This window comes from Lathyrus oleraceus, chromosome 7 (assembly GCF_024323335.1).
Source record: "Lathyrus oleraceus cultivar Zhongwan6 chromosome 7, CAAS_Psat_ZW6_1.0, whole genome shotgun sequence".
Lineage (NCBI taxonomy): Eukaryota > Viridiplantae > Streptophyta > Magnoliopsida > Fabales > Fabaceae > Lathyrus > Lathyrus oleraceus.
In genome coordinates this window covers 287,185,393-287,247,298 of record NC_066585.1, presented here as the reverse complement: position 1 = coordinate 287,247,298, position 61,906 = coordinate 287,185,393, and the positions used below count along the sequence as shown (strand labels likewise).

General features: G+C 36.2%; 2 protein-coding genes and 1 long non-coding RNA gene across 5 annotated transcripts; 1 reads left to right on the top strand and 2 right to left on the bottom strand.

Annotated features, from left to right (window-relative positions):
* Nucleotides 1-20,849: 20,849 nt before the first annotated feature.
* LOC127106586 (probable pinoresinol-lariciresinol reductase 3) lies at nucleotides 20,850-22,471 on the bottom strand. Of its 3 annotated transcripts, none has more exons than XM_051043869.1 (5): nucleotides 22,173-22,471; nucleotides 21,960-22,094; nucleotides 21,622-21,865; nucleotides 21,340-21,543; nucleotides 20,850-21,228 (listed from the first exon to the last, which is right to left on the bottom strand). In XM_051043869.1, the coding sequence occupies exons 1-5, from the start codon at nucleotides 22,350-22,352 to the stop codon at nucleotides 21,062-21,064; spliced, it is 930 nt and encodes a 309-aa protein (XP_050899826.1). In that variant the 5' UTR covers nucleotides 22,353-22,471; the 3' UTR covers nucleotides 20,850-21,061. The 3 variants fall into 3 exon arrangements, with proteins under 3 accessions (XP_050899826.1, XP_050899825.1, XP_050899824.1); XM_051043868.1 differs by having other exon boundaries at nucleotides 20,850-21,044; nucleotides 21,127-21,228; nucleotides 21,960-22,448; XM_051043867.1 differs by having other exon boundaries at nucleotides 21,960-22,448.
* Nucleotides 22,472-26,596: 4,125 nt separating this feature from the next.
* On the top strand, nucleotides 26,597-29,169 carry LOC127107062 (uncharacterized). Its single transcript, XR_007795622.1, has 2 exons — nucleotides 26,597-27,429; nucleotides 27,803-29,169. It is a non-coding gene; the product is annotated as an uncharacterized LOC127107062 (long non-coding RNA).
* Nucleotides 29,170-52,012: 22,843 nt separating this feature from the next.
* On the bottom strand, nucleotides 52,013-57,529 carry LOC127108379 (adoMet-dependent rRNA methyltransferase spb1). Its single transcript, XM_051045844.1, has 11 exons — nucleotides 56,944-57,529; nucleotides 56,786-56,833; nucleotides 56,483-56,641; nucleotides 56,333-56,379; nucleotides 55,900-56,056; nucleotides 55,732-55,793; nucleotides 55,426-55,615; nucleotides 55,050-55,136; nucleotides 54,156-54,295; nucleotides 53,649-53,775; nucleotides 52,013-53,228 (listed from the first exon to the last, which is right to left on the bottom strand). The coding sequence occupies exons 1-11, from the start codon at nucleotides 57,421-57,423 to the stop codon at nucleotides 52,167-52,169; spliced, it is 2,559 nt and encodes an 852-aa protein (XP_050901801.1). The 5' UTR covers nucleotides 57,424-57,529; the 3' UTR covers nucleotides 52,013-52,166.
* Between the last annotated feature and the right edge of the window lie 4,377 nt (nucleotides 57,530-61,906).

Sequence of the window (61,906 nt, the reverse complement as noted above, 5' to 3'; positions counted from 1 at the left end):
TGTTGTTGTCTCGGTTGGTAGTCCCTTTGGTTTGCCATGTAGTTTACATCTTCGAATCCCGGAGGTGGACAGAATCCGGTGTCATGCTCACCTTTGCAAAGCTCACAACAAGCTATTTGTTTAGCTTTAGACGGTTCTCTCAACTCTTTAATTTGTTGCATTAAGAGTTCCACTTGTTGTGAGATGAGCTTGTTTTGGGCAAGGATGGCATCGTTCGTCCCTAGTTCAAGCACTCCCGGCTTCTTCAAAGAGTTGCCTCGACTTTGACTCTGAAGATCATTTAGAGCCATTCGATTTATGATATTTGTAGCTTCTTCGGCACTTTTAGACAATAAAGAGCCACCCGAGGTAGCATCCAACAACGTCTTGCAATTTGGTTGAAGTCCATTTTTGAAAATATGGATTTGAGTCATCTCATCAAATCCATGCCCTTTACACTTCCGCAACATGGACTTGAATCTTTCCCACGCTTCATTTAAGGATTCATTGATTCCTTGCGCAAACACCGAGATGGCCGTCTTGGATTCCATGAACCGGTTATGAGAGAAGAATCTTTCGATAAACTTCTCTTCTAACACGTTCCAGTCTGTCATGACGGCTGGTGTTTGATCTAAGTACCAATCTTTTGCTTTGCCTAGCAAAGCGTGGGGAAATAATCTTCTGAACAACGGGAGCTCCTGAGCCTGATCCACTCCGGCCGCCAATGCTATCTCATAAAATTTTGTGAGAAAAGCAAAGGGATCTTCATGGTCCATTCCGGTGAATGGACTTCCATATAATAAATTGAGAGTTCCCGTTTTCATCTCAGCTTGCCTTCCCGTGTGGTTGGCAAACTGAGCGGTGTTTCTTGGACTGTTTATGCATGGAGTAGAAATAGGCGGTTATGGTGGTGGCTCCATGTTAGGTATGAATGGTGGTGGATTTGTGGTAGAAGAACTTTCTCCTTGCTCTTGACGTTGTCTAGCCTGTTGCCTCCTACGTCTCGTTTTGCTATTGAGCTTCCTTGCGGTTCTCTCGATCTCAGGATCAAAAAGAAGTTCGTCCACAGGGATTTGCCCTCGCATAAAACGTAAGCAGCACACTAAACCAAACAAATTACAAGCACAAGTCAAAAATTCAAAAGCTAAAAATTAAGCAACCATTGCGATGCTCGCAATATCAATTTACAATCCCTGGCAACGGCGCCATTTTGTTGAATGTAATCTTAAGTGTCGGGTTTTTATTATCGTATCCACAGGGATTGTAAGATATCACCGCCTTTCGATGGTTGTATTAATTCTTAGCTTAAGTTAACAATAGGGTTTTGGTGTGTCACGGTATCTTGCATAAAAATGTAATTAAATGCGGTAAAAGTTTTGTTTTGAATATTGAGAAATATTGCCAAAGTTAGGGTTCAACGATCACTTTGCATGTATATGTTCGATCAACAAACTTATAAACTCCTTTAGATGATAAATTATTTCACAAAGTCCTCCCAATGTGTTTATCTCTAACACATTGTGAGTTTTCCCATTTTGATCCATTGTTTATCTCTAACATAATCTATCAAAATGACAACTTTTTGGTTCAACCTTATGGTGAACAAAATCATTCATTACTATCTCTAGCTAACAAACAAGTTTGGATGAAAACCTAGGTTAAGAGTTGGTAAACATCTCTCGATCATAAACCAACACAAAGAGTTTTGAATAAGAACAAAGTTTTCATCATATATTCACCATTAAAGAGTTTACAAATGAAGATCCTTACATTTACACACAAAGCTAATGATCATCTACATCTAACCTTGACAAATGGAGGACTTAGCTACTCATTTTCATGGTAGCTTGGTTGGCAAGTTTCGGAAGAAGGTTGATCAACATCCAAGTCGAATAATCAAGATTGGATGGGAATCCACCTTCTTTTTGTAAAAGATGGTTAAGAGATGAAGAGAAATGAAATCTAGGTCACAAAAGATTCTTGGAACAATCCTGTAAAATATCTAGAAAAAGTACAAAAGTAGGGAAAAATAATGTTTGACTCCAAAAAGTGGCACTTGCTACTTATAGAGCAGCTACTGGGCTGTCATGCTCGCTAGGCGAGCAGAATGGCTCGCCTAGCGAGCCCCTAATTGAGGCACCTGAGGCACCTGCGCCCAGAGAAACAGCCTTTCCCAGACTGTCATGTTCGCCTAGCGAAGGACACGCTTCAACCTTCGCCCCAGCGAGGTTGAGAGGTTTTGCTACTGGAATGCTCGCTGGGAGCTCGCTAATGGCTCGCCTAGCGAGTGAGTGCTGGCTGTGCTTTTCACCAAGTCTGGACGCGTTCGCCACACTCCTCGCTGGAAGCTCGCCTAGCGAGTGTGGTGATGTTTGCCTCTGTTAAATACTGGAGCTTCTCGCTGGACGCTCGCTGGACGCTCGCCTAGCGAGTCCTTCGCCACAGCCCTCGCCTAGCGAGGCAGCTGATGAATGCTTGTTTCATTTGATCCCTTTGCCACATTTCTTGTGTCTTCATTTTCTATTATTTCATGCCTACTTCCTGCACAATAACACACAAATCAAAGGTACCAAGATAGATTATCATTGCATTGCATTTCATCTAAAACAAAGGTGGTTTCGACATTTTAGCAAGGAAATGGAGTGAAAGATACCCATATTTGATAGCTTAAATAAGCACTTTTGGGTATCTAACAATGGGGGTACAAAAAGAATCACCTACATCCGCACTAAACTGGACCCCAAGTTGAAAATAAGAGTAATTGAACTGCTAAGAGAAAACAAAGATTGTTTTGCTTGGGACTATGACGAGATGCCTGGTTTGAAGAGGGACCTGGTCAAATTGAAGCTGCCTATCAAGGATGGCAAGAAGCCCATCAAGCAGACTCCAAGGAGATTCTCCCCAGAGATCCTTTCAAAGATCAAAAAAGAGGTCGAAAGACTTCTTCGATGCAATTTCATTAGGACCACAAGGTATGTCGAATGGATTGCAAACATAGTTCCTGTTATCAAGAAAAATGGCTCTTTAAGAGTATGTATAGATTTTCGTGATCTAAATGCAACAACTCCTAAAGATGAGTATCCAATGCCTGTGGCAGAGATGCTGGTTGACTCAGTTGTAGGCTATGAATATCTTAGCATGCTTGATGGATATTCTAGCTATAACCAGATTTTCATTGCAGAAGAGGATGTTTCTAAAACAGCCTTTCGATGTCCATGGGCAATAAGCACTTATGAGTGGATAGTTATGCCCTTTGGTTTAAAAAAATGTTGGGGCAACATACCAGCGAGCAATGAATTCTATATTCCATGATTATATAGAGACATTTATGCAAGTTTACATAGATGATATTGTGATAAAATATATATCAGACGAAGATCATCTAACCCATCTCAGCCAATCATTTGAAAGAATGAGAAAACATGGCTTAAAGATGAATCCTCTTAAATGTGCATTCTTTGTACAGGCTGGAGATTTTTTGGGCTTTGTGGTCCATAAAAAGGGGATAGAAATCAATTAGAATAAGACGAAAGCTATTATGGAGACCAAAGCACCATCAACTAAGAAAGAATTGCAATCATTATTAGGAAAGATAAACTTCTTGAGAAGATTCATCTCAAACTTAAGTGGTCGAACTCAAGCCTTCTCTCCCCTCCTACGCCTGAAACAAGGGAAGTTCGAATGGAATGATGAACATCAAAAGGCATTCGACAAGATCAAGCATTATCTGATGAATCCTCCTATCTTGGCACCACCGTGTGGAAAGAAGCCTATGAGACTGTATATATCAGCTTCCGACACTACTATATGTAGCATGTTGGCACAAGAGAATGAAGATGGCATTGAAAGAGCCATTTATTATCTTAGTAGGGTTTTAAATGATGCAGAAACTAGATAGACTTCAATAGAAAAGTTGTGTCTTTGTTTGCATTTCTCTTGTACTAAACTCAAGTATATAAAACCTATTGATTTATACGTCTCTTCACACTTTGATGTCATTAAGTATATGTTATCAAAGCCAATAATGCATAGTCGAATTGGCAAGTTGGCATTAGCGGTCACTGAATACTCTTTAGCCTTTATGCCTTTAAGGGCAATGAAGGGACAAATAGTATCAGACTTTATTGTAGACCATGCAGTGGTCGAAAGTCCTCAACTTCAAGTTGAGTTGAAACCTTGGAGATTATTCTTCGACGGTTCCACTCATAAGGATGGAAGTGGAATTGGGATCATGATAATTTCTCCTGATGGAATTCCAACAAAACTCAAATATAGAATTGAAGGTCCCCTTTGTTCTAACAACGAAGCAGAATATGAAGCCCTTATTGCAGGACTTGGGGCTTTGTTGGAATTGGGGGCAACTAGAGTCGAAATTAAAGGAGACTCAGAATTAGTAATCAAGCAACTAACGAAGGAGTACAAATATATAAAAGAAAATTTGATTATGTACTTCGTCATTGCAAATAGGTTGCTCAAATTTTTTGAATATATAGACATAAAACATGTCCCTAGAATAAAAAACCAAGAAGCTAATAACTTAGCACAAATAGCTTCAGGGTATAGAATTTCAAAAGAGAAGCTAGAGGAACTTGTCGAAGTAAGAGGAAAAGCAAGGGCTGCCAGATTGTCTCCGACAGATTTGGAAAGCACTCAGTTAGGATATGCTAACAAAGAAGAGTTTGAAGTACTGGCCATTGATAGCTTAATGGATACAGATTGGAGGAATCCAATTATTAATTATCTCAAGGACCCTTCGATGGATACAGAAAGAAAAACCAAGTACAGGGCTTTATCTTATGTTTTGATGGGGAATGAATTATTCAAGAAAACCCCTGAAGGGATCCTGTTGAAATGTTTAGGAGAAAACAAGGCATACTTGGCATTATCTAGTATACATAGTGGAGCCTGTGGAGCACACCAGGCAGGCCATAAGATGAAATGGTTGCTTTTGAGATATGAAATGTATTGGCCCACCATGTTAAAAGATTGTATAGAGTTTGCTAAGGGTTGCCAAGAATGTCAAATACATGCAGGAATTCAACATGCTCCTGCAAGTGAGCGTCATGCAATTATCAAGCCTTGGCCTTTCAGAGGTTGCGCAGTAGATCTAATTGGGGAAATTCGACCTAACTCATCCAAAGGTCAAAGGTACATACTTGTAGGAATTAACTATTTCACTAAATGGGTCGAAGCAGTACCTTTAGTAAATACGGATCAAGAAACTGTCATTGATTTCATTCAAAGGCAAATATTATATAGATTTGGAATCCCAGAAAGTATAACAACAGATCAAGGATCAGTTTTTACTGGTCGAAAGATGCAAGAGTTTGCAAAGGAAATGGGTTTCAAATTATTAACATCCACACCCTATTATGCTCAAGCCAATGGGTAAGTCGAAGAAGCCAATAAAGTAATAATGGGTTTAATCAAAAAGCATGTAGGGAAGAAGCTAAAAAATTGGCACAAAACTTTAGATCAAGCACTTTGGGCTTGTCGAACCTCCCCTGAAGAAGCTACTAACACTACACCTTCCAACTTACGTTTGGACATGATGCAGTATTACCTGTCGAAATCTACTTGCAATCAGTGAGAGTCCAAAGACAAGGAGAAATTCCATCTGACCTATACTGGGAAATGATGATGAATGAACTGGTTGATTTGGACGAAGAAAGGTTGCATGCGTTAGAAGTATTAAGAAGACAAGAGGAGAGGGTAGCAAGGGCATACAATAAGAGGGTCAAAGGTAAAACTTTCCCTATGAATGATTTAGTTTGGAAAGTTATATTATCTATGGATCGAAAGAATAAAACATTAGGAAAATGGTCTCCACATTAGGAAGGACCTTTTCGAATTTTAAAAGCATTTTCAAATAATGCATACGAAATAGAAGAACTAACAGAGAATCGAAGAATCCTAAAAGTAAATGGGAAATACTTAAAGAAGTATAAACCATTTGTGCATGAAGTTAAAATCATAACAACGTAGTAAGCAAAGAACTATCATAGCCAAAATGGTGAATATATTTAAACTCCAAAGTTTGCCAAAATGGCTTTTGTCTTAATCAAATTACAAATGAACAAGAGTCGAATAGAACAAATACAAGTGGAAATCAGAAAGGAATAGTGGCCCTCATCTGATCATACTTTATCTTCGCCAAGCCAATCTTGTACTGAACAGTAGCTTGAACCCCTCTGAGGCGTGCAATATCTTCATTCATAGCAGTAGCCTTTTCGACGTGATCTACGCTCTGCTTCGCCAGATTATCAGCTTCAGTACTATCCAAGCCTTGGATAGCAGCCTGCTTCGCCTTAGCATCATAAATCTTCTTCTGCAATTCTACAATATGAGATTCCCAGAGTCGTATGGAAGCAGTATAAGTGTCGAATTCTGCTTGGGCTGATTTTCTGGAAGCGGCTAAATCCTCAGAGGCTTTTGAAGTTCGAAGGGCATTATCAAACTCATTGGCTTGAGCTTGTTCAGTTGATTGAAGCTTTGCTTTGGCATCCACCTCCCTACGGTATTCAACACAGACTTGGTCAATGAGGTTCTGGATGTGGATAAGGGCTTCACCTATATCAGTGGGGCAAGCAGTGATGTTGATCTTGCTTATCAGCTTCTTTATGCCAAAGCTTGCTCCCACATCCTTCTTTAATTATTCAAAGAGATCTACATCAAAAACTGCCTTTTTCACCTGCTTAAGGAGTTCGTCATGTGATGCTTCGTTTGCACTAGCACCATAATGGGTCGAAGCTCCAGAAATGCTTTGCTCTGAAGAAGATTCTCTTTAATCCATCATCAACCTTACATACTTGAGGGGATCATTTTGTTTCAAAGCATTTTCCTCCTCCTCAGTAAGTGATATAGGCGAAGTCTAGATGATGGATGGTCGAACATTAGTTGAATTTGGAACTGTTTCGACATTAGCATCACCAGTTCCAGTCTGGTTTCCTTCAGGATCAGCTTCTCCCTCACTCATGTCTTCGTCTTCCTGAAAGTACCCCTCAATCTTATCATAATCCTGATCATCCTCGTCAGCATAATCTGAAGGGAACGCAACTCTTGCAGGAGAGTTACTGGGAGTATCCTCAGAATCTTCTTTCTCTTCTGAGTCCTTCTCTTCAGCTTGCTTCAAATCTCTTTTACCATCTTCACCAGGAGAAGAGGTTTCTTGTTCATTATGGGCATTATCTGCTTCAAAATTTTGGGCTCCAGTCGAAGATCCCTTGTTTTGGACAGCACCGCTGATTGTCGAAGGAGGAGATGGATTCATGCCGCTCGAAGGATCACTCTGATTGGCAGTAGAAATGAGGGGAGTGGTAGGTTTTTCCTGAAAACAAAGTGTTAGAAAAAAATAGGAGTTTATCAAAAGATAAAACACTCAAGATAGAAGTTTACCTGTTGAGCCTCAAGGTCAGAAGCATTGCTCCCAATGTGCTCCAGCGTTGCGCCACCAGAGGGCTGGGATTGAGTTTCCTTTGAAGGAGGAGGGAGAATGTTGATTTCGACACCTTGTTGTTTGTTTGTTTGGTAAGGGGCAACTGTTGCCTTATTCTTTTTCTGTTTTTTCTTAAGTGGAGTTGGAGGAGTTTCTTCTTCATCATCTTCGACAAGAATTACATTTTCAGTGGGGACTTTTCTTTTCTTAAGCGTCAAAGGAGGCTTGCCACTACCCTGAAAAAGGAAAATTATAAACAGTTAGAAAAATACGAAAGAGACAAAGAAGTTATTTGATGTAATACCTTTGAACTCTTCTTCATTTTTTCTGGAGCAGCATCCTTGGCAGAAGGAGCTCCCTGGCTTGAAGAGGTAGTTGGCTTAGAAGCAGTGTTCGAACTAGCTTTCGCCATGGGCTTCTCTTTCTTCACCACCTTCCTTTCGGCAGCTAAAGAAGAATGTGAGTTAGTCGAAACGTGCAAATGTTTAAAAAATTGGCAAAAGACGAAAGGGAGTTGTAAAACCAAGAAATCCAAACATTTCACACCTTCACATGTCGGAGAGGTAATTCTCACTACATCCAAGTCAAAGTGAAGAAAGCCTTTGAAATTGTCTAAGGTATGTTTGGTTACAACTACTCTTTTAGCAGGTCTTTATTGGTCATTTTTCAGTATATTAAAAATGTTCCCACATGTGAACCAATTTGGGTAAGGGGGGAAAATGACAAAGCAAGATCTGCACTAGGTAAATTTGGAAATTTGGGTGGTTCGCACTCAAAGGTCAAATCATATTTCAAATTTCTCTTTTAAAATTGGCGCTGCGTAACAGACGGTTTGAACAAGTTCCATTGGGTTATAGACAGTTTCAAAGTACTTTTGGAATGCTTAGATTTCTTCAGAATGAGTAAGCTTACCCTTGTAGACATTTTCCAGCAAAGATGAAAAGGCCTTCGTTAGACGTTCCTTGATTTCAGCAGTAGTAAACATATTCTTGGAATAGAAATCTGTCCACCAAGTGGTGAACCCATTGGTGGAGTAGAATGACGGTTGGTATGCTATTAATTGGAATTCAGCAAAGTTTGCATGAAATTCTTTGTGGGTTGCAATGTCTCAAGCACTCCAGTCAGTCCCTGCATAGCATATCCCGCGCTTTCGATTGAATAAAGAGACAGGAATAAGTTGACACAACCCAAATTGTCGAGAGACAAAATTAGGTTGATAAGCCAACAAGCAAACATGGCTCTTTACTGGCAAGATCCTTGAAACAAGCAGCCTTGGGAAGAGAAAGGCACGCCATATATCTTCGATTTCTGTGCTGGTGTCCTTAACAGCATCTTCGAGCGAAGCAGTGAATCAGGAAGGACCATGGGTTCGACTGGCAAAAGGAGCCATCGAAGGAGAGAAATGGTGACGCTTCGAGAACATCAAGGTGTATTTGGTGAGGGAAGTTTGTAGATTGTCAACATCATCAACTGGAGTCAGCTGAAGGAGTTTGGTGCCTTCAATGCTTCGATTTACTATCTCTGGGGCATTTTCATCAACATTTCCATGTGTTGGCAAAAAGGATTCAAAGGTGGCATTGAGCCACAATTGAAGAAGCCAATAAGGCCCAGATAGTAATAAGTTGGTACCATCTTTATACTCATTTAACTTGGCACTAGCAGATCCTAGACTTTCATACAAACTAGTCAATAAGAGTTCACTTAAACACACTCTTCGTCCAACATGCAATTGGTTAGCAAGTGTTAGAAACCTCTTTGCAACTTGCAGAGATTTACAATAGAAGAAGAACTTGGATAACCATAGACCCAAGAATGCTATATGTTCTATGTCGGAAACTTCTTCCCCATCAGTATGATACAAATTAATATAACTACTGAATGAAGCACTCTTGACGTTAAAGTCAATTAAGTTTTCGCAGTCTTGATAGGGGTCGAAGGTTTCTCCTGTTGGAGGAAATCCAGAAATGGCAGCTACGTCGAAGAGCGTAGGAGTCATCATTCCACAAGGGAGATGAAAGGTGTTATATGTACTATCCCAGAAATACAGGCTGGATAATAATAAAGGTTGGCAGTAGCTAAACCCCTGCTTCGACATCTGAATCAGGTCGAAAAGGCCCAATTCTTTCCAAAATGAAGCTTTCTTTTTCTCAACTTTCGTCAACCAAGCTAAATAGGTTTTGTCTAGAGTTGGACAAGAACGAAAGGGTCTGAAACTATCAGTAATAAAATCCAGTTGAAAAGCCTCTCTTTGGACTGAATCTTCAGCATTTCTGGAGGAAACAGTTTTGTTGGCTATGGGTTTTGTAGTGTGATAACAAGGAAAAAACTTTACACATTTCTCTAAATGATCTTCAGGAACTAATGGGCCTAAAAACTCTAAAGTGTTTCCAGAAAGTAAGGAAGGAATCATTACCTGGGAAGAAAATATTGCTTTCTGTTCTTTGATGAGTTTGGGAGAAGTAATGTACTCCCGATCCCCAACAGTTATGATTTTGCTAGTTGGAATGTTTTGGGAAGCAGAACTTTTTGAGGATCCAGCGCCTTTAATGTTCTTTGATTGCTTTTGCTGTTTATCAGAAGACATTGTTATGGGTTTTTTGGAGGTTTTAAAAGATTAGGGTTTTAAGGAAGAAGAAACGTTTTCAGAGAAGTTTTAGAGATGAACTCAGGTTGAAGATGAAGATTTTCGTAAAAAGGGAAGAAAGAAGTGACAATGAGCTTTTATAGTATTAACCTACGAAGCTGATTGGTTACACCTTGCAAAGGTAGTGGGCCACGTGGTAGTTTTTCTGTGAAAAGGGTACAGGGATTACTGTTCATTATTCTTGAAAGTTGAAATTCATGATGATAATAACTGCGCACACGTCTTGATGAGACGTTTTGAAAAAGTAAATCATGATTAACTGACAGATATGGACTTTTAGGTCTATGAAAGGTCTCTGGTCGTAATCTGGTGATTACAAAAAATGCTCATTTATGCATTGATTCGAAATAGACATTTATTTGGGGCAATTTGTTAGCTGGAGATTTCGACAATTAGGTGAAGTTCTTTGAAAGTGTTATGTTTTGGAGAACAAATAAAAATGGTTGTGTCGAAGCCATTTATTAAATCCTTTTCTTAGAAGAAATGACCTTTCTTGTCGAAGCTTGAGACTTAAAAGATTTTTGGGTCTCCACAAGTTCTCTTCGACGTAGGCGTTTGACAGATTCGAAGCTTCAAGTGGGAAAGATTTAAAATTCAAACGAAGCAGTTTCGTCAGACCAACGCGTGGAAGCATCTAAGACACGCAACGCTTGAAAATGTCGAACGTGGCAGTCATCTGTGTAGAGACCGTTAAGATCGAATTGTTATAAATAGGAGTCTTAGTTTTTAGATTTCGTGTGTTCAAACTGATATACAAAATTCACTAAAATACTCAAAGTACCGGAGCGAGAGAAACGAGTCTTTGTTGAAAATGTATGTATGAAGAACACCATGATTATGTTTCATGTTATTTAATTTATGCAAGTTATTTAAACTAAAACCATTTACTGTCTTTTCTTCTTTCGAATTGCCCTTATTTTCAGTATTTCATCATTACTTTTCCCTTTACATTTACATTTCGCCAAACATTCATTTCCAGTACCTTTTTCAAACTTAAAGTCTTTCACTTCAAGTTATTTATTTTCACTTTCGCCGATTACTTTTGTTATCTTAAAAAACCAGTTTTGCAAGAATTACTGCCATTTACTCTTTGTCTATAAAGTCATAAATTTCGTTTAGGATTATTGTCGAAACACCTTTTACCATTCATAAACCAGAAACAAACTTAATCATGAGTCAAATCACCATAACAATAGTTATTGAGACACGTGTCATAGGAACAATCTAGTCGATCATGTAAATTATCAAGATTTATAATATTGGAGGACTAGCGGTTGTTTGTCAGAAATTACTGGTAAACACAATCATCATTGACATTTAAATCGATTAGGAGAAGATTTAATCGATTAAGGATTTATTTTTTTTAACTTTTACAAATAAATGATTTAATTTCAAATACCATTGATCAACAATGCATCTTTTCGAACAAATCATATTTAAAACGTGTTTTAAGAAGACTATAAAAGGTATACACCTTCCTCTCAATTACTCATCCCATAAATTATTCTTTTTGTTGTTTTTGCCTTCTTGTCCCTACTTCTTATGGATATTATAATGGCATCAATGAAGAAGATTTTCATTGAAAACCCTTCTCCAAATGGCTACTCATCCAAAAACTTCTCATCCAAATCTCAAGAATTTATCATGAAAACCTCTTTCTCGACCGCCATGTTTTCAAAGTTGCCTATCTAAATACAAAGTATTACAAAATATTTGGTTTCTAAGAGAATATTTGTCTAGACTTACTCAAAGATTTCTTCTTCAAAAATCCAGAGCCTTTGAATCAGATATTAATCAAAATGTTTCATGTAAATCTCAACTTCAAAGAAGATGCACTCATATCATAAGTTTGCAAGACTAGTATTTCTCTCACATTGGAGAACTTTATAAATCTGTGCAATCTATCATCGTACGGGAAGACTTACACCATTGAAGCTCCATTTAAAGCTTATAAAGCTAAGTTATCAATTTATACTCAAAGTGTTTCATTAATCCAATGAGAAGTTAAAAATTACCTATCAAGGTGAATATGTTAAAACCACCTTATCGCTTTATACACCATTTGGTAACATGTGTGCTCTTTCCAAGAAAGACCACGTGAATATCTATTAAAGGATGATATGGTAATCATGTGGCTACTTACTCAGAATCTTCAACCAACTAGGAAAATGGAGTAATGTATAATATAATGGAATGCAAAAGGAGAACTACAATATGGTTACCGCATGGACATTTAATCACAAGGATTATATTTAATACTTGAGTTAACTTAAGAAAAGAATGGTCAAACCCGAATTCTACTCTGATTGGGAAGAAATATCTAAGTAGATAAAGATTGGAGTCATCAATGGGGACTTAGAACATGAGCCATCAAGTTTTGGAAGCTAATGATCATGAGTTTCCTCAAGATCCATCTACAAAAGCGATGTTAACATCCATTCTCTCAAGGTCTCAAGAGAACACCCAATTTCTTATAAGGATGTTGAAGCAAGTTGTATTTCAAACAAAGCATGAAATTGAGACTATAATGCCTTATTTTGATTATGATAGCGACAATGAGTATTTGTCGTGCTCTATGATTTCTTTAGTGTGTTTTATTTTCCAGCATGTATTGATTTATTGTAAAAAATCTTTTTCTCTCTCATTTAATTTTGAGTTGGTTGCTTCAAATTTCATATCTGATATATGTAATTTTGTTTTTCAGTTACCCTTTTTTTATAATTCTAAAGGGGTAGAAGTATACTCTCTTTATCTGTGAGAGGGAGATTAACCACTTCAAATATTAATCTATTTTTTTCCATCTCATTAAGAGATGTATCGTCATTATAAAAAATGGGGGAGAATGTGAATTATGAGTTCTGCGTGTATAATCTTCGGTTGATTTTTATGATGAGAGTTGATGGCAATTGCCAAGAAACTTTAAAAAAAGTCCATAAAGTCAAAAGAATTTTGGTGTTGATAGCTATTTTTAAGATTTTTTTTGTGGCAACTGACAAATGTGGAGTTCATATAAATTTTCCAGTAATTCTAGATGATGGCATCAAAGATATCTCAAGCCTCATCAATCAGATGATTCAAGTTTTAGCTTAAGTATTAATCAATCATTGAATAAAGAAAATGAACTTGAAGTCTAAAAGTGAGAAGGTGTGAAAGCTCATTTGGTCATGCACTAAGCTTCGTAGAGTGATAAATTTAAATTGTAAAAGGTTAGGAGTAAGTCTTGAAGTACTAAGGAAATCGCACATGCACGAATCTTTTTAAACCCTCTTTTATATTTACTAAAACATTTTAAATACCTATTAAGGTGTGTATGGAATTGATTAAGAAGTGTTTCTAATTAATTAGGAAAGTTAACTCACTACTTAATCAATTAAGTACTTGATCTAATCGATTAAAGCAATGAGAGGACCGTCTAATTGATTACAAAACCTATTAATCGGTTAATTCATATATTCTTTTTAGGGTTTTCATTTGTGAATTAGGGTTGCCACCTTTGGAAGTGTTTTAACAGATTAAAACATGATTTAATCGAATAAATAATTTATTTTAGCCCATGGATCATTTTCTTTTTTAGCCAATTTTTTTTCTATGTATAGGAGACTTCTCATCATTTCATTTTAAACCATATTTCTGAGTAGAAACCTCTATATCATTTTTCTACTCCCTATATTTTTAAAATTTCTTTTTCACTAGAATTGTCGTAGTGCTAAAAAAACTAAAAAAAAACCCTTGTGAGAGTTTTGTTGTAACTGGTGTTGTGCTTAAGTTGTTTCATTGAAGAGTGTGATGCTCTTTTATAATATCTTTTATAACGAATTTGAAGGTCGTAAGCTAAACCTAATAAAAGATTATTAGTTGGTTCTTGGGTTAAACCCATGTAAAAGTTGTGTTTGTTGGTTCATGAGTTAAGATGTGTGAAAGTTTTGTTTGAAAGCTCTTAAACTAAACTCGTGTAATAGCTTCGTTTGTTGGTTCCTAAGCTAAGTCTCTCTAAAAGATTTGTTTGTTGTTGAAAGTTTGTGGGTTGATCTTGTAAAAGGTCAAATGTGATTGTAATAGTATTCTCAAGGCGAATCTCTTGGGAACATGAGTAGGCCAAGTGATTACGGTAAACTTTGTATAAATCTCTAATGAAATCTCTTTATCCCTTCTCTTTTTATATTTTGTTTTTATTTTATTTTAGCTTCCTAATTATCTTCTATTTCAACTTCTTTCTATCATTTTGCTACCATTTCTCTTTTTGTTTATTGAAACCAATATAAACATTTTAAAAACCAAAGTTTTTATAAGTTAATATCAATTTGAATAACACAATTCAACCCCCCCCCCCCCCCCCCCCCCACACACACACACACACTTGTGTTTTAAGTCAATTGGTCAACATGTTGATGCATATGAGTGGGTATCGTAAATGGTAGTGGGGAACTGTATATCAGTGGATCTCGAAAATGGTAGTGGGGAAATTAGGGTGGTGGTTGTGTTGCATTGTTTTTCATAGTAGTATAAAAATTAGCTTGGGTGTGGTGATTTGAAATTAATGGTGTAAAAAGCAGAATATTATGGTTAAGAATGAGAGTAACATGGGTAAAAATAAGGGTATTAGAAAAAATACTAAGTGTAATAACACGTCCATAACCAGGGGAATAGAGTGTTAGTAGGTATACCTAAAGAATATTATGTTGTGTGAACAATTAGAGGTTGTTGTTGCAGTCCAATATGAGCCATCAAATTTGAGTCATGTCTATCATCCTGAATTTGATGTTGATTATTCATATCGGTGTGTATGTTTCCAATTGGTGCTTCATAAAGTTTTTCATTCATTTAGTGATGAGTATTGTTGATTTCATCCTTAATGTATTCATGAGTAACTTGTATTAGCATCATCCAAGTCCTTATAGAAAGGATTTGGAGGCTAAAGAGATGTTGATTCAAGAAATGAAAGCACCGATGATAGATTACACTAAAACTAAAATAGATTTAGATTGAAAAAAAAAATGAAAAAAAGAAAAACAAACTTTGGTCGTTCATAAAACAACTTCAACAAATAATATTTTTTAAATAATTATGGTTTTCTAAGTTTAATGGATCAAATTCTGGAATCATTAAAGATAATGTTAAATAATTTTATAAAAGAGTAAAGTAAAATACTTAAGGCATCCCTTTTAATATTGAATGTGGTCCTTAAGCCAACCAAATTCTAGCCTCCCTTGATGTTGTTTGAATGGAGAGAATAACTCATGATTAGTTTTTTAGAAAATTTTCAAACAAACAATTTCAACAAAATCTTACAATTTCTTATTTCTCACTCAACACTTCCTACAAAAACAATCACTGTTTGTGGACATCACTTCTCCATTAGATTCAGTTTTTATCCTTGGGGATGGAAATATCAGATGTAAAACACAGAAATTTTCTTTAAGATTACATTACATATTGTTGAGAATGTAATTAATGATGTTGAAGTATGTTGTTGTCGAAACACCTAGGTGTTGAAGTGTCGAAGTGTTGAGGAGTTAGCCTCAGCATGGATTTTTACTTAGGCCCAATTTTGTAGTGTTAGCATAATTAGATATTTTGGGCTTTGCTTGAGGAGCAAGCAAACCCAACTCTATAAATATGGAGTAACCCTTATTGATTGTAAGAGAACACACATTTGCAGTTGCAAAAGAATAAAATCTCAGTTTGAGAGCAAGTTACTCTACATAAATTCTTCTTCTTCTTCCTTATTCGAAAATCATGATCTCTCTTTCTTCCCCAATTCAATTTCATTCTTTTCATTACCATTGTGGAGCGAAATCTTGCAACAAAGGTTGGTTGATTCACTCAATGAAGAGTGAAGAATAAGAGGAGTAATCAATCAGAAAGATTGATTCTTGTTCATCAAGATTCGGTTCAGATTTCTCCATAGGTTTTGGTGAATTTCTTGAAGGGAAATTGGTAAATTTCCAACATCTGGTATCCAGAGCACTGGCTGAGTGATTCGTGGGAAGCAAAACACAATGGTGATGAATCATCCGAACAGGCATTTTCCGACGAGTCTCCCAATTCTGAAGAATCGGAATTATGAGAATTGGTGTAAGCAGATAAAAGTTGTATTTTGCTATCAAGATCTTTGGGATCTTTTGAGGGAGGGAGTGACACCACTTGTAGCAAATGCGGCGAATGAAGAAAAGGCCACACACAAAGAATTGAAGAAGAAAGATTTAAAGCTCTTTTTATGATCCAAAATATGTTGATGCAGACAATTTAGAAAAGGTTAGTGATGTTGAATCATCGAAAGAAGCATGGGAAATTTTGGAGAGAAAAAATTGAGGTGCAGAAAAGGTGAAAGAAATGAGGTTACAAACTCACAAAAGAACGTATGAATTGCTTCAGATGGAAGACAATGAAAGCATAACTGATTTTTTCACAAGGGTTACAAAACTGGTGAATCCAATCAAGGTATATAGAGAAGTGTTGACATCAAGATCAGTTGTTTCAAAGATCTTGAGGTCATTAGCTCCAAAGTTCGACCACGTGGTAGTAGCCATAGAAAAGTCGAAAGACTTGTCAACATTGACAAGGAAGAGCTTCAAGGGATGCTTGAATCTCATGAACAAAAAATGGTTAAAAGAGATGCAGGAAAGTCGAAGAGTGATGTGGCTTTATAGGCACAATCAAACAAGAGAAAAGAAAGGTAAAGATAGTTGGTTCGACAACAAAGGTAGAGGAGGCTACAACGATTTGACTAGCTGAAATCAGCTAGAAGGAGGTTGGTCGAATCAAAGAAAGCTCTCGTACCAAAGCAACCAAACAGGTGGTGTTCGAAAATCTGACAAAAGTCACATTTTGTGTTTCAATTATCAGAAGTATGGTCACTACTCTAGTGATTGTCCTAAAAACAAAAGAATCAAGATAATGATGCAAAGTTTACAAAGCATGAAGAAGAAGAGATGTTGTTGATGGTCACAACAAGAGATGGAGAAAGATTCCAGGACCAATGGTACTTGGACTCAGGATGCTCATCACATATGACTGGTAGGAAAGATTGGTTTGTCAACATGAAACCTTCAATGAAGAACATGGTAAAATTTACAAATGACAATAGTCTAGCAACTGAAGATATTGGTGGTGTTCTGATTATGAGGAAAGATGACAAGAGGTCAGTAATTTCTTATGTATTGTATATATTAGGCATGAAAAGTAATTTGCTCAGTATATGGCAGTTGGTCGAAAAGAACTACAAAGTGTCAATCAAAGACAAGATGATGAGAGTTGTCAACTTAGGTGGAAGGTTAATCTTGAAGGTACATATGTCACATAATAGAACCTTCAGGATTGAACTTAATATGATGGAGCACAAGTGTCTTGCAACTGCAGCTAGAAGAGATGAATGGATATGTCACTATAGACTTTACCATCTCAACTTCAAAGACATCAGATATCTGAAGAGAATAAAAATGGTTTCAGGGTTACTAGGAATTGACATTCCAAACGAAGTGTGTGAGGAATGTGTGCAGGAGAAACAGCACAAGAACAACTTCAGCAAGGATGCAGGAAGTAAGTTGAAGGCAATTCTTGAAGTCATATACTCTGATATGTGTGGTCTTATTCAGGTGGATTCGATTGGAGGTAACAGATATTTTGTCACATTCGTAGATGATTTCAGTCATAAAATGTGGACTTACTTGATCAAGAAAAAAAGTTAAGTGATCGAGGTATTTACCAAGTTTAAATCTATGGTCGAAAGACAAAGTGGTCGAAAGCTCAAGATTCTAAGGACTGATGGTGGTGAAGAATATGTATCGAAAGATTTCAACATGTTATGTGAGAAAGAAGGGATTATGCATGAGGTCGTGCCACCCTACACTCCACAGCAGAATGGAATTACAAAAAGGATGAACATAACCATCATGAATATGGTGAGAAATATGTTGAAAGGCAAGCATCTATTCAAAAAATTATGGGAAGAAGTTGTGTCGACTGCAACATATATTTTGAATAGATGTCCGACGAAAAATCTAGATGGATCACGCCAGAAGAATGTTGGTATGGTGTCAAGTCTAACTTGAGTCATCTGAAAGTATTTGGGTCTATAGCACATAGACATATACAAGATCAGTTGAGAAGAAAACTTGATGACAAGTCGAGTCAGATGATCTTAATAGGGTATCATTCGATTGGAGGTTACAAGTTATTCGACCCAATGAACAAGCAAATAGTGATCAGCAAGGACGTGATCATAGATGAGCTTAAGGGATGGGATTGGACTGAAAGTGTCAAGAAGGATTCAGTGAGATTCTTAGGTGAAGAACCAGCAAGTGAAGTCGAAATAGAAGTTCGACAAGAATAATTCAGAGGTCAAGCAAGCACAAGCATACCTCAAAGGACAAGATACATGCCTGCAAGAATGTGTGATTACATCAAATGATGTGGTTGATGATGAAGGTGGGCTGGTACACTATGCTTTCTATGCATATGGCGAACTAGTCAATGCAGTTGAAACACTGAAGGATTCAAAGTGGGTGAAAGCAATGAATGAGGAACTGGAGTCCATCGAAGTCAACAACACTTGGTCACGTGTCGAATTGCCTCAAGATAAGAAGGAAATCGATGTGAAATGGGTATACAAGGTGAAGTTGAATCCCAAAGGTGAATTAACTCGACACAAGGCAAGACTTGTGGTGAAAGTATTTCTTCAAAAGGAATGAATCGACTTCGATGAATTTTTCGCACTTGTTGCTAGAATCGAAATAGTTAGATTGATTGTTGGTCTAGCAAACATGAACAACTGGCACATATGTTAGATGGATGTGAAATATGCATTCCTGAATGACCCCTTAGATGAAGAAGTTTATGTTGTACAATCAGTTAAGTTTGTGAAATATGGCGAAGAAAACAAGGTATACAAGCTGTATAAAGTCTTGTATGGACTTAAGCAAGCTCCAAGAGCTTGGAATAAGAAGATAGGAAGTTTCCTAAGGGAGAAGGAATTTTTAAAGTTCACAACTGAGCATGGAGTATATATAAGAAGAACCAATAATGAGTTACTTATACTATGTCTCTATGTCAATGACTTGTTGATAATAGGAAGTTGCAAGAAGGAGATCAAAGATTTCAAACATGGCCTACGTAAGGAGTTTGAAATTTCAGACTTGGGAAATCTCTCATATTTCCTTGGCATTGAATTCTAAAAAAGTAGTGGAGGCTTGATGATGCACGAAAGAAGATATGCAGGCGAAATACTCAAGAGATTTGAAATGCAAGATTCCAACCCAACTTCGACTCCAGCTGAGCCCATATTGCAACCGTCGAAAGACAAAGTTGAAGATGATGTTGATCCAACGCAACACAGAAGTCCTATTGGGTCACTTCGATACCTTTGCCACACAAGGTCTGATCTAGCATACATTGTAGGTATAGTGAGTAGATTCATACAGAAGCCAAAGGTATCACACCTAGGAGCAACGAATAGGATACTAAAGTATCTGAAAGGAACTATCAACTATGGAATTTTGTTTCCTGCAGCCGATGAAGGAAAAGAATGCAAGATAGTGGTATACACCGACTCAAGTTGATGTAGTGATGTTGAGGATAGAAAATCCACAGTTGGATATGTGCTTATGCTAGGTGGTGCACCAGTTGCTTGGAGTTCAAGAAAAGAACCATTGGTAGTACTCTCTTCGTCTGAAGCAGAGTACATAGCTGCTTCTCTTTATGCATGTAAAGCAACTTGGATGGTGAATTTTTTCGAAGAGGTTGCAGGAAAGAATCATGGAGCGATTACCATAAAGATCGACAACATGTCTGCTATCAATCTGGCGAAGAATCCAATAGCACATGGAAGAAGTAAGCACATCGAAATGAGGTTTCATTATCTTCGAGAGTGAGTAGCATAAGCGAAGCTGAGCTTTAAACACTGCAGAACTGAGAATCAGATTGCAGACATCATGATGAAATGAGTGCAGGTCGAAGTATTCAAGAAGTTAAGATCTATGATGAATGTAGATAACTTAGATACAATGAATTAGGTGGTGTGTTGAGAATGTAATTCATGGTGTCGAAGCATGTTGGTGTCGAAGTGTCGAAGTGTTGAGAAGTTAGCCTCAACATGGATTTTTACTTAGGTCAAATTTTGTAGTGGTAGTAGAATTAGGTATTTTGGGCTTTACTTGAGGAGCAAGCAAACCCAACTCTATAAATAGGGAGTAATCCTTATTGATTGTAAGAGAACAAACATTTGCAATTGCAAAGGAATAAAATCTCAGTTTGAGAGCAGAGAGCTACTCTGCATAAATTCTTCTTCTTCCTTATTCGAAAATCCTAATCTCCCCCAATTCAATTTTGTTTTTTTAATTACCATTGTGCAGCAGAATCTTGCAATTAAGGTTGGTTGATTCGTTCGAGTGAAGAACAAGACGAGTAATCAATCAAAAAGATTTATTCTTGTTTATCAAGATTCGATTCGGAATACTCCATAGATTTTGGTAAATTTTTTGAAGGGAGAATTTCCAACACATATCTCTTAATGAATTTTTTTCTTGATTTTCAGGTATTTTTAACACTAAAGAGAGTGTTGTGGCTCTCACTATTAGAGATGATACTAACTATGATATACAGCCCTCAATTGGAGTAGAAGCTTCACTGCTCTATCCTGATGTCAAATACACCTCTGTGTGGATCAGTATTTGAACAAAATCATGATAGCAGACCATTTTACTTAAACTGTTTAATATCAATGAACAATTGCCAACAATTCAATTTCTTTATCATAAATTGATTGGCAAGTCTTTTCTTTAGCTGTTGTGTGAGTCCCTGTAATGTAATGTAACTTTATTGCTGAATTTTGTATCAACCACTCCTTGCCAAAGAACTAGCATTGTTAATTTGTTCAAAAACAAGTTTACACATTCTTAAGCTGTGCTCCCAAGTACAAAGATCAACATAAACATGTAACATTTGAAAACTGGAATTTTCAATGCTAATATGTGTTCATTTTCCAAACATCTGTAAACAAACAAAGTCTACATAAGTGTGTCTAAAAATTCACTGATTGTGGTATATCTCAGCTGTGGATATAGTTCAGTACCGTTCACACCAGAGGATGGCTCAATTTCAAAATACGTATGATCTCCCTTTATGAAAGCAGAATATATAAAAAGCAGTTCGAAGTTTTCAGGAAAAGTTGTTGCTGCAAAGCCACAAAAAATGCAGAAAGTATGTGAATTAGTAGTTTTTTTCAATATATGTATTTATGAAGAAACCGCAACATATTCAAAAAAGAGTACCATTATTATAATACCTTGGATTTTCTGGAGCAGATCTTCTTCCGAGACACGCGACCTCTGGAGCTTCTTCCCGATTTTAGTTTCCCATAACTCAACCAGCTCATTCAAAGAACAAACATTTCCAGTAGGTCTCAAGTACAAAACTTTATTCAACGTGCGGGGATCGTCGACTGCGTTGATAGTAAAGGCCGCAACATCACTTTCCTGCATAAACACGCCTGCAATTGAAAACAATTCATGAATAAGTAAGCGCGTCAAAAACAACAATGATCTCCGATTCTTGACGAAGTATAGACCTTTTGTTTCGCCATCACCGAATATGGTGACTTTGTCCCTTGGAGGATCTTTTAAGCCAGGTTGAACAAGAGAAGGAAGCAAAACTTTCATAAAGAAATTGCAGGATATGAAAGTATATGGAATCCCTTCAGATTCCACAAGTTTTCTAATCTCAATTTTGGGTGCATAGAAGTTATAGCCATCTTGGAGTTCGCATACTTTAGCCTTGGTAGGATCTGAGCCAAACTCAGATGGAATAAACCTCTGCAACCAACAAATAATAAACAAATATAGCCCAAATTTTTGTAAAACTGTAACACTGAAACTGCATAATTCAACAATGTGTATCATGGTTTACCTTGATTGAACCAAGTTGTTTGATAACCCTAATGAGGAGTTTCTGCTGCAAAGTCTGTTTAGCTGAAACAGCGCAAATTACGACATCTACTAGCTTCACAGCTTCAACTAGGCTAGCTTCATCTTGGAGAGAACCCTGTCGATAAAATGTCAACCGCAAGAATGAGATAAGGCTCAAACAAAATTTACATGAGAGAGAAGAAGAAAAACATGCTTTGAGAAGGGTAACTCCAGCATCGGAAAGGCATTGAAGTTTATGGGATTTGGTTGGGTCGGAAAAAGAAGAATCTCTTATAAGAGCAAATGTTGGGTGACAAAATTTGAGACTTGATTCTGCTAAATGGTAGCCAAGACTTCCGGTAGCACCAATGATCAAAATTTTGCTCTTTTCCATCTGATTCAATGTTGATAAACAACCTAGCTAGATACTTATGAAACATTAATCTCGATGTCATGTAATGATGTAATGGACTTATCACTCGCCATTAAATTTCAATATATAAAAGTGAATATAAAATTAAATGAAAAAATAAGAATGGTTAGTATAAGAAAAAAGTTATTTTAAAATTTATTAAATAATCAATATAATTAGACTAATACATTGATTATTATCTAAAAATAATTTTTATTTTTATAATAAATACTAGAAGAAGTGTTATTTTGTGAATTTAATTTATATACACTAAAAGAAATTTTCTTCAACTTATGAGGGGAAAATATGTGACGAATAGCTGTGGGTTGTTGGAATTCGACTTCATTAGCTACCTTTACATGTGGTCTAACAATAGTGGTTATTGTGATTTTTTTATTCAAATAATTTATTTTTTAAAATTAATTTTCAAAATAATTCATGTTTCAAAAAAAATTTCAAAATACCCACTTTCAGATGAGGATGAAATATTGTTGTCATATGAATTGCCGATAACTTTATATTTTTAAGAGGAATCGTTAATTGGACTGGCGAATCCATATGGTGTTGTCAATTCAATTGACGTCAGTGTCAAGTGCATAAAGGTGGTGTCAATTGGTCTGACACTAGTGCACAAGCAGAATTTTTTTAGCACAAATATAGTAAGCATTAATATTTAATTAAAAATACTTTTACATCGGGTTGGTCATACCGGTCACCGGTTCCACACCCCCTAGTTACCCTTACTTGTTGTCCTCGTTGTTTATTCACTCCAGGTGTTTGAGGATTTGAGGTCTCGGGAACATTAGCAGAATCCCTAAGAAGTTCTTTCACTCTAAGAAGTTTTGTGTATGAAGCGACACACTGTCGTAACTGAGTTCATGACCCATGTCAGAGTAGTTGGGACGTGTTTAAGGGGTCATTGGTGTGCGACCTGGACGATTGAAGGGGGACATTGGTGTGAACGGTGTTGGAGAAAATTTGAAATGGTTATTGTGGTGCTTGAAATCCATATGGTTGTTGTAATGTTTGTGTGTTTTGGCTATAGTATGATGTTTGAGTATTTTTCCTATGGTAGAATGTTTTGGCGATTTGGCTATGGTATGAGGATAGGTTGGTGTTATATGTTTCTTGGGTGTTTTGATGTTATCTTGATGTTGTGTTGTGGGCATATGCATTTTGGGTGTCTTGATAATAGTTATTTTGTTGGCGATGGTATGGGGACGCTCTTGGTATTGTGTTTGGCATGTTTTGATTATGGGTTTGTGTGTTTGTGGATCGGTAATTTTGTTAGGTATGAGTTGTGAGTAACAGGTCTAATAATTTTTGGGGGAGTTAGACGTTGAAGCTTCTTATGTGTAAGTGGTTTGATGGGCGCTAGGGATTGCAATCTAGACAAATCCCATGCTTGGAGCAAAATGATGCATCCATAAAATTTAGATGTGTCTTTCTTTGCGTTTTTACACAGAGTTATACAAATAAGAAAAACAAGTGGAACCCTAACTATATGTTCCTATTTTACCTAGGTGTCTTAATAAGTGTAAATACATAATGTGCATACTAGAACCATTACCTTCGGGAAATAAAAATGAATCAGTTAAAAGCATCAGATAACACCTAGTTTTTATTATTTTATTATTGGCCTGCATATCAAGGAGACATAGTTTTTCACAACGAAAGCATACGACGGAAGAAAAAGGGCCGCCCTAATAGCATGTGAATTATAACAGAAATGGGTACGGTTGATGAAATGGTAAGATTACGTGGTTTATACTGTCATTCCGGACACAATCGGACAAAATGTACCAATGTTGGAGTAAGTTCTACATGAACATTTATTTATTTTTTGTAAGTTATTTATAATAAGGTAAGATTTTGTAGCCTTGTTATTTATAATATGTCAACTTTTGGTTACAACATAAAGTTTTCACACACGAACAACACAAGATATAGTAAGAGATTACAACAACGGTCAAAAAAACTTAACACAAACAACAGATAAAAAACTTAATACCATAACATGTCTAAGAGATTACAACAATTAAAACAATGTCATCTTTTGCAGACATCATATCCCTAACATCACTGTCATCTCTAACTCGCATCCACATACGTTGTGTAGCATCATTGTCATCTGCAATTGAGATGTACAGAACAAGTATCTTGATACTTCTAATTTGTACGTCATCATTAGAGTGTGATATATTGGTGTGTTGAGATGTGGTTATGTGTTGACTTGAGTTGGTGTGAGAATAGGGGTCATGGTTTGTGTTGAAATTGTTTGTGTATGAGCTGGTTGAGTTAATGGGAGTGGGATTAGCATAACCATAAAAATTGGCTTATGTGCAGGGATTGTGTGTGGCTAGACTGTTCGTAATTGAATAACTTATGTTGAAAATATTTGTAGTAGAACCATGAGAATTGGATGATGGGTCAAGATTTTTCATGGGTAGACTGTTTGTGGCTAAAATAGTGAAATTATGAGGACTGGTTGGTATGACATTAGATATGTACCAAATAGGAAAGGAAATAGTGAAACTAGGTGACAATTTGTTTGAAACAGAATTGGAAGTTGTTGTAAGGCAGGAAACATGTAGGAAAGGGAAATCTATCCTCATTGAACAAGACATCCTTAGAAATGAAAACCATGCCACTAGAGTCAAAACATTAATCCCTTTATGAGATGGTTAGTAACCAAGAAAGATACATTTGTTGGAGTGCATGACTAACTTATTAGAGTTATAAGGCCTTAAGTGTGGAAAGAAAACACAACCAAAAGCTTTGAGGAACTTATAGTAAGGATACTTTAAATTCATAAGAAATAATGGTGAGGTGTTTTCCAATGAAAATGAGTATAGTCTATTTATAAGGGTATGTAGATGTGGTGAAGGCATCGCCCTCGAATTTTAATGAGTTTAGATTGGGATAAGAGGGTTAGGCCAGTTTCTATAACATGTTTATGCTTCCTTTTAACACAGTAAATTTTTATAGATAGTTGTGCATGTAGTGGATGGTAACCTATGAAATTTCCCTATACAACAGACATTGCAAAAATCAGTCATATGTTTTTAGGAATTTGAATGTTATAAAGATTAACATGTTTCAAAGCCTCGTGATTAGGATGGCCTAGTTTAAGAAGAAAAATTTGATACAAGCTAGGACTAGAGTTCTTAGTGTTATTATTACAAATAGTATTGAAAATAGAACTAGGAGCTAGAGTTGAGGTATGAGTTGACTTGATATTTGATGTAGTGGTTATCAAATTTAGGACTTTAGGAGATGATGGTTGATGTTAACAATCAAACTTGTAAGGTCCATTAATCCCAAGAGCGCCAGTCAGCGGCGCTCTAAAGGTATCCTTGCATTTTACAAAGCATGATTCAGAATGGAACTCAAAGAATACAGAGTTATCCCTAGCATATTGACTCATGGTTACAATATTTTTAGTGATAGATGGGAACAGGGGAAGTTTATTCAATTTAATAGAAATGTCAAAACATTAATTAGAGGGGGGAAATAATTGAACCAAGAGAGGTAATAGACAAATCTCTACCATTTTTAATGCGAACATGGTCAGATACAGGGAGTGAAATAGAGTCCATGAGATTGGATGCATCTGGTGTGACATGATGTGTTGCTCCTGAATCAGAGTACCAAGCTGAGTTGTAGAGAGGTGAGGAATGAATACCACTTACATATGCCTGAGGTTTTGGTGCAGTGTAATGAGGGTGTAGAGAAAGACTCGCATGTCTAAAAGCATTCATGTGTGTGGATTTAAGGGCTTTATAATCAGGTTTTGTTCAAGCATTGGACTGAGGTGTGGCATAGTTGTCATTAGGGGTGGCAAAATGGATGGATTGGATGGTTAATTGACGGATCCAAACAATTCATTAGTCCATAATTGATGAATCGAATTTTGATATTTTCCATAAAAAGGATTTTTAAATTTTTGGGAAAAAACAGTTTTTTCTATTTTAAAAAAAATCAACTTCGTATTTTTCAAAAAAATAATTTTTTAGTATTTGAAAAAATTCATTTTTTAAAAATTAGATAAAAAAGATTCATTTGATCATTAAAATGTTGGATGGATTAGATCTATCCATGCTTATATATGGATGAATTTAATTCAATATATTAACTTAATTTTTTTATGGATTTGATGGATTTTTTGGTGGATAGATTTTATATTAATGGATTCAATTGTTACCCATAATTGCCGTAAGCATTTGTTGTGTGACCAAAGTAGAAATAACTTGCTTCATGTCCTGTTTTGTGACAAATCTGGCATTGAACACAGAGTATATTACCATTGTGAACACCACACCTCTGAACCTGCCACCACAAAACTCTCTGCCACGAGAATTGTATCCATGACCTCCAGGACCAGGATTTTTATAATTGAATTCAGATCATTGTTATCATGAGTGTAGGGATTGGTAAGTTAAGAAGATCCTTGAGCAAGGTTGATTGACAAAGATTCAGTGACTTCCTTTTGGGTATTTTCACTATGTGCCTCTTGAGTATGAAGCAAGGATTCAAGTATATCTAGAGAGATGAATTGATACCTAGAGTTAATTGCATCAACTACTGAATCAAATTCATTTGGTAGAGCTTCAAGAACCAATTCAATATGATCATGGTGCAGAACTGGATCATCAATTGACATCAGAGTATCAAATGAAATATGCAATTGATCTTGTATCTTTGGTCAACAAACGCAATTGCGACATAAGTTGTTACGAACGAGTTGGCCCCATTCCGCGTATTCATCAGAGAAAGGATTCGAAACTCATTTTGGTTTTTAATTTGAGTTCAGATTATTACTTATTGGATTCATCTATTGGTTGCTAGAGTTGGTTGGAGTTCTTCGTTGGTTAATCTTTGGTTGATATTCACAGGTTCTTGCTACTGACTCTGGAGAGGGTTCTAGTTTCTTTATCTTGTTCGTGGCACTGCCAAATTCTGCAAGTGTATCAAAATTAAAGATTCCATCGCCATTGTATTGAGATTTATCGTCGACTTTCGATTCCACCGCCATTGTATATTCGCATCAATTTTTGAGGTTAGTGATCTACCAATTGTTGTTTCAAAGAAGCAATAGTTTCATGCAGGCTTTTGCATTCATAAATCTTTTGATTAAGTTGTTCTTGAATTATACGATTGTCTACGACTTTGACCTCTAGCTCAGCAACAGCTTGTGATACTCCTTATTGATTTGTCTGCTATGAAGCTATGAAATAATTAGACAGTTGCTTTTCCAGCAAATCTATTTGACAACCTTTTTAATGCACTTGAATGAAGTGCCACTTCTCAGGATAAAATCTTGTGTTGCTCCCTCAAAATATCAATTTGATCAACTGATTTGATGCTTGACAAAGGTGTCTCTTGTCCCAATAAACTATCTTCATGAACATCTTTATCCTCGTTTGTCTCAGATATATGATCAGCAGATGGAGAGCTTTATGCGGCTAGAGAATGGGAAAGTCTAGACTCCACATGGTTACCATTGTCTGCTTGAGCTGTGGACGGTGTGCTAGTAAATTTCCTCCAACATTTATTGTGGTGTTTCTATCCGAACTTCTTTTTTTGGGGATTTATATGATGGAAGATAACCATGAACGGGAAGAACATTTTGGAAGTTGGTTATTGCATGTATGGAAGTTATTTCACACTTTGGTAAGCCTTAGTTGTTATGTTAATAGTTTCACCCTTAACCTTTCCCTTGGTGATGATTATAATGGAATAATGGTTCTTCTGAAGTGATATTTTTTGTCTCTATTAGCTACCAACATGTGCCATCATTGGTGTCATGACAAGTTTGAGATATATGATCGTGGGATTATGTGGTTTCCACAGAAAATTCGTGATGATTTTATTCCTTGATGGTTTGATGATGTTGTTGTGTCTTTTGAAAAGGTTGAATTTAGTTGTTTTCTGATTGATTAGTTGGTTTATTTATGTATTATGTCATCTTGAGCACAACATTGGTATTGTTGCTTCATTCACTAACCGGCAATCATGCTATTTGACTTTTTTTAGTTGAATTGTTCGTCCTCTAATGTACCAAGTCACCTTTAGCACAACTTGAGTATTGTTTCTTCACTTTGTAGCTATTAGACCTTCTGACATTCACTTATTGTGCTTATATCTTTGATGTTTTGTACTCTTGATGGGTAAGCTTTGTGCCTTTTGTTGGCTTTTTTGTTGTGCTTCTACCTTATGGTGGTTAAGCTTTGGTTCTTCTATTAAGTGGATAAGCCTTGAGTTGTGGTTTCTACCTAATGGTTAAGCTTTTGCCTTTACGGTTTTGTCCTTGGTCGATGTATTTTTGGCTTCACTTGAATTTCTTTCAATTTGATGTATTATCCATTTCAAGTTGGAAGTGTTGTGAACAGCTTCCAACTTATAGGGGACTATTAGAAATATAAGTTATTAACCTAGTGAGATAGTAGTATATATACTTGTAACCTCCTCATTAGAAGGATACTTTCACTCATTTGTAATATATTATTTCGAAGCTTTTCTCTCCTCCCTTCCATGGATGTCATGTCTCTTAACAAAGTGAGAGATGGGAGAGTCAAAAATTGTTGAAAGAAGCCATGTACATAGTAGTGCATCTTGCTCTTCCCACACGACATACCTAGGGTTCTCAGTTCTAGATTCACGGCCAGCAATAGTGAGAAATCGCTCAGGGATCTGAGTCGTGACAACAAACTTAACCAATTTTATGTCGCGAAGGAAACCTTCAACTTGTTGCTTTCATTGATGATAATTGGATTCGTCTAGTTTCACGGTGATTTTATGTTTGAATGTTGATTTTGCAGCATCGGAGAAACTTGTGTTCAACACAGTAGCTTGAAAAGATTGTGTAGATTAAGCCTTGGAAAGAGGCGCAAAGGATTGAATGAAACTCATGATACCACGTTAGGAATGGTGATAACAATGAAAAGAAGCCATGGAGAGAAGAGAGAACAGAGAAAAAAAGATAACATAATTTAGAATTTTTTATTAATTGAACTATATTATATGAGGAGTTTATATAGAGTGGTTATTGTAAGTGTCTCTTAACTGAATTCAATTCATCTTCTAACTGAATTCAATTACACATTATAGACAAATCCTAATATTATGAAATGGATTAAGATCAAGAGTTTTTATAAATATGTCTTCCAATTGTTGACATTGTTAGAATTTTACCAAATTCCATAGTGGAATTTCACCAAATTTTGGAGAATTCCGAATCAATCTTGATGAACAAGAATCAATCTTTCTGATTGATTACTCCTCTTATTATTCACTCTTCACTCGAGTGAATCAACCAATCTTGGTTTCCAAATGATTCTGCTGCACGGAGATTATTGAAGAAGAAAAGGAAAAGATGAATTGGGGAAGAAAAGAGAAATTAGGGTTTTAGAGAGAAGAGGAAGAAGAAGAAGAAGAATTTCTGCATAGTTTCTCTTTGCCTTTAAACTGAAATTTTATTCAACTTTTCTATACAACTGCATGTTTTCTATATATTACAATAATAGGTTACCTCCCTATTTATAGGTTGAGATTGCTTACTGACCAAGTAATCTCTAACTAACCTAACTAACTCAGCTAAACAAACAAATCAAGCTAAATCAAAACCATGTCGAGATACACTTTGACATTTTGACATCTTCTTGCTTCTGCCGAGCAACATGCTTCAACACAAGGAATTTCATTCTAAACACACCACCTAATTCATTGTGTCTAAGTTATCTACATTCATCATAGATCTTAATTTCTCGAACACTTTGACCTACACTCCTTTCGTCGTGATGTCTATAACCTGATTCTCAATTATCGGTGTTCCAAGTTCAGCTTTGCTTTTGCTACTTGCTCTCGAAGATAATAGAACCGCATTTAGATGTGCTTGCTTCTTCCATGTGCTATCGGATTCTTTTCAAGATTGATAGCAAACATGTTATCAATCTTCGTGGTAATCGTTCCATGATTCTTCGCTGTAATTTCTTCGACCAAATTGACCATCCATGTTGCTTGACATGCACAGAGAGAAGCAATTATGTACTTTGCTTCAAACGAAGACAGTTCCACTACTGGTTCTTTTCTTGAGTTCCAAGCAATTGGTGCACAACCTAGCATAAACACATAATCACCTATGGATTTTCTATCATCAACATCGCTACACCAACTTGAGTCAGTGTAACCCACTAGCTTATATTCTTTTCCTTCATCGGTTGTAGGAAATATAATGTCATAGTCGAGAGTTCCTTTGAGATATCTTAGTATTTTCTTAGTCGCTGCTAGATGTGATACTTTTGGCTTCTGCATGAATCTACTCACCATACCTACATTGTATGCTAGATCAGGGCTTATGTGACAAAGGTATCTTAATGAACCAATAATTCTTTTGTACTATGTTGGATCGACATCATCTTCATCTGAGTTTTTCGACAGTTACAGTCTTGGTTCAGCAGGTATCAAAGTCGAATTGCAGTCTTCCATCTCAAATCTCTTGAATGTCTTGCTTGCATATCGTCTTTGATGCAACATCAAGCCTCTAATGCTCTTCTAGAATTTTATTCCAAGGAAGTATGAAATTTTTCCCATATCATATATTTTGAATTCCTAGCTAAGATCACATTTGAAGTCATCGATCTCTTTCTTACAGCTACCTGTTATCAACAAATCATCGACATAGAGACACAATATAAGAAATTCACTCTTGATTTTTCTTAATTATACTACATGCTCAGTTGTGCATTTCACAAATTCCTTCTCCTTTAAAAAGTTATATATCTACTTATTCCAAGCTCTTGGAGCTTGCTTAAGTCCATACAGGGCTTTATGCAGCATGTATACCTTGCTTTCTTCGCCTTGTTTCACAAACTCAACAGGTTATGCAACATAAACTTATTCATCTAAGGGGCCATTAGGAATTCACCTTTCACATCCATCTGACACATATGTTAGTTGTTCATGTTTGTTAGACCAATAACCAGACTGATTATTTCGATCCTAGCAACAAATGCAAAACCTCGTCAAAGTCGACTCCTTCTTTTGAAGAAATAATTTCACCATAAGTCTTGCCTTGTGTAGAGTCACCTCTCCTTTGGGAATCGACTTCACTTTGTATACCCACTTCACATTAATTGCATTCTTGTCTTAAGGTAATTTAACAAGTGACTGACTATTGTTGACTTTGATGGACTCCAAATCCTCATTCATTGCTTTCGTCCACTTCGAATCCTTCAATGCCTCAGTTGCATTGACTGGTTTGACATCTTCATAGAAAGCATAGTGTACCAACTCACCTTCATCATCGACCACATCATTTGATGTAATCACAAATTCTTGCAACCTTGCAGACATGTGTCTTGTTCTTTGAGGTCTGCTTGTGATTGCTTGACTTCTAACTTCTTTCTGTCGAGCTTATATTTCGATTTCACTTTTTGATTCTTCACATAGGATTCTCACTTAAATCTTCTTGATATTTTCAGTTCAATCTTATTCCTTAAGATCATCTATGATCATGTCCTTGTTGATCATTACTTGCTTGTTCATTGGGTTGAACAACTTGTATCATCTAGTCGAATGATATCCTATTAGGACCATTTGAATTGACTTGTCATAAATTTTTATTCTCAACTGATCAGGCACATGTTTATGTGCTATAGATCCAAATATCTTCAAATGACTCAAGATAGGCTTGACACCAGACCAGCATTCTACTAGCGTGATTCCTTCTAGCTTTTTTGTGTCATACCCTAATTTTTACCTCTAAGATTTCACCTCATTTGAATCATTTGCATAACATCAAGGTCACAAATAATGGTTATTTTTATTTTTTTCAAACCCCTTGAAAATACAAAAATATATCTTGCTTACTTTGTTCACAAGTTATAGTTTTGCACTAAGCAGTTCAAGTGGTTGACCAATCAAGGTTTAGTATGATCCTCAACCTCTCAAGCTCCTATACTCACTCATTATGACCAAGAGATTCCCTCCATCAATTGTAAAGTTCGAAGCTTGCATCATATCAAGTTCATCCAGCTACAATTCCATCAGATGCTTCAAATTAGGGTTTTGGTCAAAGTCAACTTGATGTTGACTTTTTAACCAAAACATGATCTCATGCCTTAAAACATGATTCAAAGGTATCAAATTCCTCCTAATAGCCAACTCATGGGTTCAACTGGCTCAAAAAGTTTGATTTATTGATAGTTGAAAATTTTTGGTTCAATTGATAAAAACTCAACAGATGCTCAAAGTCAAAGTTTGATTTTTAACGTTTTTGGTCAATTATGGGTTTCTCAAGTCAAGGATCAAAGATATGTGAATTTTGATTGAATTTTATCAAGTTAAATCAAGGAAATCAAGAAAAGATCAAGACTTGTCCACATTAGGGTTTTGAAAAATTCCCTAAGTCCCAAAATTTCATGTTCAAGTGACCAACTTTCCAAGATTGTACCTTCTTCCTCAAGCATCCATTTTTGGCAAACAAGGGCCACAATTAAAGATGATGTTTAATACTACAATATGATGAAAATTTGAGGCCAAAATCTTTCTTGAAGTGGAAGATATTGATTGTGAAAGTTGAGGTTTCTAAGTCTCTAACTTTTCCAAGTGCATGACTTTATGACCAATTTTCCAACAATCTAGGCAACCATTCTTGATGTTTGAGAGCTGAATTTAAAGATCATACTTCCTGCTTCATCTTGGTGTAAAATTTGATCCAAAAAGTCTTTGTCAATTGAGAGAAATGAGGGGTTAAAGTGGAGGTCTCATGTTGTTGATCAATGGCCAAAAATCCATAATTTTTCTAAGTGTTTTCGTCAGTTTGGTTCACACGAATTTGGAGCCAACTTAGGGCATTTTTCAAGCATTTTCCCAAGATGATATCAACATAAGATTTAAAGTATCCCATGATATCTGCAAATTGATACCAAACTTGAGCCAAATTGATCTCTATTCAGGGGACAAAAGTTTGCTCCAATGGTCCATCTTGAATTATATTTTGTGCACTACATGAAAAGTGATTTTGGATTAAAACTCCTTCAACAAGTTATGAGATCCATTCTGAAAAGTGATTTTGGTACAGTGTGTTTGTGACATAGGGGTCACTGGTTCAAACCTTCCCAAACCCCATTTTGCTCTTTTCCCTTATTTTTCCTCCTTTTTCTCTTTTTATTTTTATTTTTTCTTTTATTTCTTTTTAAAAAAAATCTTTCTTTTGATTATTATATCAATATTAAAAACCCAAAAAAAAATATTTATTTATTTTCTTTTCTATATTCTTATATTTAAAAATAATATTTATTTTGTTATTTAGTATTTAATTTTATATTAAAAAATCCAAAAAAAAACTTCATTATTTATTCCTTTTTATTTTTCATTTAAGTATGCTTTGATTCAAGTTTTCCCATGATTAATTTTCTCTCATTTTGATTCATATGTGTTGCACACCTTGATTATACTTGGACTTAGACTTGATGATAACTTGTTTGTTTGATTTGTGCTTGAAGTACATGGATGTTTATGGTTGATGACTTGCTTTGAAACCCTAATGTATGAACCTTAGAGGCATGAACTCTAATGACTTGAACCCTTGTATGATGTGAACTTTTGTCATAAAATGATGCTTTGATGTGCTTTGAACTTGCTTCTAAACATTGATTTAGTCTTGATGCATGACATAGTTGTTCAAGGTTTGACATGCTTGTATGCTTCTTATAGGTCCACTTTTAAATGCATCAACCATTGCTTTACATGTCTTGTGATTGATATCATGATATATATTGTTTGATGTTTTAACTTGATGAACTTTGAAAAATTATTCTTGAGGCATTTTTGCTTGTATGATCCATGTATTATGAACTATTCTCTATGTCATGCCTTTTGATCCATTCTTTATTGATGGTCTTGATTGGTGTCTTAAGATGTTTAAGCTTGATACATGGTAGTGATTTTATTCATATGCTTGCTTAGTGCATATTGTTAATCCATGATATTTCTTGCATGATACTTGTGTCTATGTTTCAACCCAAGGGAAAATGATTATAGTTAACTTATTGTCATGTGCATACTCATTATGTGTGTTTGTAGCTTCCTTTACCCACTTTGTGCCCTTTAGCCGCTTCTAAACCCTAGTCCAATCTTAGGATTTTTCAAACTTGAACTTCTTTCGTAAAAAACCTTGACTTTAGGTCATTGAATTTTCAAACTTTCTTTCTTCACAAATACTTCAAAACACTTTAATCATATCAAACTCTTTCTATAAGACTAAAAAACACAAATCTCATTCAAAACTTTTGCCACTTGGCTTTTCACTTTAAATCCTTTCTCGAAAGAGACTAGGCATGAATCATCTTTATAGTTGAGATATAAATCTCCTACCTCATAGTAATGATTGAAATTGATGTTGATTATTTTTCATATGAAGGAGTTAGGGGGAATACTTGTAGATTATATATCCAAGTTGGAGCCCTTCCTTCATAATGATTCAAAGATTCATTTTCTCATATTTGGGGTGGTTTGATGAGTATTCTCCTTAAGATTACAACTTGTCTCTTCTTGTAAAATCAATTAAACAAACCATTTTGTTACTTGTACCCCGAACTACAAGGTTTTGATCCTTCATTGGTGCGTAGGCACAAGACTTTATGTATTTCCAAATCAATAAAAAAATACTTCTTTTCTCATCTCCTCAATCTTTTAGCAAACAACTTTTAAACAAACACAAATATTTTCAAGAGGTTCCTATAGGATACTATAGATACTTAGGGTGTTAGTACCTTCCCTTAGTATAACCAACCCCCGTACCTTAGAACTCTTATTTGTTTTGCATCTTAGCCTTGCTTTTTGCTTTGCATATTCATTGTGGGTTTTGATTTCTTCCCTTTTCCTTGGAAACAATAAAGCTCGGTGGTGAACTCTAGTTTTTTGAGTAAAGATAATAAAATAGTTTGGTCTACAATTCCCACCGCGGCACTTTGGACATCTATTGAGTATGTATATTGCAGTCGATACAACTTATCCCCATATTTCTTTGGTTAGATGCTTGCATTTCAACATACTTCTCACCATATTCATGATGGTTTTTTTCTTCCTTTCTGCAATTCCATTATGTTGTGGAGTGTATGGTGGCACCACCTCATGCATAATCCCTTATTTCTCACATATTGTGTCAAAGTATTTTGAGACATATTCTCTACCACCATTGGTCCTCAGAATCTTGAGCTTTCGACCACTTTGTCTTTCAACCATAGATTTAAACTTGACAAATACCTCGATCACTACATTTTTCTTCTTGATCAGGTAAGTTCATAGTTTTTGACTAAAATCATCTATGAATATGACAAAGTATTTGTTACCTTCAATCGAATCCACCTGGATAGGACCACATGCATCAGAGTATATGATACAAAAAATCTCTTCAACTTGCTTCTTGCATCCTTGCTGAAGTTGTTCTTGTGTTGCTTTGTCTGCACACAGTCTTCACACACATCATTTGGAATGTCGATTTCTGATAACCCTGAAACCACATTTCTTCTTTTCAAATCTCTAATGTCTTTGAAGTTGAGATGGTCAAGGCTATAATGTCATATCCATTCATACTTGCTAGCTGCAGTTGCAAGGCACTTACGCTCTATGACATTAAGTTCAATCTTAAAGGTTCTATTCTGAGACATTTTGAGCCTTCAAGATTAACCTTCCACCTGATTTGATAACTCTCACCATCTTGTCTTTGATCGACACTTTGTAATTCTTTTAGACCAACTGCCTTATGCTGAGCAAATCACTTTTCATGCTTGGTATATATAGTACATTGGAAATTACTAAACTTTTGTCATCTTTCCTCATAATCAGAACATCACAAATACCGTCAGCTACTAGAGTATTGTCATTTGCAAATTTCCCCATGTTGATAAATATCTTCATCGAGGGTTTTATGTTGACAAACCAATCTTTCCTACTAGTCATGTTTGATGAGCATCCTAAGTCCAAGTAACATTGATCCTTGAATATTTCTTCATCTCTTGTTGTGACCATAAGCAACATATCTTATTCTTCATGCTTTGTAAAATTTGTATCATTTTCTTGATTCTTTTGTTTTTTAGGACAATCACTTACGTAGTGAAGATACTTCTGACAAATGAAACACTGAATGTGACTTTTGTCAGGTTTTCGACCACCACATTTTCCTCTGCTTGCAATATCACCTCTCTGGTTTCTTTGGTATGAGGGTCTTCTCTGATTTAACAAATTTCCTTCTTGCTGGTTTTCTCTACCAGTCAAATTTTTTAAGCCTTCTCTACCTTTGTTGTCGAACCACTTCCATTTGCCTTTATTTTCTCTTGTTGATTGTGCATGCAAAGCCACATACTTTTTGACTTACTTGCAGCTCTTTCTTTCATTCTTTTTTCATGAGATTCAAGTGTCCCTTGAAGCTCTTCCTTTGTCAATGTTGACAAGTCTTTCCATTCTTCTATGGCTACTACCACGTGATCGAATTTTGGGGCCAATGACCTCAAGATCTTTGCGACAATTGATCTTGATGTCAATATTTCTCCACATACCTTAATTTGATTCACCGGTTTTGTGACTCTGGTGAAAAATCAGTTATGCTTTCACTTTCTCCAATATGGAGCTTCATACGTTTTTTTGTGAGTTTGTAACCTCTCATTCTCAGTGCCTCCAAACGATTTCTCCAGAATTTCCCATGCTTCTTTTGTCGATTCTACATCACTAATTTTTTTATCTAGATCAGCGTATTGATCAATCATAAAGAGGTCTTTATAATATTTCTTATTCAATTTTTTATGTGCAGCATTTTGTTTATCTGTCGCGCTTTCTGCAAGCGGCGTCACTCCCTCCTTCACAAGATCTCAAAGATATTGATAGCAGAAAACAATATTCATCTGCTTGCATCAACTCTCATAATTCTGATTCTTCAAAATTGGGAGACTCGCCAGAAAATGTTCATTTGGATAATTCATTGCGTTATTATTTCCAAGAATCACACGACCAGTGCTCTAGATACCAGATATTGGAATTTTACCAAATTCCAGACGTGGAATTTCACCAAATCTTGGAGAATTCCGAATCAATCTTGATAAACAAAAATCAATCTTTCTGATTGATTACTCCTCTTGTTCTCCACTCTTCACTTGAGTGAATCAACCAACCTTGGTTGCAAGATGATTTTGTTGCACGAAGATTATTGAAGAAGAAAAGGAAAAGATGAATTGGGGAAGAAAAGAGAAATTAGAGTTGTAGAGAAAAGAGGAAGAGGAAGAAGAATTTTTGCAGAGTTTCTCTCTGCCTTCAAACTAAAATTTTATTCAACTTTTCTATGCAACTGCAGGTTTTTTGTGTATTACAATAATAGGATATCTCCCTATTTATTCTTCACCAAGCAATCTCCAACTAATCTGACTAACTCAGTTAACAAAGAAATAAAGTTAAGTCAAAACTATGTTGAGATACACTTCGACATTTCGACATCTTCTGTCGAGCAACATGCTTCGACACAAGGAATTATATACTCAATAGACATGAGATGATGGGAAAGATATGAAATAGATGATGTTAGAGTTGATTGACTAATTCTATGTGTTTTTTCTTTTTATGGAAGGAGGAGTTTATTACGACGTGTCTTGCATATTGGTTGTCACAATACAACAAGGTAGTAGGTAGTTTTATGTTATGTCAATTTAAGATCATGCAGGAGATAAGTTAGCCATTGAATCTCATCGTTAGTTGATATCTTTGCTCTATTCAATTTCATATGAACTTCTAGAAATTGTGTCTTACTTTTTTTATCTCCGTGATATGAGAGTTTCCTATAAAAATGAAAAAAAAACATGTCACTGACCGCCTAATATCTGGACAAGTAGCACAGACTCTGTCACAAAATGCTTTGATTTGAATGGAGGAGGTTGATGGCATGACAATGCATAGGGATTGAGCAGATTTTAGGTACTTTAAAACATGCATGGATGCCTCGTGATAGTAACTTTTAGAAGTATGCATATGTTGACTGAGTTATTGTACACCATAACATATATATGGCCTTATATTTGTGAGGTAGATTAATTTTTCAATGAATTTCCTAAATGTAGTGTGTACTTTCCTTCACATAAATGATCATCTACATTTGTAGGTTGGATGCGGAGTTTTATTCAAAGAATCTTAAGAAAATTGGATGAGGGAATATACACGAAAAAATAATTTTTGTAATGCTATTATTGTTGAGATATGGACTACATGGCATGGAACAGAGCTAGTCTGATAAAAGACAATTAAAAATTTAATGGTCGATAGTGATTATAAAATCTTGATGGATATGATCAATCAAGAAAGTATATATGATCATAATTTTCAAATCTTAGTATGCATAATAAAAAACAGGACTTCTCAATGCACCCTTATATGTTTCTTAACCACCATGATAAATTATTTAAATGCTGTTAGATTATGGAGATGCATCTCCGGACACACCAAATTCTAAATGAACGTTGAAATATTATGGAGATGCATCTCCATAATAATTTAAAATATACTATACATTACACTCTGAATTCATTAAACACGTGAATTGGACCGAAGATGCATCTCCGTGAATATTCTGGAAATACACCTCTGTAATGTATCAGAACAGAACTTTTCATGTTATGCAATGCTTACGTGTATTTAGATGCAGATTTAAATCATACCATACAATCGAATATATATATATATATATATATATATATATATATATATATATATATATATATATATATATATATATATATATATATATATATATATATATATATATATATATATATATATATATATATATATATATATATATATATATATATATATATAAGACCAATAAATGTCAAAAATGTTATACAATCGAGTCCAATAAAGTAGCATGATGTCAAAATAAAATACAGACCATAGTACTACTGTTATATACTAATATACTACTTTGTATGTCTGGCTACCTCTCATCTACCTCCTCTCATTTGTCTCTTATGCCTCTTATGCCATCAATCCCCACCATTCTCCAGTGATGTCTCTGATACATCAATGTTCCCCATGCCTCTGTCATGAAGGCATCTAGGACCTTCCTCACATCAGACCCATCAGGAAAGATACCTTTGTCAATGCCTACCTACACAATCTCCACATTGCAACGGCATCTAGGAAAGACATCATCAGCATGATCTAACTGTGCATGGTCCTCCTCTAGTATCTCCTGATGAGCTGGCCTAGGTGGGTCTCCTAGAGCAGCATGCACCATGTACGGATGTGACACCCTAAAGAACCATATGATATACCCTTCGACGTAGCTCCAATATTCACGAATATGATACTTTGTGACTCCTCAGGTATCAGATGACTCTCAAAATCATCAAATATGTCATCTATCAGTCTACATATCAAAGCAAGAGGAGCAAAGACAACATGATATCTGGGAATGGTCTGAGTGTAGCCAAACGGTTGCATGATGCACTCGGGCAGATGAGGAGCAGTGAGACGCAATTTGTAGGCCAACCATCCAGAGTATAACATTATCTCGTCAAATGGACGCGTCTAACGGTGATCGACATAGTTGTTGAAGTGCATGTCCTCGGCAATCAAACGGTAAAGATACACTCTAAAAGGCTCAGTCGTCTGGTTCTCTCTGACCGGTGAAAAAGCAATAGCATGCGGCATATCCTCAGTGTAAATGTTAATACTCGTCGAGTCGGAGATGCACGTGAAGTGCTAGAGGATCCAAACCTGAAATGAAAAGTTTGGAACACACAAATTATTAGTAATGGCTTTGCAAAGATGAAATGAAAATGAAAAAGAAACATTAAAAGACCAATAATTATTACTGTCAGTAGTGTGATGTTTCCTGTGACTTGCTTCGTCTTCCACATACAGTCATCTCTTAACTTTGAGTATAGGTAGACCAAACAAGCGGTCCTCTAGTTGTACTCATGGATCCACTAAAAATCCAGGAAGTATCGTAGGTATTTGACACCTGTATAAGTGGAACTCTTGTCCAAAAAAAATGGAAGTGCCAACTAAATATAGCAGGTATGCTCTCATAGCATGCGCTCTGTGGAATGTAACCTGCTCATCATCACCTGCAACCTGCTCTGATCTAAGGATCTTAGTCTCATATTCCTTTTTCAGGTATTCAAACCTAGCATGAGAATCCATGGTCTTATCTCTCGTCATTCGCCTCCCCTGGGTCAGCCCCCAGATAATCTACCATCATTTAATGTGCCTGTCTTTAGTAATACTTGTAGTTTCAGGATTAGCCTAAGAGGGGTGAATTAGGCTTTATAAAAAAAATCGGTTATTTTATCGGTGGATGAATTTGTGTCGTCTAAGTGTCTAGGTTATGAAAGCAATAAAGCGGAAAATAAAACGACACCAAGAATTATCCTGGTTCCCTTCACAAACCGAAGGTACATCCAGTCCCCTTACACCTCGTAAGAGATTTTATTATAGTTTTAGATTGTACAGCCTATCACACCATAAACCGGTGAAGCCTACGTTCTAACAACTATACAACAATCAAGTGTGCAAGAACAATCCTCTTGCAACACCAACCCTTGTGTCCAACAATCCTGGATCACAAGTCAAACAAAAATAAATCTTCTTTGATGATTTGAATAAAGTGTAGTACTATCAATCTTCTCTTGATTGATCTTCTCCTTGGATAAATAATTCACTCAAAGGATAATATATAAGTGTTCAACAAGAAATGGAATGAGATGAAACAAGAATGTTAAAAAGTTTCTTCTCAAAAATTGGTTATGAACACTTTTATGAGAAATTGACAAATATGAAAGAGTGATTATCTTGAGTTTTTATGAAAGTTCTTGGAGGTATTTTTTCATTAAAAAATCCAGAATTTATATTGATCAAAACACCTTTTCAAAGAGGTATAATTTTCTTCATAGTGAAAAGGTATAAGTATTTGAAAACATTTTTCATGAAAAGAGGCCAAGAAATGCTGAAACGAACAGTGTTAACTGTTTAACCAAATGGGTTAACCGGTTAACGCATCTAACGTTAACTTCAGAATTTCAAATATAGAGCCGTTAACCGGTTAACGCATCTGGTTAACCGGTTAACACTGTTGAAACACAGAAAAAATATTTTAAGTAAAATGTGTTTTTCATTTCAACATGTTAAAAAATGGTTAGGTTAAATATGGAAATGCAAAACATGATTGTTGAACACTTGTATACTAATTTAAGAGTGAATTAGATATACCTTAGAAGTAATTCAACAAATTTGCAAAAGTGTTGGCTTGATAATGAAGCTTGAACCAAATGTTGCTATGCATATGTGGCTTGATTAACTTGATGCTTTGAATTCTCTTGAAGCTCTTATCTTTTTGCATTGATACATGTTGTCTTCATCAAAATTCTTTGGATTGAAGCATGCTTCTACAATCTCCCCCTTTTTGATGATGACAACCAACTTTGAGAGAGATGCTTAAGAGTGAAGTTTCTCTAATTTGATTATCCCCCTAAGTTCAAGAACTCCCCCTAAATGAGAAGCATAACACAAAAATTCTGCATAGAGAGAATATTAGAGAAACAAGTCTTCTCCCCTTTTGGCATTAGCAAAAAGGAAGAAGCTTATGGAAAAAAAAGCATATAAGCATACAAGCATTATGTAATCATTAATATAGTATAAGCATTTAAACACACATGATAACATAAACATAATTGGATTAAACGGGTAAGAGTACGGTAAACATAAAACCGAGCATCATGCATAGTACAACGGAAACCAAAATTGCCTAAGTAACTTAGGACTTAGAGTTTAAAACATAATCATAAACTAGAACTAAAAAGCATAAGAGAACATAACAACAACACAAAGAGTCATGGTGCTTTAATCTTCATCTGACACGTCCTCACTATCCTCTCCTTCCGCTTCACTATCGGCGTCACCTTCATCATCATCCTCAGGAAGGTTACGGGAACTCAACACAAGGTTACGGAGGCTTTTGATTGCACGGGTAGTTTCACGGTGTTGGCTCATAATGGTGGTATAAAGGAATTCGTTGGTAATTCCACCATCTGGGATAGGAAAGTTGGATGAAGAGGACCCGTCATCATATTTATACGATCCGTCGTTGCATTGAACTATGTCGGTATTCTTCATGATTGTAACTCCGTTGATCTCATTTGCGGTTGTGGTCATTGCAATGAACGGTTCTCTTCCGATTTCCATGTCGGTAGATTCCGAAATTCTTGAAATAAGACGACCATAGGGCAACCTAGTCTTTAGGGTGAGTTGTTGTTTGAGATGGTACAACATAGTTGGAAGCCAATTAACTTTGATCTTGTTCTTCACAGCAAACATAACCTGCATCTCTAAGTCATTGATTTGAGAAAGATTTGAGTCCTTTGGCAACAAAACATGACAGATAACATAGTGTAGCATCCGATCATCAATTGAAAAATTCTTCGCATAACAGAGTGTGCGAGAAGTACGCTGACCCGAAACAATAACAGCCCTTGGAAACATGCAGATTGAGTAATAATACTCCATTTTGTCATATTTAGCCCATTTGCCATCCACATGGTTAACCCCTTTCCGGAGAAAAATTCCCTATGGAATCCTAAGAGAAACAGCCAGCATACCTAGGTCTGTCTCAATCTCACAGTCTCTCACAGTAGCAAACAGCATATGTTTATCATTATCATTCTGGTTCAAAGTGAAATGGTTCAAAAATGATTTTACCAAATCAGGGTAAATTTTTCCATTATCAGTGATAAACTCATGCATCCCTTGAATTTTCAACAGCTCAGGGAAGGTGAAAGTAAGAGGTGTGAAGGATTTTAGGTTCACATACTTACCCTTGAGAAGATGTCTGACCCTGACCTTGAAATCCATTCTTCTCTTTTTTGTTGTTTCCATTTGCATCTCTTCCTCTTCACTGCTTGACACTGACACAGGAGCCTTTCCCTTTCTTGGAGGAGCCATGGATGAAGATGGTTGAGTGGAGTTTAATGATATTTTAATGATATTCAAGGAGTTTGAAAGTTAAAGAAATGAGATAAGGGTGTTTATGGTGAGTCAAAGTAGGAAGAATAGGAGTTATGAGGTGTTGGTAAGGATTAAAGCACATGCACCATAAATAAAAACGCATACCAAAACTTAAAAAATAAAAACTTTAAACATTTTGTACTTAAAAAAGTAACGCATAAATGTTGTCTGGGAAGGGTTAACCGGTTAACCGTTTCCGTTAACCAGTTAACGGGCTAAAATTTTCAAAAAATTAAAAAAATCCAGCAGCTTTGTTTTGAAGAAATGGGAAAAGATTTTCACAAAAAAAATTCACAAAGTATTAGCACTTATCAATACGCAACTTTCGATCAAAAAATATTTTGAAACCGATAATTTTCGGACATACGAAAGTAAGAAAAACTAAAAAACTGCGAAAAAAGAGTGCTAGCATTATATAACACAAAAGTGAAAATAAGCATATTTTAAGCTACTATAACACATAACAAGCAATTTTAAGAAAAGGTTAGATGTCACCTTCATTGAGAATACCAAGTTCTCGCCGAATCTTGAAAAATTGCTCTTTAGCCAATGGTTTTGTGAATATGTCGGCAAGTTGGTTATGTGTATCCACGAACGTAACATCTACATCTCCGTTGAGCACGTGATCTCGAAGGAAATGATGTCGGATATCTATGTGCTTTGTCCTTGAATGCATGACCGGGTTCTTTGTGATGTTGATGGCACTTATGTTATCGCATAGAAGAGGAATGCAACCGAGATCTACACCAAAATCAAGAAGTTGTTGCTTAAGCCATAAAATCTGTGCACAACAACTTCCTGCTGCAATGTACTCCGCTTCGGTCGTGCTAAGTGCGACACATGCTTGCTTCTTGCATGCCCACGACACTAGTGCATTCCCGAGAATGTGACAAGTACCACTTGTGCTTTTCCTATCGGTCTTACATCCTGCATAATCAGCATCAGAATAACCAATCAAGGAACATATACTACCTTTTGGATACCATAGTCCGACGTTCGTTGTTCCTTTGAGATACTTCATAATCCTCTTCACGACGGTGAGATGCGATTCCTTCGGATTTGCTTGAAAGCATGCAAACAAACATACACTAAACATAATGTCAGGACGGCTTGCCGTCAAATATAGTAATGAACCAATCATACCTCGATATTTTGTGATATCTATTGAAACTCCGGATTCATCTTGATCAACGTACGTTCCGGATCCCATAGGAGCGGACATCACTTTGCAACTATCCATATCGAATCTTTTCAACAATTCCTTGCAATACTTGGATTGGTTGATGAAGATGCCATCCTTTGTTTGCTTGATTTGTAGTCCAAGAATATAGTTCACTTTTCTCATCATGGACATCTCAAATTCTCCTTGCATCATAAGTGAAAACTCTTCGTAAAGATCTTTGTTCGTTGAACCGAAGATGATGTCGTCGACATAGACTTGAACCAATAAGGTGTTACCCTTGATCTTCTTTATGAACAAAGTCTTGTCAACCTTTCCTTTTACAAATCCCTTTTCACATAGAAAGTTGTTGAGGCGGTCATACCACGCTCTTGGTGCTTGCTTTAAGCCATATAGTGCTTTCTTCAACTTGTAAACATGTGAAGGATTCTTGAAGTCTTCAAAACCCGGAGGTTGTTTGACGTAGACTTCTTCATTGATGTAGCCATTCAGGAAAGCGCTTTTGACATCCATCTGAAACAATTGAAAATTCATAGAACAAGCATAAGCAAGTAATAATCGAATTGCTTCTAACCTTGCTACCAGAGCGAACGTCTCATCAAAATCAATTCCTTCCTCTTGGTTGTATCCTTGTGCGACCAATCTTGCTTTGTTACGAACTATGATCCCATTCTCATCAAGTTTGTTCTTGAACACCCATCTTGTTCCTATGATGTGCTTGTTGTCCGGCCTTGGTACAAGACTCCAAACTTGATTCCTTTCGAATTGGTTGAGTTCTTCTTGCATTGCTACTATCCATTGATCGTCGCCTAAGGCTTCATCGACTTTGGTTGGTTCAATTTGAGATACAAAAGCCATGTTGAGAAAAGCATCCTTGAGATTTAGTCGTGTTGCATTGCCTTGGCTAATATCACCAATAACTTTATCGATCGGGTGATCTCTATGAGTTCTCCATTCTTTCGGTAGAGCATGATGTTCTTCAATGATTGGTGAGTCATCTCCTTGTGGTATTGGTTGATCATTTGGAACTTCCTTTTGTTGTTGTGACATATCTATTATATCATCACCATCATCAACAATAATGTTATCCTCTTTCAAGGGGTTAGTTTCATCAAAAGATACATGCATTAATTCTTCAATAGAAAGAGTTCTTTTATTGAAAATTCTAAATGTCTTACTAGATAGGGAGTAGCCAAGGAAGATACCTTCGTCGTATTTCTCATCGAACTTACCAAGGTTGTCCTTATCATTGTTGAGGACAAAACATTTGCACCCAAAAATGTGAAAGAAAGATATATTGGGCTTCCTTCCTTTGAATAGCTCATACGGAGTCTTTTTGAGAATCGGCCGAATGTTGACACGGTTGCTTACAAAACATGTTGTGCTAACTGCATCCGTCCAAAAATATTTAGGAAGGTTGGAGTCACTGAGCATTGTTCTTGCGAGCTCCACCAAAGATCTATTCTTTCTTTCTACGACACCGTTTTGTTGTGGTGTTCGTGGTGCGGAGAAGTTGTGGGGAATTCTGTGCACTTCGCAAAATTCTTCAAAGAATGTGTTTTGGAATTCTCCACCGTGGTCACTTCTTATGGAGGTTATTGTGAGGGACTTCTCGTTTTGAATTTGTTTCGCATACTTCTTGAAAGCCTTGAAAGCATCACTTTTCTGCACTAGAAACAATGTCCACGTATATCTAGAGAAATCATCAACAATAACTAAAGTGTAAACATTACCTCCGAAGCTTTTCGTTCTTGATGAACCGAAGAGATCCATGTGCAAGAGTTGAAGTGGCCTAGACGTAGATACAACATTCTTGGATTTGAAAGTTGTCTTGGTTTTCTTTCCCTTTTTACATGCGTCACATAGCTTATCCTTGATGAACTTAATCTTTGGAAGACCAACAACTAGATCATGCTTTATTAACTTGTTCATGTGCTCCATGTGAATGTGAGTGAATCTTTTATGCCATAGCCAAGCCTCGTTGTTGTTCGTCATTAAGCATTTTACCTTCAAGGAAGAGTCATCAAATGAAATCATAAAAATATTATTAAACCTTTTACCTTTTAGCAAAATGTCATGGGTGACTTCATGTTCTATTAAACATTCATCCTTTGTGAAGTTGATTATGAACCCTTTGTCACACAATTGACTTATGCTAAGTAGGTTGTGCTTTAGGCCTTCAACATAAAGGACATCTTCTATGATGGTAAAAGGAGGTGCTCCAATGGTTCCTACTCCAAGGATATTTCCTTTATTGTCATCATCGTATGTAACATACCCTTTGGCCTTTAAAGATAGATGTGAAAATTTGTTGACATCGCATGTCATATGCTTTGAACAACCGATATCAAGATACCATTGATTCGAAGTTGTCTTCAAGCATACCTACAAAACAAAATCAAGTTTTGTTAGGTACCCAAATTGCTTTGGGTCCTTGGTAGTTAGTACCCTTTTCAACCCACACATAATGCCCTTTTGCAACGCCAATGTTTCGCACATAACAAGCATTAGGTGTGTGACCTTTGATTCCACAATAAAAACAAGTAGGTTGAAAATGACTTCTATATCTAGGAACATAATTCTTCTTCTTAGCAATCATTTTCTTTTTATGACTTTGATGCACACTTTTAGAATTGTTTACTTTCTCTTTAACAACTTGTTCACTTGCTTTAACAAAAATGGTCTCATTTGTGCTTGGTTTGGAAAACTTAGAATATCCTAATCCACTTTTATCATTAGGATACCTTTGGTGCCTAAGAATTCCCTCCAAGCCAATTTGACCTTTTTCATATCTTTCTAAAACTCTTTTAAGTTGAACAATTTGGAAAGATAAAGACTCACAATTCTTACATACAAGACTTTGTTTTTCATCCATCAACTTTTGTTTTTCACTTTCAATATATTTTTCCAAAGCAATATTATTTTCTTCTAAAGATGAAATTCGTTTCTTTTGGGATGAAATACTTTTATACAACATCTTGCATTCTTTTAAAAGTTCATCTATAACATCTTGCGTGTCATTGTCATAAACTGAAAAGTTGCTACTAACCTCATCGATTTCTTCATCGGAGTGATGTGAAGCCATAAGAGCCATGTTCGCACATTCAATGCTTTCCGACTCCGAAGATGAACTTATCTCAGTATCGTCCCAAGCAACATAAGCCTTTTTGTTCTTGAATTCCTTCTTGCCTTTGAATCCTCCTTTCTTTGCAAGTTTCGGGCAATCCGGCTTTATGTGACCTTGCTTTCCACATTCATAACAAGTGACGTCTTGCATTGATGTGGATGCTTCCTTTTTCCTGAAATGTTTCTTCTTTTTAGGATAAGAGGAATTTTTATTTTTATTAAAAAACTTACCAAGCTTCTTCACAAGAAGCATAAAGTTCTCATCTTCGTACGTCTCATCATCTTTGTCATTTTTTGAATCAATCTACAAGGCAATTCCCTTGGACTTCTTTTCTTGACTTTCGTGCTTCTCGAGCCTTCCAAATTCCAATTCGTGTTCTTGAAGTTTTCCAAATAGAGACGCGGATGTCATCGTTGAGAGACTCTTCTTTTCCGAAATAGCAGTCACCTTCGATTGCCATTCTCTTGTCAAAGATCTTAGGACTTTCAGGTTGAGATCATCATTGGTGAAGGTTTTACCGAGAGCAATCAAGTGATTTGTTAGATGGACGAATCTCTTTTGTAAGGCAACTATAGATTCACCGGGTTGCATGCGGAACATCTCATATTCTTGACTTAGAGTGTTTAGCCTTGATCTCTTCACTTCGGCGGTTCCTTCATGTGTTTCTACCAAGGTGTCCCAAATCTCCTTTGCCGATTTACATTGAGATATACGGAAGAACTCGTCCATACTAAGAGCGCTTTGGAGTATGTTGATTGCCTTCTTCTCATTCAGAATCTTTTTCCTATCATCTTCGTCATAGGTGTTTTTCAACTTTGCGGTACCAACTCCATTCACCACATTCATCGGGTTGTGTGGACCTTCTTCAACTGCTTCCCATATACCTTCTCCTTGGGCCTCAAGATGTGCCTTCATTCTGATTTTCCAGAAATCGAAATATTCTCCGGAGAAGAGTGGGGGCTTGTTGTTACTTCCACCATCTTTGAAAACCGGGTTTATGCTTGCGGAAGCCATGCTGGATCTCTAGGAACAAGTTACCTATAACTTGCTCTGATGCCAATTGTAGTTTCAGGATTAGCCTAAGAGGGGGTGAATTAGGCTTTATAAAAAAAATCGGTTATTTTATCGGTGGATGAATTTGTGTCGTCTAAGTGTTTAGGTTATGAAAGCAATAAAGCGGAAAATAAAACGACACCAAGAATTATCCTGGTTCCCTTCACAAACCGAAGGTACATCCAGTCCCCTTACACCTCGTAAGAGATTTTATTATAGTTTTAGATTGTACAGCCTATCACACCATAAACCGGTGAAGCCTACGTTCTAACAACTATACAACAATCAAGTGTGCAAGAACAATCCTCTTGCAACACCAACCCTTGTGTCCAACAATCCTGGATCACAAGTCAAACAAAAATAAACTTCTTTGATGATTTGAATAAAGTGTAGTACTATCAATCTTCTCTTGATTGATCTTCTCCTTGGATAAATAATTCACTCAAAGGATAATATATAAGTGTTCAACAAGAAATGGAATGAGATGAAACAAGAATGTTAAAAAGTTTCTTCTCAAAAATTGGTTATGAACACTTTTATGAGAAATTGACAAATATGAAAGAGTGGTTATCTTGAGTTTTTATGAAAGTTCTTGGAGGTATTTTTTTCATTAAAAAAAATCCAAAATTTATATTGATCAAAACACCTTTTCAAAGAGGTATAATTTTCTTCATAAAAATTAGTGAAAAGGTATAAGTATTTGAAAACATTTTTCATGAAAAGAGGCCAAGAAATGTTGAAACGAACAGTGTTAACCGGTTAACACATCTAACGTTAACTTCAGAATTTCAAATATAGGGTCGTTAACCGGTTAACGCATCTGGTTAACCGGTTAACACTGTTGAAACACAGAAAAAATATTTTAAGTAAAATGTATTTTTCATTTCAACATGTTAAAAAATGGTTAGGTTAAATATGGAAATGCAAAACATGATTGTTGAACACTTGTATACTAATTTAAGATGAATTAGATATACCTTAGAAGTGATTCAACAAATTTGCAAAAGTGTTGACTTGATAATGAAGTTTGAACCAAATGTTGCTACGCATATGTGGCTTGATTAACTTGATGCTTTGAATTCTCTTGAAGCTCTTATCTTTTTGCATTGATACATGTTGTCTTCATCAAAATTCTTTGGATTGAAGCATGCTTCTACAATACTCTCATGATCTATGAGTCTCCCCCTGATCGGAAGATGTAGCAAACACGAGTCTGATAGACATCTCACCAAGAGGGAGATGAAATGACAAGGTCTTTGAGTGTCATCTCTCCATGAATGCATTAAGCATGTTGTGTTAATTGTACTATAATCGGTCATGCACAAGTCCTTCAGGCCAGATAAGGACAAAACTGCCTGAAACCAAGCCTCATTCGGCTGAGGCAAGTTAGCAATCTTTCGCCCGTGGTTAATAAAATTTTGAGGATCACGCTCCTGAAGAAAAAAATAATCAATGTTAGAAATTTGTCAATTAAAATTAACGTAAATAAAAAAATATAATGAATTCAAATAATATTACCTCTTTGTCCCAGATATGTCTGACAGTATGGTATGGGTACATAAGCAGTAATGACAAATCAACAATGCCCCATCCAAATGTCTTTGGCTCAGCATCCGCAGCAGTCTCACCCTCCGAAGGTGGCACTAGATCACAACATCAGCAGTTGGAGGTGGCACAAACTGATAAGCGACTACAGTATGAGGTGGCACTGGTGAAATTGCTGCCTCATGTGCCTGAATAGGGGAAACCTGGCACTTGCGGGAGGATGGAAGGAGGGATGCGTCAAATGGTGAATCTCGTCTTCTACGGGAAGAAGAAGATGGAGTGGCATAAGGAGAAGCATGATCCCCAGAAGTAGATGGCTCTGCATGACCAGAGGGATTAGGAGCCTCCGGAGTCTGCTGACTTTTCTCCCGCCACACTGATGCAAGTTAAGCAACCCTCTTATGCCTCATTTTATCGTGTATATCAGTCATTATGCATGTAAGTTAAAGTAAAGTAGAGACTTGGTATAGGCAAACAACGCCACAAGCAAGAAAACCAATAAAAAGTACTGAGAAAATTTCGGAGATGCATCACCGAAATCTGGAAAACAAAAATGCTGAAAAATTCTGGAGATGCATCTCCGGAATTTCTGCAACTTAGAAGTTGTGTCAATGGCGTAAATGTACCTCATGCAATCCCAAAAAACATATTTTATTCATCCTTTTCAACCAACAAACGTCTAATACACTATGTCTAAACTATCTTAAATACTATTTCTACTCATTTCTAACATTAATCATCGATTTCTACTCATTTACATAAAAACTCAAAAATTCAAAAAATTTACAAAAGATTGATGTTCTGATGTTGTTTCGGATGTTAGAGATATTGATTGAAGTTCCCTTGAGCCTTGTTGATTGAGTTTTTACTTGGTGTAGAGAAAAAAAATTGAGAGAGTTTAAAGTTGAGTTTGAAGAAAATGAGAACTGAAGAAGGAGAGGATCGGGTGCGATTTAACCTCTAAAATATTCTGGAAATGCATCTCCAGAATATTTTATCGTTAGCTGAGATTTTGCGTTCGGATATGCATCTCCGAGAATATTTATGTATTTTTGCATGGTGGCAAAGAAACTTATGAGATACATTAAAAAATCCTCAAGAAAATGACTCAATAAAATTGACTCATCAAATTCAACAATATTGAACATAAAGGAAATATTAAGGTCGCATTCCCTAAACTTATTAATAACTTATTAATTTTAAAGCTTATTAAATTTTTTTTCTCTAGATCTTTAGATCTCTTCTGTATCCAAAAAAATAACTAAATTGCTTATAGAAAATACCAAATTAACATATGAAATATTAAGCAAAGTAAAATAAATATAGCTCTTAATCGAAATAGTTTTTAATAACAAACGAGAATACATACACAAATTGAATGTTTTTTAAAAAAGAAAAATAAGCCAAAGAAACCCAACAAATTTGAGTACTCCTAACCAAGAGATAACCGGAGAACTGTTTTTTTCAAAACACGGTTTATTTGACTTTGTAAATCATTCATAAAAGGCAGTGCACCATCAGAAATTAAAGATTCAAACTTGTGTCAAAGATCTCAATCTAACCATAAAATAGAAATGTCGCATTATTACCAATTTATAACGATTCATTCCAAACCCGTTAACGCTATATTGGTATATTGGCAGAGCCATAATCAAATTCTAAACTTTCAGCTTTCTATTACAGAAGCCATCAATCAAATTTCGAATTGAATTGCATTAATGAGGAACAAAACAGCACTATTCTTTAATTTATATATCATCTTAAGCAAAGTAACAGACAAAAGAAAAGAAAAATTAGCATACAAAATTTAGCCGGGAAAATAAGACAAGTCGCCTATTTTCATTTATTTTCTTCCCTTCTTTGCAGAGCCCTGTGAAAATCCTTTTCCCTTTGGTGTGTTACCCTTGGGAGCCTTGCCGCCCTTTGGACCTTTGCCGCCCTTTGGAGCCTTGCCACCCTTTGCCTTGGAACCTCTTTTTCCTGCCTTACCCATTCCACTTTTTCTCATATCCTTCTTCATTCTGCGATCAACAAGAACTTTTCCCTTGCCAGTCTTAACTTGAACACCTTTCTTTGCAACTACATACTCCTTTTGAGGCCTTTTTGGAACAGCTTTTTTATATAGTCGATCAATTTGCTTACTCTTTGAACGTTCGGATATGTCTGGCTGATCTGATATAACATTGGCCTTCTTGCGTACTTTCTCAAGCTTCCTCATTGCAACACGCTTCTTTCGGGCTTTGGCCTCAGCAACCTTCTTTGCAGGCCGGGCATCAATTGCTTTAAATTGTGCTTTCATTGCTGCAACTTCCTCTTTAGTGATAGGCTTTTCTGGTTGACGGTGTTTCCTTTCCTCATCTATAAACCACTTGGGCAAACCTTCATCATGAAACATGTGCTTATTATATGCATCATCCAGGATTTGTTCCCTTTTCCTTTTCCTTAACATCTTTGAAGCTAAAGCCAATATCTCAGCTTTTGTTTCAACATCATCATCCGACTCATCAGAGGACGAATCATCTGAATCAGTATCAGGTTGAGGAACAACCTCATAATCCATCTCCTTAGACGCTTGAGGTTGAGTGCGATCCATCACCGCAGAAGCAGCAGATTTATTTTCTTTTATCTTTTCTGAAACAGACTTACTTCCTTTGATGTTGATAGCAACGGGCATCTTCTCCTTTGGCCCATCAATATCCATTTCATTTTCACTATCATCCTTCTCGACATCTCGTTCCTCTACAGCTTCAGCAAAGACATCCTGATTAAACCATGTATTTGTGATCTCCTCTTGGGTGAGCGCTGCCCCATCATTAAGGGGCACCATCAAAGGGTTTGCTTCTTGAACGCCCTCATCTTCGTCTGAATCATAATTGGACTGAACAATGTCATCAGTTTCAACAGCCTACAAGCCAAAAGGTAAAAGTCTGTAAATATTTCTTTTTGAGCACGGAATAAAAAGGGACATGTCATTCCACATTCCCATCAAAAAGACAGTTGTGATTTGAGTCGCAAAAAATGTCACTCCTAAAGGGAAGTCCAAGCAGGTAAAGCTAACAGTAACAACTAAAAACATGTCTATATTACCAGGAAGCTCCATAAAAAGTACTGGGCATAGGATATGTTTGAATGTCATAAAGGGCAGAAAATAAAGGAAACTGGAACTAAGGGAATGGGAATATGTAAAGTATGTAGTTTAAGAGATGTTCACAAAAGCAATAGTTTTTCAAAAATCGGAGTATAATTTCAATTCCCTTTATATTTATAACTCCCAAACCAGAAGGTGTAATTACATCTACAATCACAAAAAAAGAATGTCCCGTACCTCCAAAAGTTGGGAGTCTGCATCATAGGAGTTTTTAATTCTCTTACGCTGCTTTGCAGTCCCTTCCTTTTTTATCACAAACCGCTCATAAGCTTGTTCAAGTAAATCTTCCATTTGTTCATCATACCTGATACATGTAAACGGTTAGATGACCCAGTTATGAAAGACCAGCAGAAAAAAAAACAGTTCAGAGGTAGGAACAACAGTGATTAAAGAATGGTTTTCATAATTTAAAAAAACAAATAAACAAAAGGGCAGATATACACCTCACACTTCCATTCTTTCCCTCGCAATATTCCCTTGTTTAACTATATAACTATTAAAATCACCCCCTGTAACCAACTCAATGGTCCCCTCACACTATAATCCCCCAAGAGATATACTCCTCACACCTTCTCAAGGGCCAGGCATAAGACATACACTAGTTAGATAATCATTACAAGTTATATGCAAGAATATAGGTGACTCATAACATGAGAAACAATATCAAAAGAACCTGTCAATCACCTTTTACGTTCTTCATCAGAATCTAAGTCACTGGATGAATGCTCTGAGCCACCTTTGTTTTCTTCATTCTCACTGTCATCTCCTTCACCCTCACCGCCTTCATAGTCAGTGGTGTCAACAGCTACCAGATCCTTCTTACCCTAAAACCCCGTGACAACAACCAAGAAACAGTCGATAACAAGTTGAAAACATATTTCCAATCTGAAGATGAGTAACTAATAAAACTCAAGCCGTGGAGCTATTGTCATAACTCAATATATACAAACAAATTGGCAGAAACAAAATACTTATCACAAAAAGGTAAGATATGCTCTCATTCTGGTTTACTCATGAAGGAAAGACCAAAAAAGACATTTGCTAAGATAAAAAGTCATATCACTAATATGTAATTTATTCCAAAGAATAATAGATTAGTAAGGACACTAACTATGAAATTGTTATTATATGAGTAATTTATAATATGGTGGATCTTTGTCACAAAGGGAGTAAACTCTCATAAATGTGTCAAACAAACAACCAGTACATACATACCTCTTAAACGAATAATATTAACTTGTAAACCATAAGATACTAGTCTCCAAATTCTCCCCTAAATAAAAATTTGTTTCTGGTCATCAAACTCAAAAATGTCTTTAGAACATTGACTACTACTTCAATATAGATAATTAGAATAATTTGATAAAATCATTCCACTCATTCAGTCCTTGGTTGCTTTTCTTAATGATTGTTGAAAAACCTTAAACGGTTGATTTGAAATGGAGGAAATAAATAGATTATAGCAAACCTTATTGACTAATACTTCATCCGTTGCTTTTCTTAATGATTGTTAAAAAAACAAAAACAAAAAAGAACACTTCATCTAAAATGGTGGAAGAAAAATGATTAAAGTAAAACCTTCATGGAGGCAAGAGAAAACAACTCATGATCAACATAATCTTCTACTGCATCCATTTGCATCCCAGTCGCTTTCCGCACCTTGTCCTGTAAACCCCAAATGGGTAAAACAATGAATCAGCTTGATCTCATCCACAAAAGGGATTAAAAACCAGAACTGGGCTTAAAATGCCATGATACATGATAGATTAACACTATTTTTGGCCTTGCACGCCCTTAAACGATTTTTGAGACTAACATCGTAAAATCTTGATATCAATATCATATTAACCTATTATGTTTTCCAAATAAATATTCACAACAATTTCTGCAAAGATGAGAAAATTTATATGTATGGTATCCAAGTCCACTCAAAGGCAAATAAGAAGCCACAAACCTTAGCTCTTCTTTTCGCTAGAATCTTTTTTTCACGTTTCTTCTTGCGGTCCAGTGCATTTGTCAGTTCCTCCATTTCGTTGAGTAGTCTATCATCTTCATCCACCTCATTCTCATTTTCTACCACAGCTGTAGAAGCAGGTTCGGTCTTTTTAGACGGTGAAAGAGCTTTTCTAATGTGAATCCTCCACCTACAGGTAACCAGAAGATACAACATCATTTACCCCGGACAAAAGAAAATAATAAACATATTCAGGATCAATCATTTAAAAAATATAAAGCAAGAAACAACAGGAAGTGTAATTACTTTAAAAGATGCTTGAAGTCTTGCTTCCCCAAAACCCTCAAATCTTCACAGAGAGATTTTACCTGCCATATAGCCATAATCAAAGCATTTAATATTAACAACATTAAGCATTGTTCATACCCTCGACAAATTAAAAATTTATATATCATTGTATATACCCAAAAATACCTCTTCAGTAGTTAGTTTGTTATCCTTGATTTTTAAATCGGCGGGATCCGTAAAGCTTATAGAAGTAACTGAACCAAGAATCTCCAGAGGAGCATCTGACCAAATAAAACTTGCAGCTGAAGAAACCTTCCTCAAAGTTGTGATTCCATCTTCATACCTGTAGGCGTAAAATAAAATAAAATAGTTAAAATAGCAACAAAAAACATATAATTAAGCAGTTGAACTAAGGATTTTCCCATAGTCCAAGTATTTGTTGTTTCTCAGAAAACCATAACATTGTACATAATTAGTTTCTTTTCTTATGAAAAAAAAACACATGTCGATTCTACAATACAAGTTAATAAATTCCATTTCAAGGCAGAACTATTTGAGAAAGCATGCTTAAGCCATAATAAACAGATTGAAAGATAAAACACAGTGCTGAGGGAATTACCCGTCTCGATGCCTCTTTTGCTTATTGTCTCTGAGAACATCCACCACCTGTGTTAACAATGCAACAGCCAAGAAAATTAAACAAAAATAGCAACAAAAGTATATGTATACAACACCAATCCAATCCAAAATCGTCAAAAAAACAATTTACCTTGGCTTGTGGCTGAGCAGATGCCTGAAAAAGATGCTTGTAATCGAGAAGGCGAGGATCAATCTTAGCAGGGGCCTTGTACTTAAGCCCAACAAGATATATCTCAGCAGATTCAGATCGACTGGCAATCGGTTTATCCACCTCAACCTTCTCAAACAACTGCAATTCAAATAATCCACCGCCCAAGCAAACAATTTTCAACATGCACCAACAAATTCCACCAAATCACACATAAAATCACAAAGAACCAATAATTGATTCTTCATTTAAAAAAATTCATTAAATAAATAAAGAAACCATTACCTGCTTCAAACAATACACAACGGCACTGTAATCCTGCGACCTGAAAACCTATCACAAAACAAAGTAGCAGCAATAGTTAAATAAATAAAAAATCAGAACCAATAATAACAATAAACAGTGATTAACAAAGTTAATGGAGTAAGATTAGATTGTAAAACCTTAGTAACAAAAGTGCCCTTAGGTGATAAAAACTGTGTAGCCAACTTAACAGAGTCAATAACAAGAGCATTCTGACTCGTAGCTTCTTGAGCCCAAGCACCACCGACATTCGGCGAACCATCGTGAAGAATAACATCAAAAGTACTACAACCATTTTGGTTCATGATTTTCTTAATTCGTGACTTGCACTCAGGTCTCGTGATATCCTCCTGAATAGCGGTGGCTCCAATCATGGGAGCGATAGGGGCAAGGTCAACTCCGATGACAAGGTTGCCTTTGGGAACATGTTTGACCGCCACCTGCATCCAACCTCCGGGAGCGGCGCAGAGATCGAGGACGGCGCGTGCGGAACTGAGGAAATCGAACTTTCCATTAATCTGAAGGAGTTTGAAGGATGCTCTGGATCTGTAACCGGTTTCTTTGGCTAAGTGGTACCACTTATCCAAACGATGCTTACCTTTTGCTTTCGCCTTCCCCATTGAAGCTTCACAGTTTGGAGCTTGGGTTTTGGTTAGGGTTTTGGAAGTGGAACTCTGTAAATCGTAGAGGTTTTATTTGTTCGTTATTGTTTGGTTAGGATTTGTTTACGTAATGGACTGGGTTGGATAATCGACCCGTATAGTTTATTTTTTATTTTTCGGCCCATTACTATTTTTTTTGGTTAAATAGTGTTCTTCAATTGTGTTTGTTAGAGATACGATTTACCATGGTTAATTATCCCTCTATCCCTACATTATAATTTTTTAGAATAAAATGTTCTTATATAAGTAAGTTATATTTTTGAAATTTCTACTTTTGACTTCACTCTCGCTTCAAGACTTCCAGAACAAACACATTTTATCACGGCAAATCGAAACTCATTTTGGAGGTCTTTTGATTCACATTTAACATATCGGAACACATTTAATAAGTGTTCCAGTTTTTTCCAGTTCACTGAAACTCTTCGTAAAAGATATTCGGTTTTTAAATTTTGAATTGGAACTATTTTTAAAAGACATCCGATTTTCAAACTTTGAATCGAAAATCTTCTTAAAAAACATTCGGTTTTTCATTATTTTCACGGGAAGTCTTCTTAAAAGTGTTTCGGATGTGTGGTTTATTTTTCACATCGGAATTGTTATAAGAAGTGTTCCGCTGTGATTTTTTTTAATAGTGTCTCGAACACGAGGCAAGGACGGTAGGATTCCAAATCGTGGTTTAGGACGGTGCACATCTGCATCCGCAGCAGAGCCGGTTGGCTTTTCAAGAAGGTCGTATGATACGTCTCTTTTGGTAAAGTATGAGCATTGTTGCTCGACATTTATGGTTCGGTGACGTAAGTAACGACGTATATTTTATATTGAATAATATTTGAATTATTTATATTGTGTTTTATAATATGTGTTTTAATTGTTTTCAGGAGAGAGGTCTGAAGAAAGAAGTTGAAGGTTGCTTGTTAGACACGTGTTTAAGCTGATATCGAGGGTTTCGCAAACTCTTCCATGATAGATGGAGAGTTAGGTTTCTAGGTCTGCATTATCTTCACTTTAAAGAATCGGTTTGACGAAGATAGATATAAGCCTAGTATCCGCATTTGTGGAGAGATGGCATCTAGAGACATCTTCATTTCACATGTCGTATGGTGAGTTGAACATTACTCTGGATGACGTCTCTTGACTGCTTCACTTGCTCATTAGGAGAGTGTTTTTGAGCCCTCAAGATGTCACCGAAGAGGTTGTTATTGATTACTTAGAAGTGTCACACGGTGTGACACAAGCACATGTTTGTAGTTGTATGAGTTCTTACTATAAGTGGGAGTGGTTATATGATTTATTCATAGTGCATACAGCTACTTCTAGCTGGGCATATGCAACTAGAGCGTATTTGCTGATGTTGGTGGATTCCACAATTTTTGCCGACGAGACCTTTACGCTTGTCGAGGCACGATACATCTTACTATTTACGAACTTAGAGAGATGTTCGGGATACAATTGGGAAGCAGTTGTGTTGGTTCCCCTTTACAAATACCTCGGAGATGTTTCCATGTTCAGTTGCAAGCAGCTCGGTGATGCGTTGATTACATATTCATGGTAATATAGGCGTAAGTAATTGTCAATGTTGTAAACATCATGCAAATCCTAACATCCAAGACGTTGTTGCTGGACAACGAAACTTCTCCTAATCTAATGTGATTAGTGGCAACGGAAACCCCTTTTTCATGTTTACCTAATTTTAAATGGGCATCCACATTTTTTATCGCACTTTGGATTCCACTATAGTATCCTTGTTATTTATTATGGATTTCAACCTCTTTAATTCACCTTATCACCTCTTCTCGTGTGTATTAAATTTTTTAGTAGTTGAAAAAGCAACTGAAGTATCTACATGTTTGGGGAAGAATTTTCATCTACACAATAAAAAATTGTCACAAAAAAAATTAACAATGCAAACCGAAAGTCTTCATAAAAGAGTTTCGGTACATAAAAATACACAAATCGAAAATCTTTAAGAAAGAGTTCTGATATATATTAGTGTGCTAACTGAAACACATATGTTAAGTGTTTCGAAATGGTACGTTTTTTACACTAAATCGAAACTCTTCTAGACAGTGTTCCGGAACACGTTTCACAATAAATCGGATGTCTTCAACAAAGTGTTTCGGTAAAGAAAAAATACATGTCAAAAGTCTTCTAGACAGTATTGATGACACGATCGATACTGCTTGTTTGATGTTTCGGGTTGTTCAGGACAATGGTTGCAGGCAGGAATGACGATGCCATTGCTGAGGCGCTGAGGATGCTGGCTGAATCCATGGGTCAGATCCATCAAGCGAATGCCCATCAAGCGAATGCGAATGCCGGTAACCAAAAGGGAGATGATGATGAGTTCCGTGCTTTGGGGAGATTCCAGTGGAACAGTCCTCCTATCTTTGAGGGTGAGCATGCACCTGAGAAAGCTCAAGCTTGGCTGAAAGCAATTGAGAAGATCTTCAGAGTCATGAACTGTACTGATGCTCAGAAAGTGCAGTTTGGTACCCATATGCTTGAGAAGGAAGCCGAAGATTGGTGGAATAACACTCTTCAGAGGTTCGAAGAAGACAACATTGAAGTTACTTGGACTCTTTTCCGTGATACCTTCTTGGAGAACTATTTCCCATAAGATTTTCGTGAGAAGAAAGAAGGTTCTATGAGATTATGTGTTGATTATAGACAACTGAATAAAGTGACGATTAAGAACAAGTATCCACTTCCTAGGATTGACGATCTGATGGATCAGCTGGTTGGAGCTTGTGTGTTTAGCAAAATTGATTTGAGGTCTGGGTATCATCAGATTCGTGTAAAGGCTGAGGATATTCAAAAGACTGCTTTTAGGACAAGGTACGGTCACTACGAGTACTCTGTGATGCCTTTTGGGGTGACAAATGCACCTGGTGTATTTATGGAGTATATGAATAGAATCTTTCATGACTATCTGGATAAGTTTGTAGTTGTGTTCATCGATGATATATTGATTTATTCCAAGGGCGAAGAGGATCATGCAGAGCATTTGAAGGTTGTGTTATCGGTGTTGAAAGAGATGAAGTTGTTTGCTAAACTCTCTAAATGTGAATTTTGGTTGAGTGAAGTAAGTTTTCTTGGACATGTGATTTCGAGCGGTGGGATTTCTGTGGATCCTACGAAGATCGAAGCTGTATCTCAGTGGGAGGCTCCTAAGTCTGTTGCTGAGATTCGAAGTTTCCTTGGTTTGGCTGGTTATTATAGGAAGTTCATTGAGGGATTTTCTAAGTTGTTGTTACCGTTGATGCAGTTGACTAGGAAGGGTCAAGCTTTCATTTGGACTTCGCAGTGTGAAGTGAATTTTCAAGAACTTAAGAGAAGATTGACTACGGCTCCTATTTTGATTTTACCGGATCCGTTAGAAACCTTCGTTGTGTATTGCGATGCTTCTTTGTTGGGTTTGGGAGGTGTTCTGATGCAAAAGGGGCAAGTGGTAGCTTATGCTTCAAGGCAACTCAAGGTTCATGAGAAGAATTATCCGACGCATGATTTAGAGTTGGCCGCCGTTGTGTTTGTGTTGAAGCTTTAGAGACATTACTTGTTTGGATCGAGGTTTGATGTGTTTAGTGATCACAAGAGTTTGAAGTACTTGTTCGATCAGAAAGAATCGAATATGAGGCAAAGGAGATGGTTGGAATTCTTGAAGGATTATGATTTTTGTTTGAATTATCATCCTGGGAAGGCGAATGTTGTAGCCGATGCATTGAGTAGGAAGTCATTGCATATGTCTATGTTGATGATGCGAGAGTTTGAATTGTTGGAGCAATTTAGGGATTTGAGTCTGGTTTGTGAAGCGACGTATTCGTGTGTTAAGCTTGGGATGTTGAAGCTTACGTGTGACATTCTTGACGAGATTATAGAAGGTCAGAGGTCAGATTTGAAGTTAGTTGATGTTATGACATTAATTAACCAAGGTAAAGGTGGTGACTTTCGGATTGATGAGACTGGTATCATGAGGTGTCGTGATCGAGTGTGTGTTCCGGATGGTATGGATTTGAGAAAGAGGATTCTTGAGGAAGTACATTGCGGATCCATCGCATGTTGTTCCATTAGATGATGTGCAAGTACGGGATAATTTGACGGTTGATACATCACATGTGCGGATTGAAGATCGAGAAGTGAAGAAGCTTCGTGGTAAGGAGATTTCTTTGGTAAAAGTGATATGGGGCGGAGTCGCCAATGGAAATATTACGTGGGAACTCGAGGATAAGACGAGGGAATCATATCCGGAGTTGTTCGTTTGAGGTAAATTTTCAAGGACGAAAATCTTTTAAGTGGGGGAGAGTTGTAACAACCCATTTTTTTAGTATTGAATTATTATACTATTATTATTATTATTTTAATTTAATTATGTGGAGTGTTAATTAATTAATTGGTGTATTAATTCATTATCTAGTGGATATGAGAAATAATTAAATAATTGAAT

Bases quoted from the DNA above. Each gene is read 5' to 3' on its own strand.
- LOC127106586 (XM_051043867.1), bottom strand. From the start codon at position 22,352: ATGGAAAAGAGCAAAATTTTGATCATTGGTGCTACCGGAAGTCTTGGC. The intron at 21,866-21,959 runs GTAAACCATGAT...TGTTGGTTGCAG, and splicing joins AACAACTTGGTTCAATCAAG to AGGTTTATTCCATCTGAGTT. The intron at 21,229-21,339 runs GTATTATAATAA...GTGGCTTTGCAG, and splicing joins TCTGCTCCAGAAAATCCAAG to CAACAACTTTTCCTGAAAAC.
- LOC127108379 (XM_051045844.1), bottom strand. From the start codon at position 57,423: ATGGGGAAGGCGAAAGCAAAAGGTAAGCATCGTTTGGATAAGTGGTAC. The intron at 56,057-56,332 runs GTAATTCCCTCA...TTACGCCTACAG, and splicing joins CAAAAGAGGCATCGAGACGG to GTATGAAGATGGAATCACAA. The intron at 55,616-55,731 runs GTAATTACACTT...GGTTACCTGTAG, and splicing joins GACTTCAAGCATCTTTTAAA to GTGGAGGATTCACATTAGAA.